The sequence below is a fragment of the Physeter macrocephalus genome, chromosome 7 (assembly GCF_002837175.3).
Source record: "Physeter macrocephalus isolate SW-GA chromosome 7, ASM283717v5, whole genome shotgun sequence".
Lineage (NCBI taxonomy): Eukaryota > Metazoa > Chordata > Mammalia > Artiodactyla > Physeteridae > Physeter > Physeter macrocephalus.
The window spans coordinates 22,512,457-22,584,545 of NC_041220.1; the positions used below are offsets into that span (position 1 = coordinate 22,512,457).

The following is a 72,089-nucleotide window of genomic DNA, read 5'->3' on the forward strand; positions in this document are numbered from 1 at the left end:
CACAGATTAACAAAGAGACTAAAGGATGAAAAATGGAAAAAATTTTAAAAGTGGATAAAAAGAGAGTAAAAAAAAAGTAACGTAGGTTTAATTTTTTTTTTTAATTTTTGGCTGCGTTGGGTCTTCATTACTGCGTGCAGGCTTTTTCTAGTTGCGGCGAGCAGGGGCTACTCTTCGTTGTGGTGCATGGGCTTCTCATTGCAGTGGCTTCTCGTTGCAGAGCACGGGCTCTAGGCGCACGGGCTTCAGTAGTTGTGGCACATGGGCTCAGTAGTTGTGGCTCGCGGGCTCTAGAGCGCAGATTCAGTAGTTGTGGCGCACAGGCTTAGTTGCTCCACGGCATGTGGGATCCCCCCGAACCAGAGCTCAAACCCGTGTCCCCTGCATTGGCACGCGGATTCTTAACTACTGCGCCACCAGGGAAGTCCCAAATGTAGGTATAATTAAGACCCAGAAGGAAAAGCATGAGAGACTATAATAAAGTGATACTGGAAGAGATGTCTCAAACAAAAAGCATCATGCCTCAGATTCAAGCACTATAAACCTTAAGGAAAAGGCAAAGAAAACAATACCTAAGCACTTCATATTAAAACTGCTGAAAACCAAAGAGAGGAAATGTTGAGCATCCATAGGTAAGAAACAAATTCTTCTATCAAATGAATGACAATAAGACAGCTGCTTTGCAACCAACTGGTGCTATCTTCAGAGTACTAAAAGAAAATGTTGCCAACTTAGAATTCACATTCAGATAATATAACTTCAAAAAGTTAAGACAATATAAAGGTATTTTCAGACAAACAGAAACTGAGAATTTGTCACCAGCATCTCTGCCTTGGAGGAAAGAGCAGCCTATGAGCAGAGAGAAATGATCTCAGATGGAAGCTCTTAAATTCTGAAAGGGATGAAGAATAATGAAAAAGAAAATATATGGGTAAATCTCAATGAATATTAATTTTACAAAACAATGCTGATATATCGTGGTGTTAAAAACCTACAGATTTAAAACATTAACACCACATAAATTGAGAGGAGAGGATAAAGTGGTCTAAGGTGTTCACAGTCTTGGAAGTGGATAAAGTACTAGTATATACTAGACTTTTAGATGTCCAGTATGCACATTCTAATTTCTAGAGTAATTAATTAATAGTAAAAGAACATATAGCTAAGAAGCCAATCAAAAGGAAAAGGTGGAATAAAAAAACCTGATCTATCCCAAAGGATAAAGAAAGTAGAGAAAAAAGAGTGAAGAACAGGGGAGACAAGAAACAGCAGGATAGCAGCTTTAAAGCCCGATGTATCAGTAGTTACATTAAATGTAAATTGATTATCCCAATTAAAAGACAAGACTGTTGCCTTGGATTTATAAAGATACACCTTTAACCTGTTTTCAAGAGACAACCCTTAAATATTAGAATGCAGAAAAGTTTAAAGTGAAAAAATATGCAAAAACGAACAAAGACTGGCTATGCTAATATCGAAGTAGATTTTAGGCAAGAAGCAATACAAGAGATAAAAAACTCGTGTCAAGAGTCCTAACAGGAATCTGATACACTCAAGGGACTTCCCTGGTGGCGCAGTGGTTAAGACTCCACGCTCCCAATGCAGGGGGCCAGGGTTCTATCCCTGGTCAGGGAACTAGATCCCGCATGCATGCCGCAACTAAGAGTTCACATGCCACAACTAAGGAGCCTGCCTGCCACAACTAAGACCCAGCACAACCAAATAAAAATAAAATAAATTAAAAAAAAAAAACAAATGACGTGCTCAAGATCATTTAAGGAAGGTTTTTTGTTTGTTTCTTTGTTTTTTTAAACAGAGGGACTAATTACAAATGTGTGTATAGGATATAAGAGAATTACAAGGATAGTTCTGTAACTCAGGGCTAACAGCAGAAGAACTATACCTCCCGTAATCTCCAAGAGACAGAAGAAGTTAAGCAAAGTCTCGAAGGAGAGAGAATTGTGAAGAGTTCATCGTGACAGAGGCAATGACCTTTGGTCAAGGTACACATCCAGTTCAAGGCAACCTCTAATGGCGGGAGCCAGGGGGAATATAAATGCTCATCTCACTCTTTTCCACCATAGTCTCCTTCCATCAGCTACAAAGTGATCATGGGGTGGTGTCAATTCAGTCATACTCTCATCTGAAGCCAAAAACATTATCCACCCCAGAATTTTTCATACTTGGTAAGGGAGAAAAGTAACAAAACATAATCATAGTTTCATAAAACCTGTGTTTTAGCTGGTCACGAGGACTAGGTTCATAAGCATAGCTGCTTTCTTTCACCACCCATTCTAGGTTTCTCCCACTCTGCGTGCACCTAAATTGAATGGAGTTCTTTACCACGTGGGGCGACCCAAACATTCATTCTTGTAAGATGAATCTTAGTGGAGGTCCTTTTTGGGTTACTCTAGTTTACTTATTGGACTATCAGCCAAGAAAATACTAAGAAGCAATATCATACATTCCATATATAGTCCTACTTACTCTACTGTGTAGCAGCACTCCAATTTCCCTGTTAAAAGGAATCTTTCACCCTTGGCAGTAGTGATCCCCTTCTCTGTTGATTAGTGATAGAAAAAGCCCAAACCTGCCAGCAAGCAGTGTCCACTTCTAACTCACTGAAACCATGTTTCCTAGGAAGCATTCCTCCCTTGAGTACTAAAACCTCCAAAACCACTAAGTCTGAAGTTTCAGGGACCAAAAAATTCCTCAAGTGGTTTATTAGGCATAATAAGAGAACCCAACACAAATGCATACATATGTACACCCAAAGACATACACAACAATGTTCACAGCAGCTCTCCTCTTAATAGCCAAAAAATGGAAACATCTCTGATGTTTATCAACAGTAAAATGGATAAATAAATGTGGTATATTTATAAAGTAGAATACTGTATAGCAATGAAAATGAATGAACAACTGCTCCAGGTAACAACATGGATGGATCTCACAATGTTAAATAAAAGAAGCCAGACACTAAAGAATACATTATATATTCAATTTATATAAGTTAACCACTGTCATGTATTCAATTTATATAAAGGTTAACCACTATCAAACCTAATCTTTGGTGTTAGAATTCAGAATGATGATTACCTTTGGGAAGGAAGAAGAGTAATGACTAAGAAGGGACATAGTTATTGATGTGGGTGGTGATTACATAGTTATCTTCACTTTGTGGCAAGTCATTCTGAACAATTATATCTGTGCATTTTTCTGTGTGTTATGCATCCTTTTAAAAAATTCATATAACTGCCATCGTGTGTATAATGTATAATTTCTCTGGATGCTTTTAAGTTGTTTTTCTGAATTAGTTTTATCAGTTTGACTGTAACGTGCAGAGGTGTGACTTTCATTGCAATTTTTCTGCTTGTGATTTACTGAGCTTTGTGGATTTGTAGTTTTATGCTTTTCACCAAGTTTGGAAAACATGCCACCAGTTGTTTTGGGGTTTTTTTACAAAATTAGTCATACTGAAAATAGAGGGACTACTCTCATCTCCACTCTGCATACATTTTGGGGAAGGTGGCACCATATACTGATTACTGATTTTAAGCATATACTTCATTCTTTAGGTCAGCATCCCCAATTTACAGGTTATTGTATCCCAGCCGGCCTCATAAATGGAACCAGCTTTCCAATTTGTTCTCTCCAAGTTCTTGTCTAGCCTGTCAACTCATAAGCCACTGACAACAAACCAGTGTATACCCTTACCTGAGGCCATGTCTCCTAAAGTTCTTCCCTATGGAAGGATTTCCCTTTACTATTCTGGGGTCAGGGCCACTAATGAGTGGTGGTGGTGTGTAGTGACAACTCACATCCAGCTATTGCCAGCTCACTGCAGATTCTTCCATGAACAAACAGGACCCATGCTTTGTTCTCTTCCATTAATTGATCAGAAAGAACTCACGAAGCCAATTTATATGGGTTTGGGGAGAAGTGCTGAAGGAGTAGAGTCAGGGACTATAGGAGTCTGAGTCATCTGCTCATTTAGTTTAATTGTAGCCATGTCCCAGTCTCATAGGGAGTAGACTGCTTCTGTGCTCATCCAGTTGTATGGTTCGGTGAATCAGATAACACCAGTTCATGATGGGTGGTTTTATTATTCACATGGTCACTTGATGTCCCATGATCAGGTGTTCCGACTCTACCAGGTAGCAGGAGCAAATCAGGAGGTGCTTTTCAAAGAAACGAAACAAAATGTTGTTGGCTGAGGCAGATACATCCTTACTCCAAAACCAAAGGGTTTATGTTGTAATTCCCCTATTGGAACTTACCCAAGGCTTCATTTAACATCTCTAACACATGAACTTCCAATACCATTGGATCTGCCCAATCAGAAGGCCCAAGTGGCAAGACAGTTTGCTCTGGGCCCCACTCAAAACGTGTAGTCTTATAGTCATCAGAAAACAGGTAAGAGCAGGTCACCCTAATGTACTTTGTTGCCTCCAGAACCCCAAAAGGCCTGCTACACATTTTTTCCTTCTTCTTTGTTGTAGTGGTAGAAAACACAACTACCTGTCATTTATTTGAATGGATATCCTAACATGTCTTAGGCCACTGCACCCCTAGAAACTCGGTGCAGGTCCTGGAAGTTGTGTAGCGTTTATTTTGCATCTTCTGGCAGGCATATGTCTTATCAAATCATACAGAACGCTTGCTACTGCCTGCTCACTAGGTTCATTTAACATAATTTCATTGCTGTAATAGACCAGTGTGATAGTCTATGGCACAATGATATGGTCAAGGTCCCTCCATACCATAGAGACAACAGGAAAGCTGACACAGCCCTGAGACAAGACAGGGTGTACTGTTGTCCCTGCCAGTTAAACGCAATCTGCTTTTGGCTTTCTTTGCTGACTGGAATCGGGTGTGGGCAGGGCAGGGCGCGTTTCCAGATCCGTACCTGTGTACCAGGTCGCAGTCTGTACTAACTTCCTCCAGTGCAGGTACCACACCTGGACAGCTGCAGTTGGCACCCCACCTGATTAAGCTTTGCAACAATCCACTGTCATTTCTCACTACCCGTCTGGTTACCACACAGGGAATTTAAATGGGAATCTGGTACGAATCACCATGCCCGCATGGGGGCACTAACTTCTGTACTGCTTTTCTTTTACTGTCTTGGGCGGGAGTGCTAACAAGCAGTTCTGAACGTCTATGTAGTCCTTCCTACCATAACGCTCAATCTATTGGTCAGAAAACCAAAATGAAGATTGCTTCAATTATTAAAATATATTTATTCTTACTACACATCTGGGGCTGGAGAAATAACCAGTGTGGGTCTCTCTGGGCTCACTGTTAGTTAGACTCTGGCCAGGACTCCATCTGTCACTTGACTTTCTTAGGCCCCCTATTCTAACCAATAAATAGCCACCGGAGAAAGATTAGGGCAGTGATTCCCTAACTTGCTCACTGGAATTACCTGGGGAGCTTTAAAAAAACAAGTGCCTGGGTCTCATCCCCAGAACTTATGAGTTAATCGGCTTGGGGTGTACCCTTGGCTTTAGAATTCTAAGGTGTTCTTATGTGCAGACAAGTTTGGAAACCACTGGGTTAGGGGAAGATTCATGGTTATACCACTGTGGCTGCATTGCAGGGTTCCTCCTCCAAGGGACCAAATCTCTCCCGATCATCAGAAAGTACCAATTTAACTGTAATAACACAAGTTAGTCTACATGTCAGAATTTTTCCACCTAAATATGTCAAGCAGCACCTTAATAGGTTAATCTATTTTATTTCTAGGGACCTCAAGGTCATTTAGTATCCATTACTACTTTTCCCTGTGGGTCAAAACACTCGTTAACATTTTCGTTTTTGGCTTATTATGGTAATTGTGCCCACGGTTGTATGCTATCATGTGATCTCTACCACTTTAGGCTTCTTTTATTCCCACTCAGATCAGGAGACTCAATTCTACCACAGCTTTCATCACCATCATTTTTGCAAACAAAGGAGAGCCACTTCAGAGCTCTTTGGGAATGCTGGTGCTCCCACCACCAATGCATTTTTTTTTTTTTTTAATTAAGGTGTGGTCCTCCAGTCAGCAGCCTGATCATCACTGGGGGAGCTGGTTAGAAATGCAGACTCTCAGGCACACCCCGGACTGATTGAATCAGAAACTGACCAATGCATTTTTTAATGACTTGGTGAAAGTTGAGGATGGCTAAGGAGCCGTTGTACTCCTTCCTCTATGGTATGCCAGGGGATTTCTGATATTCTGAAATTATTTCAAATTTTATTTGTAGGCCGTTTATTTTTATTTTTTATTTTGGGAGCCATTTATTTTTATTTTTTATTTTGGGAGCCATTTATTATTTGTAGGAAGTTACTGAATCCAAGGCTCATCCTGGCAAACTATTAATGCCAACATATTAAATCTTAATTCTCAGGTAAGTTTGCCTTGATCAAACCTTATATCTACTTTCCCTCGGTGTAACACCCTTAGAACCCACTTCTATATATACTCCCCAGGTTCCTGCTGGTCAAAACGGCAAGGTCTTAAACTCCTCTGTAGGTTATCTCTTGCCAGAGCAGGCTACATACTTCCCTGATGGGGAGGCTATGTTGGGATGGAACTGGGAGGTGGTGAGGGTAAATTCTAAGGACAATAGGAATCAACTTACGAGAGCTGCCCCAAATGTAGTCACTGAAAGCCTCTATGCAGAGGACGCTGGTTTCCTCTGAGAGTGAAGGAAGTTCAAGGGAATACGGAGGTTCAGAGTTCTCAGCTTCATTCTTGTCTGCCCAACTATCCCCATTCTGTGTCTCAGGGCCCACTCCTTTCCCATCAATGCTAACCTTAGTGTAAGAAAACTGGAAGAACTGAGCATTCAATTAGTACTACGAATCTACCTTATCTGCCCACTGATTACAGAAGATGAAGGACTCCTTCAAAGCTACAGTGGAGAAGTTCTGATCCCCTACAAGCATTCTTAACTGTATATTCATAGTTTTCATGTTTTTCTTTTTCCTATGTACAATGTGTTTAGGACCATAAGAGAAGCCTGGTGGGTTCAGAATCTTTATAATTACTATGATTACCATGGTGATACTTTCTCTCCCCTCCCCTCCATCTTCACTCCATCCCATGCTATTAATGGTCATCATAACAGTACTGTAAGCCATGGATTACTACCTGTGGTCCCTTTACCTATAGCAATGAGGTTATCCTTGTGATTGATTTTACATATGTGTGTGTATGTGTGCACATAAGCCAATCCCAGAAGCCCATTGTAAGGATCCATTTCCTGTGATAACTCCTGGTACCAATTAATCTATCAGTTAGGGTTATAAAAAGAAATAGAAAGCACACTCAAAATAAGAAAGGAAAAGATTGGTAAAATATATTAAACTTAAGAACTTTTTTCCAAAAGATGCTATTAAGGAAATGAAAAGACAAACCATGTTATGGGAAAGGATATTTGGTGCACATATATTTGACCAAGAACTCATATCCAGAGTATATAAAGAAGTCCTAAAATTCAATAAGGAAAAGAATGACAACCCAACAGAAATATGGATGTGACTTGAACAAGCACTTAAAAAAAAAAGAGGATCCCCAAATGGCAAATAATGTAAGATGGTGTTCAACGTCAATAAACATCAGGTAAATGCAAATTAATGCCAAATGAGATACCACTACACACCTATCAGAATGGCTTAAAAAAAAAACACCACAATACTAAGTGTTGCCTAGGGTGTGGAGAACATGAAACTTTCATATACTGCTGGTGAGGATATAAAAAACATAACTTTGGAAAACTGTCATTCTTTACAGTTTGAACCTACCTCAATGACCAAGGAATTTTAACCCTATGTATTCTCTCAATAGAAATGTCTGCCCACGTACACCAAGTGACATATGAAAGAATGCTTGTGGTACCATTATTGGTTAGTAGCCCCAAAGCAGAAACAACCCAAATAGCTACAACAGAATGGATAAATATATTTATTTTATCCACATAATGGAATATAGTGATGAATATGAACAAACTACTTCGACAAACAACAGATGAATCTTACAAATATAATGGTGAAATGCATATTTAATCTCTTTCATGTATGAGTAAAAACCAGGCAAAACTAATCTATGGTTAGAAATTAGTAGGAGTGGTTACACTTGGGGAGGATGGGCAGGATTGTTATCGGGAGGTCACATAAGAGGTTTCCATGTAACTGGTAATATTCTATTTCCTGGGTGATGGATAGAGGGATATTTTTACTTTATGATAGATACTTCATTTATTTCTGCAGTACGCTATATTTCAGTTTTTTAAAAGGGTGGTCCCAATAAGATTAGGAACTACTGGTTATGCCTACTTGCCCTTCTCCAACAATACAAACACTTCTTCCTTCAAGGCCCAGTTCACATTCCACAACTTACTTGAAGCCCAACAACTTCAGCTAGAAAGGACTTATCTTTCTGCTTGGTTTTTATTACATTTCCTGGGAGACAGTATAATACAATAGAAATGGTACAGGCTAAGGGGCTTGGGCTTTAATCTGTAAGGCAATAATAAGCAAGAGAGTGATGTGGTCATATTTGTATCTGCTCACCATGAATTTAACTCATTATAACAGTACTTATTTATATTTCTTTGAATATGTAGACAAAAATTTACATACACATATAAGTGTAAAAATGTCATGTTAGACTGTTACAATATTTGCTCCCAATGAATCATGCCTCCTTTGTTTATGCCTTTTTGCAATGTGCCTTTGCCACCTTAACTAACAAAAGGTAGTTTATTTCCCCACTTCTTGAATCTAGGCTGGCCTTGGGACTTGTTTTGACCACAGAATGCAGGAGCTGTGACTTTGTGCAACTTCTTTGGATGAGGTTTAGAAAGGCTTTACAGTTCCTTTTTCACCTTTTGGAACACTGCCCTGGGCCACTATGCTGTGAATAAGTCTGGGATGAAAGACCATGTGAAGGGAGCCATGTGAATAAGCCCAGAGAAAACCAACAGAAAAACTTTCTAGCCAAAACACAGCATGGTGAGAAATAATAAATCATTATTGTCTTCAGCCATTAAATTTTGTGGTTGATTTGTAATGCAGGAATAGATAATCTAGTCTATTATGGCAGAGACTGCTATTGTCTCTCAGTGTCCCCTCTTCTCCCTCATCCTTTAGTATTAGAACCCCCAAGTTTGGGCTTGGTACATTGCTACACAGGCAAGGACTATATTTCCTAGCTTCCCTTGGAGGTCTGGCCATGTGACTACATTTTGGCCCATGGGCTATACGTGGAAATGATGGCTGCAAATTCTGTGACATGCCCTTAAAAAGAAGAGGTATACTGTTTTTCCATTTCCCATTCCCAGATACATCTTGGCAGGAGCTGGAACAACCATCTTAGGCCATGAAATAGAAGCCGCATATTGAGTATAGCAGATTAACAAGCCTGGATCCCTAACACCTGAGGCTGCTGTATCAATCTTGAACTGATTATTTCTGGACTGTTATGGAACAGAAAGAAAAAACTTCCATCTTATTTAAGTCATTATTATTTCGGCCTTAAAGCAACCAAACCTATATCCCAAGTAATATGTATTTTCCATTATTCCCCCCATATAGTTATATACAAATACTCATGTGTGTATATATACACCTACAAATATAAATATTTTAAGTGTAAACAGGCACACACACAAATATGCAAACCATTTATATGTGCTGACGATGATGTTTTATAGACTAGGATCATATTATACACTTTTCTTCATCTTGTTTTTTTTCTCATTTAAGCAGTAGTGTTGGCTTGGCCAAAAAGTTCCTTCAGCTTTTAAGTAAAAATAAAAGACACATTTTTCATTTTTACCAAGAACTTTATTGAACAACGTATTCACCGTTTTGTTCCACTAATTTCTGCCATTTTTCAGGCAACTTTATAATTCCATCTTCCCAAAACTTTTTATGTTTTTGAGCAAAGAACTGTTCCACATGCCTTTCACAGTCTTCCAGGGAATTGAAATTTTTTCCATTAAGAGAATTTTGTAAAGACTGAAATAAAATGGAAATCCAAAGGTGCAATGTCTGGTGAATATGGCAGATGAATCAGAACTTCCCAGCCAAGCTGTAACAGTTTTTGCCTGGTCACCAAAGAAACATGCGGTCTTGCTGATGGAAGGTTATGCATTTTCTGTTGACTAATTCTGGACTGTTTTCGTCAAGTGCTGCTTTCAGTTGGTCTAACTGGAAGCTGTACTTGTTGGAATTAATCGTTTGGTTTTCCAGGAGCTCATAATAGAAGACTACCTTCCAATCCCACCATATACACACATCACCTTCTCTGGATGAAGACCTGCCTTTGGTGTGGTTAATTTCACTTGCCCCATGATCTCTTCCATTCCCCCATGATCTCTTCCATTCCATATTATTGTACAGTATCCACTTTTCATCACCCATCACAATTTGTTTTAGAAGCAGAACATTTTCATAACGTTTCAGTAGAGAATCGCAGGCGGAAATACGGTCAAGAAGGTATTTTCGCTTAACTTACGTGGAACCCAAACATCAAAGTGATTAACATAACCAAGCTGGTGCAAATGATTTTCAACGCTTGATCTGGATATTTTGAGTATGTCGGCTATCTCCCTCTAGCAGTATCGTTGACTGTTCTCAATTAATGTCTCGATTTGATTGCTATGAACTTCAACTGGTCTACCCAACCATGGAGCATCATCCAGTGAGAAATCTCCAGCATAAAAGTTCGCAAACCACTTTTGAACTGTTCGATCAGTCCCAGCACCTTCTCCATACACTGCACAAATCTTTTTTTGCGTTTCAGTTGCGTTTTTACCTTTCTTGAAATAATAAAGCATAATATGCTGAAAATGTTATTTTCTTCCATCTTCAATATTAAAATGGCTACATAAAAATTCACCAATTTTGGGACTTGCTTGGTGGCACAGTGGTTAAGACTCTGCACTCCCAATGCAGGGGACCAGGGTTCGATCCCTGGTCAGGGAACTAGATCCCACATGCATGCCGCAACTAAGAGTTCACATGCCACAACTAAGGACCCGGCGAGCTGCAACTAAGAAGCCTGCCTGCTGCAAGTAAGGAGCCCATGTGCTGCAATTAAGGAGCCCACCACGACTAAGACCCAGTGCAACCAAATAAATAAATTTTTTTTTCAATTCACCAATTAAAAAAAAAATCACCAATTTTGATGTTTTTTTAAATGCACACTGATATGACAGCTGTGTAACGTACAATCTAACAAAATTGGTTTTTTTTGTTGTTTGTTTGTGGTACGCGGGCCTCTCACTGTTGTGGCATCTCCCGTTGCGGAGCACAGGCTCTGGACGCACAGGCTCAGTGGCCATGGCTCACGGGCCCAGCCGCTCTGCGGCATGTGGGATCTTCCCGGACCGGGGCACGAACCCGTGTCCCCTGCACTGGCAGGCGGATTCTCAACCACTGCGCCACCAGGGAAGCCCAACAAAATTGTTTTGAATGAAGTTAAAGACATCTAAGCGCTACCAGAGCCGTCTTACAGAAAAAACCGAATCAACTTTTTGGCTAACCCAATATCTTATGGAAATCACAATTCAACTCATACTGCTTTAATTTATTCCTTTCCATAAGATACAAAAACTGTAATTCAACCATTTTCCTATTAATGAGCTTTCATTTTGTTACTTGTTTTTTGATACTATGGCTGATACAACAATGAATATTCTCACAGATAGACCCTTACGTAGTATTTTACACCTATAGGACAGATTCACAAGAATGATGTAGCTAGGACAAAAGATATTTGTAGTTTAAAACATTTTAACACAGGTTGCCAGACTGTTTTGCAAATAGGTTGAAAAAGTTCACATTTATACCAGCAATGTATAATACCCTTTTAGTTGGATCCCTACTGGCAACAGGTGCTATTGGTCATTTAACATTTCGCCCATTCTGAAAAGATGTCTCACTTCACTTGTAACAGGAGAAATGCATAATAAAACTACGCTAAGATTAAACATTTTCACTTATCAGTCCCAAACCCAAAAGTATGATAACATACTCTAATGACAATGCTGTGGGGTCACTCTTCCATGTTGTTTATATAACACAGGGAAATCTGGCAATATCTATCAAAATCCCACACACATTACATACCCTTTGATCTAGCAATCTTATTTCTGTGAAATCTTGAACATGTGAGACACAATTATAAACAGTATTATTCATTACTACACTGTTTTCAAAAGCAAAAGACTGAAATCAATGCAAATATCCATCATAAGGGCTGGTAAAATAAATTCTGGTATTCTTGTAGTGAAATACAATGCAGCTGTTAAAGGGTAAGAACTCTCATTATGGAGCTACTTACATAACTAAGTGAGTTGTGGAACACAGTGCATTATTACAACCTTTGCTTTTTTTCTTTTTTTTTAAGGAGAATAAAATAAACTCGTATTTGTATAAAAAGCTCTGGGAAATACTTGAGAAACTAATCAAAGTGGTTGTGAGACGAGTGGTGTTGGTGTGGGAAATGGGTGGATGGCAGATATGTGGGGGAAACTTCAACTCAAAACATAAATACCTATCCACCTATCTAGATACACAAACACACATTACATTTGAATGAATTACTCCTCAAAAGGAAAGGAAAAAGAAAAATAGTTCCAGTAGAGTGAATTTCCCAGTTTCCTTTATGTGATTTTTGTCAAGTCAATTTACCTATCTGATCCTCTTTCTTCAACTGTAAAACAGGGATAAGATCTGCTTCACAATGCTTTGGTGAGCACTACATTAGCTCTGTCACTTAATAAACTGACACTTAATAAATGTTAGTTGAATTTAAAAAAAAAAGGTTTGCCAATCTGTTACATAGGCCTAATTGGCATCTCATTATTTTAGTTTGCATTTTCCTGATTTCTTCTGATTTTGAGTATCTTTTCACATTTGGATTTACCATTTGCTGAGTTCGTATTCTTTGCCCACCCATTTTTCTGTAGAATTGCTTGCTCCCTTTTTTTTTAATATCTTTTTTTTTAAATTTTGGAATTTACAAAGTGGTCCCATACTGTGTATATCTTTCTTTTCCTTTTTTTTTTTTTGGCTGCGTTGGGTCTTTGTTGCTGCACACGGGCTTTCTCTAGTTGTGGCGAGAGGAGGCTACTCTTCTTTGTGTGTGGGCTTCTCATGCAGTGGCTTCTCTTGTTGCGGAGCACGGGCTTCAGTAGTTGCAGCATACGGGCTCAGTAGTTGCAGCACGTGGGCCCTAGAGCATGCGGGCTCAGTAGTTGTGGCTCGCGGGCTCTAGAGCGCAGGCGCAGTAGTTGTGGCACACAGGCTTAGTTGCTCCGCGGCATGTGGGATCTTCCTGGACCAGGGCTCAAACCCGTGTGCCCTGCATTGGCAGGTGATTCTTCACCTCTGAGCCACCAGGGAAGTCCCTGCTTGTTCCCTTGATGTGAATTTCTAAGAGCTCTTTTAAAATTATAGATGTTAAACTTCACTGTACATATTTTTCTAAATGTATTATATATCTATTAACTTTAACTATGTTTATATTTTTGCATACAAGTTATTTCTTACACTGACAAATGTCTATCTTTTTTAGAAGAATGTGTATTCTGCTGTTGTTAGGTTAAGTATTCTATAAATGTCAATTAGATCCAGTTGACTGATGGTACTATAGAGCTCAACTATATCCTCACAGATTTTCTGCCTGCTAGATCTATTGATTACTGAAAAAGGGATGATGAAGCCTCCAGCTATAATAGTGGATTCGTCTATTTCTCCTTGCAGTTCTATCAGTTTTTGCCTTAGCTGTCTTAATGCTCTGTTGTTAGACATACACACATTAAAGGCTGCTGCATCTTTTTGGAGCACTGACCTCTGTATCATTATGTAATGACCTTTCCTATCACTGATAATTTTCCTTTTCTGAAGTCTGTTTTGTCTGCATATAGCAACTACACTTTCCTTTGATGAGCATTAGCATAGTAGATCTTTCTCCATTCTTTTACTTTTAACCTATCTGTGTCTTTATATTTAAAGTGGGTTTCTTCTGTACGGTTCCTGAGAAAATAGAGATCTAGTAAGGGATGCTGGCTTCCTCCTTCCAAACTAACCCTGGGTAGGTACAGAGAGGAAGTAAGGGCTTGAGGAATAAGATCAAAAACTGTGAAGAAACCCTAGTTAGGATCAGAAGTTTTTAAGTATTGTTCCTGCCACTCCCCCACTGATCATCCCACTTTGGGACAATCAGTGCCAGACAACTGATTACTATACAGATCATCAGCAACAGATCAGGCTTCCCAGCATAGGATAATGTCTGTTAAAGTGAGCTGCTGATGAAAAAGAGTGTGGGCTGACCAGATATTCTAGAGCAGTGGACAGTCACTCCACCATTCCTTCCCCAAACCTCCAGGGTTTTGGTGGATTACAACAGCCTTCTGCTGCTGAATTACAAATTTCAAGGCAAATCTTTACTAGAGGAGTTGTCCAGTGAAACAGGAACCAACAGAGATAGAGCACTATACTCTTCTGTGGTGCCTGGAGCCTTCCGCTCTCTATTCCCTAAACTTGTGGGAAGGGATAAAACTAGGGTCTACCCTTTTGCTCATCCTCCACATCCATTATCAGAGAGAGCAGGAGAGAACATGAGCTTGTGAACCAAAATATCTAGACACCTGAGGACTATGATCACCATATGACACAACAAATTAAACAACATATACCAACTGAAGCAGAATTATAGGAACAGATATTTAATTTAAAAAAACAATTCAAATTTAATAGTTTAAAAACAATCCAATTATTCATTCAAAAGATTTTTATTGTGCACCTACGAATTGTCAGGCACTGAGGATTCCTCAATGAACAAGACAGACAAAAATGTTTGTGTACTTTCTAGTGGTGCGAAACGGCCTGGGGCACAGAGACAAAAACATACAAACAACTAAATATCTAACTAACTAACCAATAAACCATTTTAGAAGGTAATAATTGCTTATAAAAATAAAGCAGGTAAAGCAGATTGGAACTGCTAAAAAGGGTGAATAAAAATTGTGACCCTAATTTTAAAACGAAACTGAGCCTAAGATAGGAGTCAAGAAGATGCTGAGTGGGAGGTTACTAATGTGTGAAGAAGGAACAAGAAATCATAAAATGGTCATAAGAGAATATCAGGTATAAAAATATGAGTTTAACAATTACAGATGGATAAATAGCATGATGGATCAGAGTTTATGATGCTTTTGAGGTACAGAATTTGAATATTTTCCTGAAGTTACAGTTTCTAGATCTTTACCTTTGTGGTTCCCAGTGCTTTCATGTTTGAAAAAAATTTTCATCCAGAGAAATTTTTTAGCTTTATAATTAAAATATTTAAAATTATAAAATAATATTGAACATGTAAGAAATTTAAATAAAAGTAGTAAGTAAAAGACCTCATTAACTCTTCCCCATTCTCCCTTCCACAGAAGTAATCACTTTTCTGTGTCTCCTTCCAGAAATTTCCTAAGCATAATCAAATGTGTGAATGTGTATAGTTTTAAAAATCTATACATAGGGTTTTGTTTTGTTTTTTTTCCGGTATGCGGGCCTTTCACTGTTGTGGCCTCTCCCGTTGCGGAGCACAGGCTCCGGACGCGCAGGCTCAGCGGCCATGGCTCACGGGCCCAGCCACTCCGCGGCATGTGGGATCTTCCCGGACCGGGGCACGAACCCGTGTCCCCTGCATCGGCAGGCAGACTCTCAACCACTGCGCCACCAGGGAAGCCCTATAAATAGGATTTTATACAAATTTTCTGCAACTTGCTTTTTTTCACATATATGGATCTACTTTAGAGATACAGGTTTTAAAGGACAGTAAAAATCTCATTTAAAAGGCAAAATTATAGTGATAATAAAAAGATCAGTGGTTGCCAGGGGTGTGGGATGGGAGGGGATAGGGATGAACAGGTGGAACGCAGGGCATTTTTAGGGCAATGAAACTATTCTGTATGACACAACGTTAAATATGTGAAACTATGCATTTGTCAAAACCTATAGAACTGTATGACACAAAGAGTGAACCCTAAAATGTAAACTATGGACTTTAAGAGTAATGAATCAATATTGGTTTATCGACAGTAACAAATGTGCCACACTAATGCAAGACGTAAATAATAGGAGAAACTGGGTGTGTACGTGTGTGTGAAGTGTCATATGGAAATTCTCTGTATTTTCTGCCCAATTTTTCTAGAAACAAACCTAGAACTGCTCTAAAAAATAAAGTCTATTAAAAAAACCCAAAAAAACCTTCATTTAGGAAAACTATTTTTAAAGCTTTGCATAGAATATTTTAGAGTTAGAGGCTCAAAGTCAAATATTGGGCAGGTTGTTGCTATGGTCCAGGCATAAAATGATTAGTGCTAGGCTTCCCTGGTGGCGCAGCGGTTAAGAATCCGCCTGCCAATGCAGGGGACACGGGTTCAAGCCCTGGTCTGGGAAGATTCCACATGCCGTGGAGCAACTAAGCCCGTGCGCCACAACTACTGAGCCTGTGCTCTAGAGCCCGTGAGCCACAACTACTGAGCCCGTGAGCCACAACTACTGAAGCCCGCGCACCTAGAGCCCGTGCTCTGCAACAAGAGAAGCCACCGCAATGAGAAGCCCGCGCACCGCAACCAAGAGTAGCCCCCATTTGCCACAACTAGAGAAAGCCTGCACGCAGCAACAAAGACCCAATGCAACCAAAAATAAAAAACTGTAAATAAAATAAATTAATTTTAAAAAATGATTAGTGCTAAGGTAGCAAATGAAATTAGTTTGAACTATTAGATTTGCTAATACCTAAGAAAATTGCACCTCAGAAAATCTTAAGCGGAATTTAAAGTTTCTGATTTAAAGAAGTAATATGTCAAAAATAGTATGTTAACCAGGAGTAGCAAAAACACAATATGCTTAAGAATTATGTGGACAAAAGAGAAATGCCGCTGAAAAGATGCGAATAGCCATAAATGACATGTTAAACACATTTTTAAAGTTAACATGACATGGAGGAACCAGGAAATTATACATCTACTATACTTAGTGTGGCTTATGTACTTAAACTGTTTATTTCAGATTTTTACAACCTACATGTTTTCTAAACATAACAGTCATTAACAAGATATACTGGGTGCATTCAATCTGAATAGTGTTATTCTATATAAAATGCAGCTATCTTTGAGTTTACAAGCTCAAAGGCAAATATAAATTCAAAAGTTAGGTAATATAAAGCAACATATTATTAAATGCACAGTGGTATCACAAAGCATATCAGATTCCTGTTTTCTTTAGTACCTAGTTCATCAGCACTTGGGAGTAGGCTAGTTCCATAAACTCCTGAGGTAAATAAGAATCTACCCTATTTTTTTAATGATTATATATCAAGATTACAGTAAGCATCGAATTTCTAAGACAAAAAAGGTGGCTTCCAAAAAAGAAAAAGAAGCTTCAAAGATCTACATAGAATTAAGCTCTTTATTATGTATGTATACATAAATTTTGTATCTATTTACTTTTTAACTATAATCTTTTTCTAGTCAGTGACTACAAAAGTGGCATCTCAATACACACTCATAGAAATTATAGAATAGGTTTTTTCCAAGTTCACTCTATTCTACCAAGTGTCTCTAGGAATTTTCTATTAGGCAATTCTATATACTGCTTGTTTTTAGCACCACAAGCAATATGGAAGAAGACTTCTAAATAGTTTTACCATTTGTTATTAATTTAAAGATACGAATTTTGTTTCTCTAGTTTTGCTTTTATTTCCAGTTTGCTGCATTTCCTCTTAACACTGTGGGTAAGGTGGGCAGTTAAAATGTGGTTCCTCAAAAACAAAGGGTAAGTATAATATAAGAACACCAAAATCAAAATCCTCTTTTTAAAAGTTTTGTTTATGCCTTTAAAAATGTCTGAATACATAAACTGACAGATTTAATAGAAATCCTTTTTAAAAATTTGCTTAGTTTCTCACATAATAATCATCAATTTAACCCCAAACTTAAATCATTAATTTGAGCCCAGGAGGGCAAGTCTCCTCTCAATTTGTTCAAACATATTAGGTGTTCCATTAATTTCATCTTATTGTTTCAATCTATCAATCTCCAATTCCTTTTACCTCTTTCTTACTTTGGGCTTCTTATTTGCTTGATCACATGTCCTGCTGCTTCTTGGTTTAATCCACACGTAGGTGGTACCCATCCCCCATTAGTTTCTTGAAAAAGGATGAATGAACTGTTTATTTGAGAGGCTTCAGGATTGAAAATAACTTTATTCTAGCCTTATATTTGTTTTTTGTTTTTTTTATTTTTGGCTGCCTTACGTCTTTGTTGCTGCGCGCGGGCTTTCTCTAGCTGCGGCGAGCAAGGGCTACTCTTCGTTGCGGTTCACAGGCTTCTCATTCGGTGGCTTCTCTTGTTGCAGAGCACGGGCTTTAGGCGCGTGGGCTTCAGTAGTTGTGGCACTCGGGCTCCGTAGTTGTGTCTTGTGGGCTCTTTCTCTAGCTGCGGCGAGCAAGGGCTACTCTTCATTGCGGTTCACAGGCTTCTCATTCGGTGGCTTCTCTTGTTGCAGAGCACGGGCTTTAGGCGCGTGGGCTTCAGTAGTTGTGGCACTCGGGCTCCGTAGTTGTGGCTTGTGGGCTCTAGAGCACAGGCTCCGTAGTTGTGGCGCACAGGCTTAGTTGCTCTGTGGCATGTGGGATCTTCCCGGACCAGGGCTCGAACCCGTGTCTCCTGCACTGGCAGATGGATTCTTAACCGCTGCGCCACCAGGGAAGTCCCTAGCCTTATATTTGATTGACAGCGTGACTTACACAGAATTCTAAATTAGAAGTAATTTTCCTTCAGAATTTTGAAGCATTGCTCCATTACCCTTTCGCTTCCAGAGTTATTAAGAAGTCCAACATATTCACCTCTGTATGCAACATATGAAACCTCTATCAACTTTTTTTCTATAAACTTGTACAATTTACTCTTTGTCTCTCTACTCATTATCTTCATAGAGTAGAGAAAGGGGAGGTGGGAGATACACAGAAAAGGAGCTCCAGAAATCAGCACGGGTCCTCTTAAGCATTTTATACTTACAGCAATCTTAATTAGGTCCCCAAGAGCCACACGTGATTAGCAGTGGCATACTGCACTATCATACAGACTGTGCAACCCTAGAGCAACCACTGTAAGAAACAAAACGAGGTTCAGCAACAATAAAAGACATGTGTTGGGACTTACCTGGTGGCACAGTGGTTAAGAATCCGCCTGCCAATGCAGGGGATACGGGTTCGAGCCCTGGTCCGGGAAGATCCCACATGCTGCGGAGCAACTAAGCCCATGCGCCACAACTACTGAGCCTGCGCTCTAGAGCCCGTGAGCCACAACTACTGAAGCCCACGCGCCTAGAGCCCGTGCTCCGCAACAAGAGAAGCACCACAATGAGAAGACTGCACACTGCAACAAAGAGTAGCCCCTGCTCACCGCAACTAGAGAAAGCCCACGCGCAGCAACGAAGACCCAACGCGGCCAAAAAAAGGAAAAAAAAAAAAAAAAAGATGTGTTGATAGCAATGTAAAAATAATAATTATGACGAAGATAAAAGCTAACGCTACTGTGCATGTCTATGTGCCAGGTACTGTTTTAGTTGCTTCATATATGTTAATTACTGAATTAGTATATACAATACAACCTGAAGAAGTAGGTATTGTCTTCATTCTTATAGGTTATATATTTTACCCTGGCACAGCCAGAATTCTAGTCTAAACAGTCTAACTCCAGAGTCTTGTGGTCTTAACTATTATGCTATATTGCCTTCCAGTAGCAGACGGTAGTCATTTTTTGTTGTTTATTATACTGCTTTTAAATATCTTTTCTTGACAAAATAAAGTTGGCAAACCCATGTTGATTTCCTCAATTAAAAAATTTATTGGTTGGCGAAATGTGAAAGCCTGGAAATCACCAGTTTGTAGGGCCAGTAGAGAGCAAGAAAATGAAAATCTGAGAGAAGGTAACTGATGCAAGGTCTTGGAGGAAGAGTTCTAGAACATAGGGAGGAGTTAAATTTAAAGGACAGGGCAGACACTAAGTACAGGAGGAATTATAGTCACATTTAGAGATGATGGGGAAGAAAGATTCTCTAGTAACTAAAAATCAAGGTCATCTGAGCCCAAAACAAGCCTGATAGTATCAATTAGAAGGCTTATTAATAAGTAATAATATAGAATGGTGAAGATTTAGAGCAACTTTTGTGAGGAATGGGAAAAAATAAAGCCAGGATTGGACTGACACACTAGAAAAATAGAGATGGTTTCAACACTAAATATCTTGAAGAAGTCAAAAAATAAGGTTAGTGGGAGTAAAGGACTGGACAAATAAATGAGGTTGTGGTAAGAAGATAGAATTTCTGAATTTAAGATCTCAAAGCCAGAGGAAATGCTCATTCATTGATAACGATGAAGACGATACTGCTGATAATAACCATTCATTAAGCACACTAAAAAAATTAATTACATATAGTCATAACAACCATTACTATCACATATTACAGAGAAGAAACTGAGGCCCTAATGAATTTTCAATTAACACTCAAGTTTTTCATAGAACTTAACAAAATGATGCTGAAATTCATATATAGTAGGAAAGGGCCTGTCATTCCCTAGAAAATTCTGAAGAAAATGGGTGAATATTAACTATTGTTAATACCCTACTGGCTATTAACACTTATTATAAAACAGCAGCAATTATGATAGTGTGGTTATGTTATAAAGGTCATACAAATTGACCAATGGAAAATAATAAACAATCCATGGATTTGTGGAAACTGATTTGAAATCAATGACATTACAAACCATAAAAGAAAAGTTATACTATTCAATAAATGCTGCTAGAACAATTAGTTGTTCATACATAAAATAAATAAAATAAATTAGATCTCTACCTCATGCACAAAAAACAGGTTGATTAAAAAAAGAATAAAACAAGAATAAAAGTTTAAAACTTTTAGCAAAAAGATAAATGAATATCTTTGTGATTCTGAAGTAGGAGAGGATTTCTTAAACCAGACACCCAAAGCACAAAATATAAAGGAAAAGATGAATAAATGTGACTACATTCAAACAAAATTTCAGTGTTAGAAAAGACACCACAAAGGCCAAAGAAAAGGCACAGACTGGAAGATGAGAGGCAATAATATAACCAAAAATGTATTATTAGCCAGAAAACATAAATCACTGAAAAAGATGAGTATAGCAATAGAAAAATGGGTAAAGATGCCCAGAGATGTCCAGGAGGCATTTGGGATTAGTACTAGAGACATCTGGGCTGGAAACAGAGATTTGGGATACATCGACTTATTGATCATATTTGAATTCATGGACTAGATGAGTTTATAAAAGGAAAGCATGTAAAGAAATTAGAGATCTGGGCCTAGCTAGGACATAAAGCAGGCAGAGGATTACCAATCCTCACTCAAGTTCTTAACACTAAATAACTTCTTTAAACTTATCCACATATTATTTTGTCTTGCCTTTTCTGACCATAATTTTGTCTTTTAAAGATGGGGTCTAAACACAAGAAATAAACACTTATAATAAAACCAGATTTTGTTGGACACTACATCAGAAGGTGTTCAGATAAGCCTGCCACTTCTGTTTAGAACAATATTACCTTCAGCTCCTCTGTTTCATGTATTGCCAAGAAGGCAGGATTGTGGAAATGAAATGCAAATTAAAATAAAACAGGATTTAAAATTTAAAGTAAAGGGAATGTAAGAAAATATTCCCAAAGTGCACAATAAGGATTTTTTTAATTGGTGGGGTTAGGAACTATCTCCTTTTATACATTAGCATAGCTCATTTAATTCATCAGAAATAGCTAATGTATGCCTACACATCTTTACATTTTAAGACAAAAAAGATGAAAGACAAGAAAAATGTTTCATCCATATAGACTTCTGCTCATCCCATTTCTTCTACTTAGAAATAGCAAACCAGGTATCCACTGCTCAAGGGAAGCCAGCCACAGAAAAACAATTACATGCAGTATAATTCCTTTTATATGACATTCAAGAACATGCAAAGCAAGACAGAATAGTGGTGGTGGTGTTGGTGGTAAGAAGATGTGGTTAGCAGTGACATAAAGAAGCTCTATGGGGTGTCTGGTATTCTGTATATGTGGATCTGGGTGTTGGGTCACATCAATTTATACATTTGGCACTTGAGCATTTTACTATGTTCTGTCTTTTAACTGAGGTATGTATTTTTTGTTCCTATAAAGAAAAACTTCTTAGATACCTTAAGAATCTCACTGAACACAGCTTGTTTCGCTCTTGTCAAGACAACAAAGCCTCTAATTAAGAAACAAATATTTACTGGCCTTCTCTCAACTTGTCTTCCCCTAATGGCCCGACTCCCTCAACCCACCCCTACCTCAGCCATCTCCTCAACAGAACAGTCTCAAGGACAAGGACGTCTGAGATGAACATTTTCAGGATCAACAAGCTCCAGGGTCCTTCTTCCACCAAACCAAAAGTAAGCTCCTAAGAGGAAATTGAAAGGAAACTCGAATGTAAACACCAGCCTTTTAATAATCACTTTGTGAATCATCTTCTACACTATCCTAGCTCATGAACATGAACCTGTATCTAAACATCTTTGAAGAAATTTCCATTGTAATTTTACTTTGACAATTTTGACCAGGGTAAAATGATAGAAAATAGGCTTATCTAGATTTCAATTGACCCTCTTGCTGATGGTTATTTTTTTTAGTGAAGGACAATAACAAATATTAAATTTAAACAGTCCAGAGAATGCTTTTAAAAAAAAACCCTTCCCTTTCTCACTTTAGCATGAAACACCAAGGAAAAAACAAAACCTACATATTACAGCTGGTTGTTACACTGTGTCATACAAAATGCAATATTGGACCTTGCACAGTTCGTTGTTTTATGTTGCTGGTCAAGCGGGGTTCAGAACGGTAATGAGACAGGGTATTGAGATACAAATACGCAACGTGCAATCAGCAAGTACATTACTTCGGATATTTTACTTCAGCAAAAACATGAAACAAAGTCATGTCAAGTAAGATGCTTTCAGGGACTAAAGCTATCGCCTTTCTTCTTTTTTTTTTTTTTTTTTGAGCTATCTCCTTTCGCTCTTTAACTTTTTTTTCTAAACAACAATTAAAGTTCTTCACGGATACCTTAGTTTGTAGCAGAAGCCCTGCAACATAAAATAAAGGAAACCCTAAGCCTTTATGTTCTTTTACCACTTTCCCAGTTTTAGGTAACGGAAAAAAGAACAGATCTGCAGAAGGAACTGAAGATTATCTAAGGAAGGACTCTAACGGGTCTCGTCTGAATAGCAAATACCTCAAGGTCTCGGAGCAGGATTGTACCAAATGGCCAAGGGGCAGAGCTGTAGGCAGTTCCTAGTTTAGCGAAAGTATTTTAACTTCTTTAAAAAAAAAAAAAAAAGAAAAGAAAAGAAAACAGGCTTGTAGAGGGAAGACAGCGAAATCAGGCGCCGCGGCGGGTAGAGGAGAAGAGTGCTCTTAAGAGAATTTGCAGTTCTGGGGTCGCGGCTGGAAGAGGCCGAGACGAGACGGGCCGAGGTTAAAAGAGACGCCAGGAGAAACTCACTTTTGAAAGGCACTTTCCGGTTACAAAGCACTCTCTTGTGCTTTACCTTCTCCGGCACAGTATCCTTTCTGCGGGCCTCCAGCGTCTACAGATGTAAAAGGCCCACCGCAAGAGCCCTCTTCAGCATCGAGATTCCCAGGCGGGCCTCGCTACCCGTCAGTCCCCGCGGCCGCCCGCGCCCCCTCGGCATCCGCCGGGCGCGCGCACGTCACCCGCCTGCGGCCAATCGGCGCCGCGCAGGTCGCCTCTCCTCGCGTGGCCGCAACCCCGCCCCGCCAGGTCCAGGCTGCAAACGCCCGCCGGCCGCTTCCGCTCTCGGCGCAGGCGCGGCAGCTCGGCCGGAGAGCGGCCCGGGTCGGGCGAGGAGTGGACGCCGCTGGTCAGGATGGTGCTGGAGAGCGTGGCCCGCATCGTGAAGGTGCAGCTCCCCGCGTATCTTAAGCGGCTCCCAGTCCCCGAGAGCATTACCGGGTTCGCCCAGCTCACAGGTAATCTTTGCCTTCAGCCAGTCCCCATCCTTGCAAGCTTCCCGAGGCGGAGGGTGGGGGCGGGCATCTAAAAACCCTCGGGCCGAGGGGCGGGGCGGAGCTTGGCGGATGGCTCGTGACCCGGTGAGCCTGCGCTCGGAGGGAGGTGGGCGCGCGCCGGCGCTGCTGCCTGGGAGCGTGTGTGAGGCCACCTCTCGGTACTTGGCGGCCCGGAGTGCTTATCCTCGTGGCTGTCGCCCGTGTCTTTACGTGGCGAGAGACCAGGTTTTTGCAGAGAAGGTGCTGAGTTGGGAACGGACCCATCTCTTTCATCTCCATCGCTCCCTGCAGTGTGCTTGTTTAAAGCAGGGTAAGTCATCGTTATCTAAGGCACTGTGTATCAGGCCGTCCTAGCTCTTGGCTGGGTTTTACCCGCATCGTGTGGGTGTGACTGTGTGGGAGAGAAACACACACATGCACATAATATGTATTGTGGTTTTATTTAGCAACAAAACTAGAAAATAAACTCCAATCCTATAGGAGAGAGTTGACCTATCATGGGGTCATTTGAGGTCACCTCCATTACAACGGGCCTGGAGGCAATTTAGTTTCCTGGAGTTGAAGGAAAGATACCTTTGCTAGTATGATTGACCAAAAATTAGAAAATGAAATTTAATGAATATATGTAACATTCTGTACTTAAGTTCCCTCCTTTACAAAATAGAACCCAGAACTCGGGATTTCACATCTAAAGGATGAAAATTTCCAGAATGCAGTCAACACTTGGAAGATTTTGTTGGGTTCTGAGCTTTACAATGTAAGTTGGGATATTGGTAAACCAGACACAGTGATTAGGATGATGAGGGGGGAAAAACCATATTAATAAAGCAAACATTGAATTCATATGTCCTGACTACCAGGGAATGTAAGCACGAATTAAGATAATTTTGAGGTAAATAGGGCTGCTTAGCTTGGAGCAGTCTGGAGATCTATGGTAGCTGACTTAAAATACAGTATTTGAAAGGCTGACCAGCGGAAGAAAAATAAGATTTATTCTGTGTAGACCAAAAGACAGAACTAGGGCCAAATTAGTGATAGTTATTCTAACATGGATTTTAGCTCCATGTTCAAGGAATTTTTTTTCTTTAATTAGAGAATACTTTACCAAACAAATATGGTGCTTTGAGAGCTATCCCCTCTCGGAGATTAAAAAAAAAAAAAAAAAGCAGTGTCTGGAGGTGGATAGATTAAAATGCGATAAACTAGATGACTGTTCTAAATCTAGAGATTCTTTGCATAATGGTCATAGACATTTGCTCTTGACAAATGGATTGTGAGATTTTAACATTTTTAGATGTTAAGGGGTTTGATAGAAAGCATGTAATTGAATAGAAAGAGTGGTAACTGAGTAATAAACATTAAAAAGAAATATCTAAACATAGGAACAACATAAAAGTAACAATGAAAAAACTTTCAAATCACGTGTTTGTAAACATCGAAGTCTTCTGTTGATTCTACTAGTTTATTCTGATAGATTGCAGCAATTATGTAAAATTTTGCCTTTTTCTCCCCTTATCATTTCTTTTACTGAAGTACTTTACATATTTTAATGTATTCCTTATCTTGTTCTAACAGCTACGTATGTATGTAATCTTATTATAGATTAGCATCACAGTAGGCCTAACCATTCCCCTGCAGCTGGAAATTGGGAATGTTTTTATATATATATTTTATTCATAATGTTCAGTGGTAAGTAGCTCTGTACCAATTGTTATTTTTTCCTTCTTTGAATTATACCCTTGAATATATTCACTAAACGGTAATACCAGGTCAAAAGGATATGAGCATTTTGTGACATTTGTTCCCAGTTGCCAACTTACCTTAAAAATTTGCATAAATTAACAGCTGAGTTTTTAATAGTCAAGAAAGAAAAAAGTCCCCTTGCTCCCACCTCAGTCCAGTTTAACCTGAATTAATGTGTGTTGATTCTGATTGTAGCTGGTTTTATATTAGCTTCAATTTTCTGTAAATAGAGCATAGTTGAAGCAGATTGGAAAGTACGTTATTTGATTTAGTGACTAGAAGATTTTCAAACCTTTTTTTTTTTTCTTCTCAGGGATTCCTACTGTCAACAAATATTTAATTCCTATTAAAGGCATTAAGGAAACTCAACCTAAACCTTTTCCCTCTTGAATCAATAATTTATAGTAGTTTCTTCTTTAAAGCTATTAAATAGTTAATGTGAAGACCAATTCTCAGAAATAATGACAACTCTGATAAATATCTTTATAGTGCATTATTTAACTTAAGTCCCATTACGATGGGACAATTTAGTTCTCATTGTAGTGTCCATTTATTTAGGAAACTTTAACATATTTGTAATAACTGCTTTATGACAAAAATGAGATAGTCTGTTTGGCATTGGACAATGAGAGTATAACAGTTGCAGAATCTGTTTTGGAGCACTATGAAAGAAAAACTTGAATGACCAATTTCCTCTCTGGGTCTCGCCTCCTGATTAGATGGTAATACCTAATGACATTTGGCTCTCTTGAATGAACTTCTTGTAGAATCCATCTTAGACTTTTTTTTTTGCTGAAATTAAAACCTGGAAGATAACTTTTCAATATAATTGTTTAAAATGTCTACCAGACCAAAAATATTTTCATTTTCTATCTCTGACAATTAGAGCAAAAAAAAGTTTCAGTTCACATTATTGTTGCCTGTTTTTCCTTCCCTATTTAGACCCAGTGGTTTTTTAAAAGCAATGGACTCTCTCATGATGACTCTGCGTTCTTAGTAAACACTTGAAGATCCTTAATTACTATGCAGTATTTATAGATAGCCCTTATCTATCAGAAATGCCTTATCTATCTTTGTTTAGGTTACATTGTTAAGAGTGAGGCTTTTAAGGTAAATTAGTATAATTCTGCCCTTTGAAAGTATAATGTATTCAAATACATTGACTTTTTAAAAAGCTCTCTCTGTCATATAAACTTTTAAAATAGAATAACAAAACTTCCCATTCAAAAGTCAGAAAAGTTTATATCTAGATTTAAAAGCTAGCTATGAAACTTTGAATATAGTAGTTCTACCCCACTTAAACTAGTTAGCTGTTTTGAAACGTAATGGTTTTGCTCCTAAAGACAAAGCAATGAATCCTAAGACTATAATAATATTCTTCCCAGAGTAACACAAACATGTCAGAGCTAACCCTTCAAGGGCATTAGCTCTAGAAAGGGCCAGTTTTGAGCAAAGAATTTAAGAAATGGAACAGAGTTGAAAGCATGTTCATAGCAGCCTTATTTATGATAATCCCAAACTGTAAGCAACCTAAGTACCTAGCAACAGGAGAGTGGATAAACGAATTATGGTATATTCATAGAGTGGAATACTGATTAGTAATAAAAAGGAACAAATTAATGATCCACTGGATGAATCTCAAAAATTTTATATTGAGTGAAAAAACCTTCGGGTATAGGAATCAGTGGTGGGGAGATAGACTAGAAGGGGGCAGGAGAATACTTTCTGGGGTGATGGAAATATTTTACATTTTTTTACACATTTTCAGTGGAGGCTACAGGTGTGTATTTCATTGTCACAGCTCAGAGCTAAACACCTAAGATCTGTTTATTGTATGTAAATTTTCCTCAATTATTTTTTTAAAGAAATAGAACAAAAGGTGAGTTTTCTTAATAATAAAGGGTAATAAAACATTAAGTTCAAACTAAAGAGTTGCATTTATTAACATGTAAATAATAAAGGTTATTTCTGAAAGATTGAAGAATTTTATTTTAGAAAACTTATATTTTTGAGAATTTGGGAAAATATTTACATAGCTACTGTAAGTTGTAAAAGTTTTTTCCCCTTTTCCTAGGTAGACCGACTGTATTTAAAAGTCATTGTTATTAAAGATTATACTAGCCTTTGTGGAGAACAATTTTGATGTCATTAAAACATTTTCTTCCATGTAACCACTCTGCAATTTAGAATGCCTCAAGTCATCAAGTATTTATTGAGCACTTACTATGGGCCAGGCAATGCTCTAAATACTGGGACACTGTTGTATTTATAGTCGTGAGGGGAAAAAAGATTTTAAAATTGATTATTAATTTCATTTTATTGGCCCTTTGGTCCTGAATAGTCTATATTAGGTTTTAAGTGGTAAAAGTAATGCCATGCATTAAAAATATTTTACTTTCATCTTTCTGTAGTTCAGAAATGAAGTCATTTCTATGTTTTACCCATAATGATACATAATAAAATGTTATGAAATTATCAGCAATCAAGTTGCCAGTATTATTTTTATGGTATCATTATATGCAACCTTTTGAAAAAGGAAAAAAAAATACAGCAAAATAGAAATACAACAAAATGTTACCAACTCTTGACTGGTGGGATTAAAAGTTATTTTATTTTTTACAACTTTTCTAAATTTTCAAATTTTGTAAAATAAATGCTATTTCTGATAATCCTAAAACAATTTAAAAGTGTACTATACAAAATATACATTATACCTAACAGTTAGTAGGTAATAAATTTCCCTTCACAGTACCTACAGTAGCTCAATATATATCAAACAGGTTCATAGGAAATAGCCAGTCTTAAAGGTTGTTTTTTAAATTTCTTGTTTGATTTTTCTGTATTTAATATTTATTCACCAAAAATCAGCCTTAATAAATGTACTTAAAATGATTTAATTGAGCTTTACAGACTGTATTATTTTCCTTTATTATCTTTTCTGTAGTTAAATTGAAGTTTGTCATCTTTAAAAAGTAGATTTTACTAAACGACTGTTGTATAAATTGTTACTTTGTTGTAGGAAATAATAGTACCTTTCATCACTCTATTACTGTAGAGTAGTGTTTTACCAAGGAATTAAGTGTCGAAGGACAGTGTTTTCTGAAGTAGATTTTAAAACAGTGTTAATACCATTTATTCCCTGAGATTTGTGGGTTAAGCTAGGAAATGCTAAACTTAAGAATCTAAGTTAATGTTTTCATCTTTACATTCTCATTCATTTACTTTTTTACTTTGAGTCACTTAACCTCTCGTGACTTCTTAATTTTGTAGTGTACAAAATAATACTTAATGTTATTCTACATTCAAAAAACATGTATTGAATAAGTACTGTTTCAAGGTACTATACTGGATGTTGGGGCCAATAACAATCTAAGATATTTATTGCCTGATCTAGAAAATAAGTATAAATAAATAATTACAGTACAATATGGTGAGTGAGAAGGGAACTGACATTTATGCTCTACATTCATTCATTCATTAAGTCACTCATTTAACATTTATGAGGTTTCTACTTTGTGCCGGGAAGAGTAGTACACAGCTCCTTTTCCTACAGGCTCCTGGAAGAATCAACTTTATAAACAGATAACAGTAGTATGATAAAAGAAACTGCAGAAAAGGGGCTTGGAAGCAAAGGAGGGAGTGATTAATTTTGCTTTGGGAAATGAAGAAAGATTTCTAGAGGAGGCATATTTGACCCTAGTTTTAAATGGTCCACATAATGAGTCAGGACACAGATAGAAAGGCATGGCAGACAGAAGGAATTCCTTATGCAAAGGACACAGGACGCCTGTCACTAGGTAATAAGTAGCTTTGGCTGGCTTCAAGTACATGAGGGATGGGATATTTGTGGGAGTTGAAACTGTCAAAGTAGCCTTGCCATGTTATAGAGATGGTACTTTATAGAAATAGTGGTCTGTAGCAGCACTATCCAAAAGCCTTTCTGTGATGATAGAAATGTTCTCTGTGCTGTCAAATATGGTAACCACCAGCCACATGTAGCCCTTGAGCTGCTGAAATGTGACTGCTATGTCTTAGAAACTGACTTCTGAATTTTACTTAATTTATTTAAATAGCCACATTTGTATTAATTGTGTTTTTTATTTTCTATATTTTATGATACTCGGACATCTTGGGGGCCTTGCTGGCCAGGGAGAACTTACCCCCTCCAAGGACTAGCTAATGCCAGGAGATAGTAAACTACTTGCCTGTGAGCATACTTTTCATATGCAAACCAACCAATCCAAAGCCTACACTCCAACCACTTCCTTTATCTAACTCTCACTTACCAAGCCAGTATTTCCCCTGCCCTAAATCGCCCAGGGCCAGATATGAGACAACTAGGGACCACCCCTATAGCCCAGAGCCCACTGAAATTATTCAAGCCAGCCAATCCTAAATGTTTACTCTGCCCTACCTTGCCTTTTCTGTAGAAACCACAATAAAAGCTTGTGCCCTTTCACCTTCTGCCTGACCAAGCCTCATACTTCCCCATGTGGTCCTGGGTGGCACGGTGTGCCCCCTCCTCTTGGGAATTGTAAGTAAACTTTTCTTTCAAGGCAGTTGTCTCCATGTCTGTCATCTTACCATACCTGATTAAAACAAAATCCTGGGTACAAATCAAAACAGCGTGGCTAGTGGTTACTGTATTGGACAGCACAGATCTGTAGGTAGACCCTCCCCCCCCAAGAAACAGTTCTTTGTCATTTCCAGAACTTTAATTCATTCAAAAGATTTATGTGGAGTCTTTCCACTTTTGTTATGAGAATAGAACAGCCAGCTTGACTGGCAAGATCTTAACGTTATAGAATTTCATTCTGGTGACTAAAAGATTATATCCCCAAAGATTTCTACTATATAACATTGTCAGGTTTAGTTAGCAAAATATTTTTTCGGAGGGGTTGCTCCAATCTCCATAATCTTAATAAAAACTACCATTTATTGTGTATCCTCTCTGTGCCAGGCACTCTTACAGGTGCTATTCATACGTAAATAGGTTGATTCGTCCACAACTCATAACAAACCTTTGGCATGGTGTTGTATCAAAAATAATTTCATTTTGGGAGAGTTAATATTAAGCTAGTCTTTGAGTAGTTTTACTGAGAGAAGAACAGATAAAAGTTTAGATCTGTTGCATTTCATTCATAGTGATTGAGAACAGGCTTTGCACTTACTGTTGTGGACTAAACCTGCTTAAGCTACAGTTTACGCACATGAAAAATGGGAATAATAATGGTGCCTACCAAATACAGTTGTTTAAACTAACACAGTGTTAAATGAGGTAATACAGCTGCACTCTTAGCATAGTCTGTTCATTTATCATTAACATTTATTAGTATGCCTTAGCACATGACCTTCAATTTTTCTTTTTCTCCACTAAGCTATTTCTACATATCTGTTAGCAGATATCAGGTTAGCACTCAGTGAAGGATGACAAGTGATAACTCTTTAAAGGCAAAGGATTCCCTGCAGAGCCCAGCAGAGGCAGGGTACTAGCCAACGTTTGATAAATGCATGCTGAGACAATTATCTTGGCTTCCTGGTGTGTTTGTCTCCACAGGCATAGGAGAAACATATCATTTATAAGTGATATAAAGCTGAGTACTACAGAAGGCTTTCATGAACACTTACGGAATAAGATGTATCCAATGAGAATATTCAGGATGTGAAAATTTCGACTAGCTCTTTAAAATAGCTTTTACACAACATTTAGGTGTTTCTTTAGGAATCACTATGCCTTACCAAAAAATGTAAATTAAAGCATTGAAGACATGTTCTTTCTGAAATTAAAAATCAGTGGTAAGCTATTACGGGATATTCTGTTGTATAATTTTAGACATGGTAGAGATGTTTTCTAAACCTATAAAATATATCACATTGAATTTTGTTTATAATTATGGTGATCATAATTCCTGAAATAAAACTAAACACAAATATACTTAGGATAATGAGATAGGATATTTGGTAGAGGACCCATTTATGAAAATTTTGTTTTCCAGTTTCAAAAGTCTCAAGTCAACCCACAAATAAAATAAGGTGGTCCTAGGCATAGGTGCCGTATTCACAGTTTTACAGATAAGTTAGATAGTTAAGAAATTAAAGTGAGAAGTGAAGAATAGATAAAAAATAAGCTCAAAGATGAGACATGCTATTTGAGTTCTTTTTTAAAAAATTTTTTATTTTTTAATTTGTTTTTACAGTAGGTCCTTGTTGGTCATCTATTTTATTTTATTTTTTATTTTTTATTTTTATTTATTTATTTTTTTTTTTTTGCGGTACGTGGGCCTCTCACTGCTGTGGCCTCTCCTGTTGCATAGCACAGGCTCCGGACATGCAGGCCCAGCCGCTCCGCGGCATGTGGGATCTTCCCGGACCAGGGCACGAACCTGTGTTCCCTGCATCGGCAGGCAGACTCTCAACCACTGCGCCACCGGGGAAGCCCTGGTCATCTATTTTAAACATGGCAGTGTACATGTCAATCCCAATCTCCCAATTCATCCCTATTTGAGTTTTATTACAGGAGCACGCAGACTTTAACAAATCTGTACATGTTTAGTTTCTATTTTATTTTTTATTTTTTTTTTTTTTTTGCGGTACGTGGGCCTCTCACTGCTGTGGCCTCTCCTGTTGCATAGCACAGGCTCCGGACATGCAGGCCCAGCCGCTCCGCGGCATGTGGGATCTTCCCGGACCAGGGCACGAACCTGTGTTCCCTGCATCGGCAGGCAGACTCTCAACCACTGCGCCACCGGGGAAGCCCTGGTCATCTATTTTAAACATGGCAGTGTACATGTCAATCCCAATCTCCCAATTCATCCCTATTTGAGTTTTATTACAGGAGCACGCAGACTTTAACAAATCTGTACATGTTTAGTTTCAGAATGGCTTCGGTTATTGCCTTTCCTTGGTGTACTTGCACTACTTGGCTACCTTGCGGTTCGTCCATTTCTCCCGAAGAAAAAGCAACAGAAGGATAGCTTGATTAATCTTAAAATACAAAAGGAAAATCCCAAAGTGGTGAATGAGATAAACATTGAAGATTTGTGTCTTACTAAAGCAGCTTATTGTAGGTGTTGGCGTTCTAAGACGGTAAGATGTCCATTTACATGTCCACTAAAATTTTGTGCAGTTAAAATGGTTTTGCTTCTTAAATCCCCAGTTTTGCGGTCCTTGGAGATTAGAGATTTTTTCATAGTATTCAGCACTGAAGGTCTACTCTAAATTAAAGGTCACCTCTTATGATCGCTGTATTTCCTACGTTAGAAAAGTTAGACCAGCACAGAAACTTGGTTGGGCAAATTACTTAATCTTTATTACTCTGATCATCAGGTGTTTTAAAATCTGATAATATATCAATATCACGGAAATTTTTGAGGATTTAGTGAGATGATATATGTACAGTGCCTTGTATGTAGTATGAGTTAGTAAATGGTAAGTATTATTATGGATGATTTTTAATGTGGAAATTAAAAATGAGTTTAATGGATGCAACTAGAGATTATCTTACTAAGTGAAGTAAGTCAGAAAGAGAAATAGATGTTGATACCGTATGATATTACTTATATGTGAATCTAAAGTATGACACAAATGAACCTATCAATGAAGCAGAAACAGAATCACAGACATAGAGAACAGACTGGTGGTTGCCAGTGGGGAAGGGGTTGGGGAGGGGTGGAGTGGGAGGTTGGGGTCAGCAGATGCAAACTAGTATATATAGGATGGCTAAACAACAAGGTCCTACTGTACAGCACAGAGAACTATTCAATATCCTATGGTAAACCATAATGGAAAATAATATTTTTTAAGAAAAGAATGTATGTGTATAACTGAATCACTTTGCTGTACAGTAGTAATTAATACAACATTGTAAATCAACTATACTTCAATTAAAAATAATAATCCAAAAACAGGAGGAGTTTGGAGTGATAAATTATAAGTAGTTGATGAGATCTAGTTTGATCGTAGGCTATTTGAGGCTTTAAATACAATAATGTTCATCATCGCATCCTTTGTAATAACAAAACCTTAGAAACAGTCTAGATATCTGATAATAGAGGACTGATTAAAATATGGTATAATATAAGTGATGGGATATTAGGAAGCAATAAAAGACCATGTTTTTTAAAGAATATTGAATAACATGGGAGCATGATGTAATATAAGCTAGAAAAGCATATTACAGTATGATCTCAATTTTGCTTAAAAAAGATGAGTACGCAGTAAATACAGAGGAAAAAATATACCAAAATGTTAATTATTGTTACCTATGAGTAAGTTTTTAAAAATATTTTAAAAGTATTTTTTAAGTGTTACAGAGTGCATGAGTTTTATGGTAAGAAAACTTTATGAAATAATTTATTTTGAGTTTAAATTACATCCTTTTAAAATTTAAACTAAGTGATGAGGTGAGCTCAGATTTAGAGCTTTATAGAAAATAAGAGCTTATTTTGATGCCCTTTTATAACTGTTTTATTTAAAATCTACCAAATAATTAAATACTTAAATTTGTTAGATTTGCTGTAGTATTGGAATGTAGTTAGGTCAGATAGAGAACATACCTGTTACTCAGGAAAGCTATCTGATGTGTTTCTCCCCCCAAAGTAATGGCCTTTTCTTTATAAGAGCATGTCACAAGTATTTCTATTTATTGAATCATTTAAAGAATGACACTTGTAATTTTTTTCCTTTTTAGTTTCCTGCCTGTGATGGTTCACATAATAAACACAATGAATTGACAGGAGATAATGTGGGTCCACTAATACTGAAGAAGAAGGAAGTATAATAGTAATGAATTAGAGTGGAATTCAATTGTGTGCTGTAAAAACTTATAACAATATTTTTCCATTCTTTGTTTATAGAAGATCTTTCAAATGGTGGTCTTAATTATTGCTACTGGTTGAATAATTATTTCTGCCAATTTATTTTCTTGTTATACTACTGTTTATATTTGATACTTTGTATATTCAAACAGTCATTTATATAAAAATTAAATTGTGCAACCCTTTCATTCTGACTTCAAAGAATTAATGTATCTTCCTACAATAAAACCAACATTTTAAAATTTTAATGGAGAAAGCTTTTGGCAGTGAGTCCAAAGCTGTTTGTTTGAATGTCAATATTTTCAATAGAAACTGTACTTTAAAAATTTCTCTCTACATTATTAAATATATTATTTTTTAGTGCTCTTCTGTTTTGATCATTTGAAGTGATTTTTCCCCTTTTGGCCTTCCATATTCCATGCTTTTTAGATCAATAAGAAAACTATTGCTGTCAAGAATTGCTTGAGTTTTCAAAGATAAACTCTTTATTTTATAAATATTGTTCTCTATAAATATGAATATCCCAATTTCAGAAAAGACAGGAACTGGGTATAAAAAGTTTCAACAAGGAACGATTATTTACATTTTAAAAGACTTGTTTACTTTATAAAAGACTTGTTTGTGTCTGTTTACACGTGTTGTGTGTATGTCTGACTCAGTGACAAGGTGGGGTGGCAAGAACACTTACAGCTAAACCTCGTGAGCTGCTGCAATTTGAAGGTCAATTAAAAATAAAGTAAATCTGAATTTATCTTAAGATGATAACAGTTCAGTGTTCAAAACGGAGTCTGTATGAACATTTTTCTCTTTATTCCAGTGTATACCAATCAAACATAAAACACAAAAGGCTTGCAAAATAAACTTACTGGAGAATCTTTAAAACTTGTAATTTTTTAGCCTAAGAGTCTATTTAATTTCATATTGCAGTTCTTATATTAATAGCTATCCTTAAGTCTGTCTGTTAAAGCTACAGTCCAGTCAGTTCATTGTGCTTTCTTTATATATGAAGAAGGTTTGGGAGGCAGACATTTAATTCTTCCAATGATCATCAAAGCTAATAGTTGCTGAGCACTTATATGGAACAGACACTGCTCTAAGCATGGTACGTGGATGTTTGGTTTCTTACATGTATCAAAGCTTCTATTATGTGATCCTGATTTTCTTGAGAACAACAGCAGGAATTTTAAAGGTAGGGTTAGAAATGTAGGTGTGGTTTTGAGAAATTTTACAAGCTGTATGTACAAAATTGTTGCTCTTTCCTCTCCTCACCTGCGAGTAGGGAGAAATATAACATTGCTCTCACTTTGGCTCTGGGTATTTTTTCCCTAAGACCTTTTCTTCAGCACCCTTAAGAGGCTTCACTGTCAGATTAGCCAATTATTTTTCCACAGTTGATCACAAGACTTGGAAAAAATCCTCCTCACCAGAAGTTTGGATATTCTGGTCTGTGGTCATGAAATGCTTTTCTTAAAAAGCATTCAGTGCAAATCAGAGCAACATGGCTTTGTACATGTTCTAGTGGTTCCCACTCTTAGATTTTACAGAGGTAAAATTTTCCCCAAATGTGGAGACTAAAGTGACATTATCAATGTTAAAATTATTAAGAACATTTAAAAAGTTGAAAACTATCTGATACAAGGTAATTTTAACATCCCAAAGGTAAGAAGGTTATACTCTCGAATAAGGTTTTTTTCTCCCCACATTTTCAGTTGTTAAAATTTGTTAAAGAGTTGTACCCAGATATTTTCCCGCATGTGCAACTTCTTCAGAAGCGTGGGGCTGGTAGCAAGCTGTTATTTTAACTACCCCTTTACGTAACCATTATTACTAGTTGCCCTCACTTCCTCTTGTAAATTCACAGAATCCCATCACATGTGCCTTAAGAAATTGAAATCTAACTGCATCTGAATTGATACAACAGAAGATCGCTCTAGAAATACATATCTTGGGTCTCTAGAACCTTTAAGAAACAGCTGTTTTGTTACAGTGTCACGTTATGATCATTTTGAGGACTGCTACACCTGACCCGGGGAACTACTCATTGCTTTACTCAGACGTGAGCACCACCATTACATAAGTAGGATTTCAAAACTGTTGAGCAGGCTTGAGGTATTAGTGATTCATTCATATCGGTAATTAAGCAAGTCGTGTTATGGTAAGCATGTTACAATTCAGCTTTGAGTTCAGTGCCTCATACGATGATTCATTAAATTACATTTGTATTTTGTAATGTAATTTGTTAATAAGTTTATGGGAAGCTAATTAAGCCAGCGGCTGATCTATGTAGGTCTGTCTTCCTTACTGTGATCCCACAGTCTTCCATTGGAAACGTGCTATTAGACTCTTCCTCTGCAAAGAGAGTTTTAAAATTTTTAACAGGGTTCTTAAATTGTGATGGATATTTTATTTACTACTTACCAGAAACATCTAATTGCAATTTACATGTTTAGAATTCAGTTGTGGAGCATCCCAATCTGGAGAAGACCAGGAGACCTGTTACTAACACGCATGTACTTTACTGAGAAGTGAGGGCACTCAGGTCCCCATCTTCAGCGTATACGTGTTCTTACTTCACACGTGATTCTAATAAGTTTGGTTATCTGACTTCTAAAATCATAAGTATTGATAGGGTCCTGCTGGAAGCAGGTAAACAAAATGTGACAGCTGACAGCAGGGGAGGGAACCACAAAATAAATTTAATGTGAACATTAAAAGGATAGCAGGGGGCTTCCCTGGTGGCGCAGTGGTTGAGAATCCGCCTGCCAATTCAGGGGACACGGGTTCGAGCCCTGGTCTGGGAAGATCCCACGTGCCACGGAGCAACTAAGCCCGTGTGCCACAACTACTGAGCCTGTGCTCTAGGGTCCGTGAGCCACAACTACTGAGCCCATGTGCCGCAACTATGGAAGCCCACACGCCTACAGCCCGTGCTCCACGATGAGAGAAGCCACTGCAATGAGAAGCCCGTGCACTGCAACAAAGAGTAGCCCCCGCTCTCCACAACTAGAGAAAGCCCGTGCGCAGCAACGAACACCCAACACAGCCAAAAATAAATAAATAAATTTAAAAAGAAAAAAAAAAAGGATAGCAGCTTGAGACCACTTTACATAGGGTCCTGCACACCACAGTCCCTGAGAGCATCACTGTGAGCAAATTATACAAGTGACGTTTAATGATGAATTTGAATCAAGTAGTTTATGGTATGTAAGAAGGCAGAATTATGTGTTGCATTTGGTGATACCAATTTCCACTTCAAATAGTTAAAAGCTGAGTGCTTAAAGTGGTTTATCCAGGTGGAAAGTTTATGCAGAAAATACCTTGAATCGTTCCTTGATTATTTGGAGGCTTTATCATAGGAAGTTTTTCATTCAGTTGAAAGATTTTTCCAGTTTAATGACTGTAACTCACTACCTAGTTTAGTTTGTTACAGTATGAGGAAAACTGAAGGTGGATTACAAATCACGTGTAAAAATCATTCAGCCCCAGTTCCGTGACTGCCCCACTGCCTTGATGGCTGTGCAGTCCCTTTGCACCAGAGGTGGGATTGTAAAAGACTCTCAGAGCTGTTGTTTTGTTTTAGCTATGCTGCATCACCTGATATCCTTTAGTTTGTCACAGTAATCTTTTACTGGAAGCTCACTTTATCATGTTCAGAGAGTCATCTATTATCTTTTGCAGGAATCCAGTTTAGTAAAGTCATGTAGCAAGCATTTTTATATAAAAAGTAGACTTCATATTAATTATTAGCAATTGCATTGTGCAATTTTCTATCAGTTATGGTGGGGTTTTTTTGTTTGTCTGTTTTTTGGGTTTTTTTGGCCACGTGGCATGCAGGATCTTGGTTCAACCAGGGATTGAACCCATGCCCCCTGCAGTGGAAGCATGGAGTCCTAACCACTTGCCTGCCAGGGAATTCCATTTATGGTCGTGAAGGACACTGAAAATCTGTTCAGAGAAGCAAATCTGTGTCATTTGGTCAGAGATGACATCACTTTCTAAGTTTCCTTTGGTTTTAATGCTTGATTCTTTGCTTACAAAAAGTATATCTGTGACTCCATCCTTTTAGAACACTGTTCTCAAATAGATCAGCCACGATATTTACAAATTACTGGTGTCTATTATAAGGCTGTAATTTTCCAAAGTAATATAGAAAGGGAAAAGGGTAGTAAATTGCTTAATTACAGAGATGAACCCTGTAATAGAAAATAAAAATGTCAGCAAACAACTCAGTACATTTTCAAATTTCCTGTAATTTTCCATTTGTATCCATCATAAATTCCTCTGCATTATCATACTAAAGATATGAATCAATAACATCCATTCAATAAATTTAAGATAGAAAAGTCTTCAAAGTTTTCAACAAAGTCTTCAACTGTGTTGAATGCTGCCAAGAAGCAGCATTCATGAAAATGAATGAAATAAGATGAACTAGAAAGATGTTCACTTTAAAATTCTGCCTGCAACCGTGTAGCAGCACGGGTTGCTGCTACAAAAAAAAGGAATCCGCCTGCCAGTGCAGGGGACACGGGTTTGATCCCAGGTCCGGGGAAGATCACCCATGCCACGGAGTAACTAAGCCCGTGCGCCACAACTACTGAGCCTGCGCTCTAGAGCCCGAGAGCCACAACTACTGAAGTCCACGCACCTAGAGAGCCACAACTACTGAAGCCCATGCGCCTAGAGCCTGTGCTCCACAACAAGAGAAGCCTCTGCAATGAGATGCCCGAGCACCACAACGAAGAGTAGCCCCCGCTCGCCGCAACTAGAGAAAGCCCGCGCAGCAACGAAGACCCAACGCGGCCAAAAAAACCCCACAAAAACCCAAAAAACCTGATAAACACAAGACACACACAAAAAAGAAAAAAACCATAGACCAATCTCATCTATACATACAGATGAAAAAATTTTTTAAAAGGTTAATAACTACGGCAGAAAGGATTGTATTCCAGGAATTCAAGAGTGTTTTGATTTCAGTAAATCTATTAACACAATTACCCAAATGAATTAAGAGAAAATATGATCATATTAATGCTAAAAGGCTTATTACTAAGATTTAGTAGCTATTCCTAATGAAGATTCTCGAGTAAGACAGAAATTGAAGGAAACTACTTAAACACAATGAAGATTATTTATGAAAAGCCTATAGGTATTTAAAAATCATAAGCTGTTTCAATTAAAATCAGGAACTAACAGGAACGGCTACTGTCATTAAAGATTATCTTGGAGGAGGCAGTGACTTTTGATATGATTATATGCCTAGGAAACCACGGAGATTAGGAAAAACAGAATTAAAGAGGGATTTTTAGTAAGGTGTTTGGAAACAAGATGAATATACAAAATTTAATGGCAATAAACACTTTGAAATGCTAATGGAAGAAATATTTCATTCACAATAGCAAAAAAAAAAAGTGGAATAAATTTACACAGAAAGGTATAAGACCTATAAGAAAAAAAAAACCTACAAAAATGTTACTAAAAGCAATTGAACAAAATTTAAACATATGAAAAAATACTATTGTAAATATAAATCTCTTAAAATTAATAAATTCAATAAAACTCACATTAGAATCACAAGAGTATTTTAAAATTGGATTAAACTATATTAAGATTCATTTAGAGTCAGAAAATTCTACAAAAGCAAACAAAAAAAAAAGAAAGGAACTTTACTCACCAGATATCAGCATATACTACAGTCATTGGAATCAAGTCAGTTAATAAGAAAAACAACTGCATTAAATAAGAATGAACAAGACTGATAGAAAAGAATTGAGATAAAAGTTTAATGTATGACAAATATGGTGTTTTAGTTCAAAGAGAAAACAAAGTTGGACTCCCAATTTTCACTAAGGGCTTTGATGTGGCATAAAATTATTTTTTAAATGATTATTGGGAATTCCCTGGCTGTCTAGTGGTTAGGACTCAAGGCTCTCACTGCCAGGGCCCTGGGTTCAATCCCTGGTCAGGGAACTAAGATCCCACGAGCCGCACGGCACAGCCAAAAAAAAAAATTATTATTTTTTACTTTAGAAAGAGAGAGTTGGGGGGTGGGGGGAAAGAAAAGAAGAGACTAAATACAGGGAAAACATGTATTAACAATTTTTTTGTGACAAAAGAGTTAAAGTCAAATATCAATTATACGTAATACATGTGGAGGAAATTGCAATGTAGGTTACAAAGAGTTAATATCTATACTAGTGTGTATTATATAATATGAAATGATAACACTTACTATAGAGCACTTACAAATGGGCAAGAAAAAGGCAAACAAAAACATGGGCAAATATAAAGACATAAACATAGAAGAGTAAATCCAAACGACCAAGATGTAGAAAATTATGCTCAAACTCACTAGTAATCAGGGCAATACAAATAAAGCTCTAGAAGATTGTCAGTTTATACCCCATTAGATAGATGGTCACATATAAAGAAGAGCAATACCTAACACTGGTGGGAATTTTGCAGGAGGGACAAGGTACTCCCATACATTGGTGGTAAAAAATACAGATTGTTACAGTCTTTTGGGAAAAAATATATTCTTTGTCACAGTAATCCTATAGAAATAAAATCAGTATGTATGCCCACGTATACATGTATTTTTTTATTGCAACATTGATCTTAATGGAAAATACACATTAGAGCTGTATTAGTTGACTCTATTTCTATGCCATAGTGATGGGATATATATACTCTTATTTTGAGTATTGTGTGTGTATGTATATATGTTTGCATATGATTTTATGAGCATGAAGAAAAATGGGAATGATATATTCTAATGGGGATGACATCATTTGTCTACAGAGGGTAGGTAGAGTAAAGACGGGAATTTGGGTGGGAAGGGGAAGAGGAGAGAGAAAAGAGTAAGCAAACAGAAAAAAATACTAAATTCCATGTATGGCATCCCATTTTCAAATTATATAAATTAAACATTTGTACACACAAGAAGGAAGTTTAAAACATTAAATGGATTTGATATCATGACGGTCATTTGATGACCTTACCCAGAGCATTTTTAGATAAGCGGAAGCAAAGAATAAAGTAAAATTCTTATTAGAACAGTTTGAGTAATAAATAAATAGTAAGATAGCAGACGACTATAAACTGAAACTTTACCAAATAATACCAATAAAAAAGTAAAATATAATAAACAATGAGCAAAAAAAGGGGTAAAGAAAGTGACTATATGTTATGTATATGAGGCAAAGGTGGCCTCTGTATATTGGCCCATGGGTTGTTTATTTCTTTACAGAAGGCTGAGACCCATTAGCGCACAAGCCCACTGACACCAAACCAAAACGTACCCATCCACTTGTTTTAAACATAGTCCAAACAAACAGAGTTTTAGAAATTTAGAGCTTGCCTGCTTTATATACCCTGTGAAACTGTGCCCAAAACCTGCTTGCCACAGGTAATATAAGCCTTGGGCTATAAAGACTCTAAGCTGCTGCTGCCCTTCGGAATTCTCTAACCCAGAGACTTCTGCCATGCTGCTGAGCGATATTATCCATAAGCCCCCTAGACATAAAACCTCTGTCTCTGATGTCTCTTTCCGCCGGTACCCTTGTCCTCCTCTCCTTCTCGATGGTGGCCTCATGCCTTAAGCCTCTGTGTGGTGCTAGGGCCTTTCCCAACTTGCAAACCTTTAAAAGTAGAACCAAAATAGAGCTTGTGTGCTCTACTGCCACCTCATGGCCATAAATTTTTCTTTGATCAGCCCTGAAACGCTCAAACTCACCCCACTTATACTACATAATAATAAAAGTAAAAATTCATCAGGAAGATACACCAGTGCTATAATTGTAGATACCTAATATATCCTCAAAATAAATAAAGCCAAAATGAATAGGATTACAAAGAGTAATTGACAAATGCACAAACACAGTGAGAGATGTTAACACATCATTTTCAGTAACTGACTAAATGGACATAAAATTAGTAAGGCTATATAAATTATATAGAACTATAATCAACTGTTAAAGAATTTCTAGTCTTTTCAAGCATACTTGAAATATTTACAAAAATTTAAAATACTTTTAGGCCTAAAAGTATCAAACTTATAAACTGATATAGAGACTACAAAGTACTACTATTACAAATCAATAACAAAAGGTTATCTGAAAGAGATTTTAAAATTTTAGAAATTAAAAACATACTTCCAAATAATTCATGAAACCAAGAAGTAATTATAATAAAAATTAGAACATATTTAAAATTGGATGAAGATGAAAAGATTACAGACCAATAGATATGTAATAGCTGAAGCAGTATCTAGAGGGAAACTTACCAGAAGCAATTCACATTCACGGGAAGGACAACAGCCTACACTTAACAGTCTATCCAAAGTCTATATTGGCTCTTCTACTCTATGTCATAATATAGTCCAAAGAAACCTGGACCGTCTGGACATTCTGTAGAACATCACATATGTTTGTTATATTGATCAGTAAAAACAGACTAAGAAGTAGTAAGTGTGTGGGACACCTGGGACACAGGCATCCCCGAGAATAAGAGAAAACTCTTTGAAGATTAAGGGACCTACCACATCACTGAAGGTTTTAGGGGGGTCCAGTAGTCTGGGGTAGGTTTAAAATAAAGGACAAATTATTGCATGTCACATTCCCACCATGAAGAAGGAAGTACAATACTTCACAGGCCTCTTTGGGCTTTGGAGGCAGCATATTCCATAGTTAGGAATACTGCTCTGACACATACGCTGAGTGACACAGAGGCTGCCAGCTTTGACAGGAGCTTAGAGCAGGAAAGTACTCTGCAATGGGTTCAGGCTGCAATACAAGCAGCCCTACCATTTGGGCTATACAGTCCAGCGGACTCTCCGATATTGGAAGTGTTTGCAGTGAGGAAAGAGACCATGTGGAGTTTATGGCAAACCTCATTAGGAAAATTACAACATAGATCTTTGGGGTTCTCTAGCAAGGCCATGCTATCTGCTGATAATTATACACTCTAACAGTTCCAGGCATGCTACTGGATCCACCTGACAATGGGCATTAAGTGACCATGTGGCTAGAACGTTCCATCATGAGCTTGGCTTTTTTAGACCTATCAAGGCGTAAGGACAAGCTGGCCTAGCAGCAATCCATGATAAGCTAAAAGCAGCACATCAAGAATCAGGCACGAAAAGCCCTACAGGGTACAAGCAAGCAGTACAAGTATGTGGCCCAGGACCCCATTTCATCAAAAACTGTTGCAATATTTTCTCTCCATCAGCTTGCAACTATGGTTGTATAGGCATTCCCAAGTTGCTCAAGGAGGAAAAAGGCTAAATTTGGTCCATTGAAAGGTCATCTCAAGATGTGGATGCAAGCCAAAAATGGATCACTGCCTACTTTAGCTCTGGAAATATAGCAATAAGATGAAATTCTCCTAGTATGCAGAATTTTGGACTGTCCGCCTTGTCATTCATTTTGCATGGAAAGAGAAGTGGCCCCAGGTAAGAATGTATCCAGATTCGTGGTCAAATGACTTGGCTGGTAGGTTAGAGGTTGGAAGGAAAAAGTTCAGAAGATTGGAGACAAAGACATCTGGGAAAGAGGCATAGGGAAGGACCTATGGGAATACAGTAGACAAAAAAATATGAAGATTTTATATCACATGTTAACTCCCCCAGAGGGTATCTACCAACAATCAAGTAGAGGAAATGATTCAGCCAGTTGATGTGAGCCAGCTTCTTCCAACATTAGTACTGGTACAACTGGTGCATAAATATGATGACAGGGATGGAGGCTATACAGAGGTCCAAGCAGCAGAAGTTCCCAAGGAACAAGGCTGATCTAGCCATGCTCCTGCTGAATGCGCGAACTGCCAGCAACAGAACACAACACTGATACCTCAATATAGCACCATCCTTCAAGGAGATCATATAGTCACACAGTGACAAGTTGAATACATCAGATCCCTTCCATACAGGAAGGAGAACAATTAATCTTGACCGGAACTGACACTCATTCTGAATATGGATTTGTCTTTCCTTCTCACATGGCCTCAACCTGCACCACTACTCAAGGGCTTACAGAATGTCTGACCCACCAACGTGGAATCCTGTACATCACTGCACTGGATCAAGAAAAGCTCATTACAGCACAGCAGTTGCAGCAGTGGACATGTGACAATATGATTCAGTGATCTCATCATAAATCACAAACATCATAACAACTAGAAGCTGCCAAACAGAGTGAAAAAGACTTTAGAAGCCCTTCGAAGATACAAGGGTGGGTCACCAGCATATAGTCCCATATCTCCAGTAGAAAAAGGATCAATGGAGGAAGAATCAGTGACGCATTTACCATCAGTTCCAGTGATCTTCTTGGAAATTTTTGCTTCTTATCTCTGCACGTCAACGCTGTTATAAAATGGAAGCAGAGAGGAATATGCATGACACCGACGTGATCCACTGGGAGATCTCTAGGTAAAACCGTGTTCCATTTTAATGGCTCGATTTAAGTAGACAAGTGTAGTAGCCATGGCTGAGCATGGCATTCTACATTCAGTTGAAAAGGAATGGAGACCGGGGCTCAGACAACTCAGGGGTGATGATCTGGGTCGCTCTACCAGGTAGTGACCGGGACCAGCCGAGGTGCTAGCTAAGGGTGAGAGGAATGTAGAAGAGACAGTAAGTACCTGGATAGCAGAGAAGGGAGATGATCAATTGAGGGTGCAGGACCAGCTGCAGAACTAGGGGCTATATAGTTCATTCAGTGAACATTTCTTTTATACATTTCCCCAGCAGAAGAACCAGCCAGAATTCTGGAGGAGCTTTTCCTAGATAGAGTGAAATTATGTAAAGCGACAGATTCAAATGATACAGTAGTATGTATGGGAGTGGACAGTGGTATGTTCTGTGGTGTGTAGCCAGTATTCCTCTTTCAGGGCTGAGGCAGTCGTTCCCCTGAGGGCTCTGAGTGTTGTCTGTTGGGGGTTTACGACCAAAGCCCTCTGTAGGGAGTGCCCTCAGATAAAAGAAACTATGTAGTCCAAATTACACTCCCTCCCTGAGGGCAGTACATATCCAATGACTACTTGATTGGAATTCATATTAATTGTTGCCAACAGAATTTTAAGTGATATGCTGCTAGTGAAAGAAAAATAAAACTTGAGATGAGCTGATGAGAGCTTGAGAATGGAGGCTGTTGGTGAGAGGACATCATGATGATGTGGTCAGTGAGGGCCATTGAAATTCAGAGCGTTATTTGGGCAGAAGGCAACTGAGAGAGGTTGATATGAGGCCCAGACTGGGGCACTGGGCAGTAACAAAGTATCTGGGCTTCAGTTTTCTCATCTAGAAGAGGAAGGAGTTAGACTAAATTGTCACCAGGTGTCTTCCAGCTCCTGTATTCTGTAATTCTAAAGTCCTCTGCAGAACATACAAACAGCACTGAGGGACAATACTTTAAATCTGTGACTGGCTTACTAATGGAAAATGATTATTTAATACAATGATACAGATGGTTATCCATAACCTAGAGAGTCCTACATTTACAATTCAATTTACAATTGAATTGTAAATTTCAATTGGCAATAACTCATAAGAAGAAGCACAGCAAAATACTCAGTTTTTATTAAAAATAATATGGCCTTAACAACAGTGCTCTTGCCAGTGGAGTATAATGTATAAATTAATGCAGTAGCAAGTAAAACAAAGTAGTGAGTATAACGAAAAAGTAAGAGACTCATACACATAGAGCACAAACTAGTGGTTACCAGTGGGGAGGGGGAAAAAGGGAGGAGCAAGATAGGGGTATAGGATTTAGAGGTATAAACTACTATATATAAAATAAATGAGCTACAAGGATATATTGTACAGCACAGGGAATATAGCCAATATTTTATAATAATTATAAATGGAGTATAATCTATAAAATTTTGAATCGCTATGTTGTATACCTGAAACTAATATAATATTGTAAGTCAACTATGCATCAAGTAAAAAAAATAAGAATTTCTGGAAAAACTATACTCCAAAGAAAAGAAAATGTAATGTCTGCTAACAACTCAATTTAATTTTTGTTCCATTTCTTTAAGACACTAAAGCTAACACCCTATCCAAGGGCTGTGTGTAGGAATCTAGGGTAGCTACCCTTGGCAGAATGGTGGGAGAATATTTCAGACAGCCATCAAGATGTCAGGAGAAATAAAAGCAGCCTTTAGGGTCAAGAAGGCATAGAGCAGAGCCCCCAAGGAGAGAAAGGAGGAAAGAATGCTTCATGCAAGGTTAGTATAATTCATTCAACGTACTATGCAGTCCCAGCTCAGAACTACGGCAAGGACACTTCTCATGCCTCCAGGAGCTGTTTGACAAAGAACTGTTTCCCCCACAGGCCTGCGTGCAAGTAGGAACAGCCCTGCCTTTTGTCTCAGAGACTTGCCCACCAGGTATCCAACCATCGTATTAATGGGAGCCTGCACAGCCAGTGCTCTGAGCCTTCACATGTCAAGCTGTCTGGCCTCTAGGAAAAGTGCTTTTATGTCCTGGGTCCCATATGTGCCCTAAGGAGACCACCAGGCTCCAGAGGGATTGACTGAGAGAAGACCCCTGCACTGGAGCTTTGGGACTGGACTGCGGCATTCTACAGTGCCTTGAACCGGGGACAGAGGCAAGCAGACATCTTTGTTACAAAAGAAACCAAATTGCGATACTGAAGGTCTTCATTACTCAAGGAAAATTGAGATTAAAAAAAAAATTTATGAAGTGAAGCCATTTAAAAAGATGGAAAGAAATGAATGTTTGTGACTTTATATTTAAAAAGAAATGACAAATTATGAAATGGTTTGTTTTAGCTTATGTTTAGAATAGGCTGTGAAGGCAACTCTTTTACAATTCTTTGAACAAACAAAGAATAAATCCAATGTTGATTTAGCAGGCATAATTTTCTGAATAGGTTGTCTAGTAGTGTGATATAACATCCTTGATTTCACTTTTGACTTTCATAGCGCAATCATAAAGAGGACGTTTTTGCAAAAATAATACTATAAAGCTACTAAAATTAAAATATTCTGGTATTAGTAGATAAACAAATAAATCAGTGGAATAGAATAAAACTCCAGATATAGTCTCAAGTATATATGGAAATTTAATATATGATAAACAAAAGATACCTCAAGTCACAGGGAGAAAAGGCTATTTTAATAAATGGTACTTATTATGGGTGAATTAATGAGCTACAAGGATATATTGTACAGCACAGGGAATATAGCCAATATTTTATAATAATTATAAATGGAGTATAATCTATAAAATTTTGAATCGCTATGTTGTATACCTGAAACTAATATAATATTGTAAGTCAACTATGCATCAAGTAAAAAAAATAAGAATTTCTGGAAAAACTATACTCCAAAGAAAAGAAAATGTAATGTCTGCTAACAACTCAATTTAATTTTTGTTCCATTTCTTTAAGACACTAAAGCTAACACCCTATCCAAGGGCTGTGTGTAGGAATCTAGGGTAGCTACCCTTGGCAGAATGGTGGGAGAATATTTCAGACAGCCATCAAGATGTCAGGAGAAATAAAAGCAGCCTTTAGGGTCAAGAAGGCATAGAGCAGAGCCCCCAAGGAGAGAAAGGAGGAAAGAATGCTTCATGCAAGGTTAGTATAATTCATTCAACGTACTATGCAGTCCCAGCTCAGAACTACGGCAAGGACACTTCTCATGCCTCCAGGAGCTGTTTGACAAAGAACTGTTTCCCCCACAGGCCTGCGTGCAAGTAGGAACAGCCCTGCCTTTTGTCTCAGAGACTTGCCCACCAGGTATCCAACCATCGTATTAATGGGAGCCTGCACAGCCAGTGCTCTGAGCCCTCACATGTCAAGCTGTCTGGCCTCTAGGAAAAGTGCTTTTATGTCCTGGGTCCCATATGTGCCCTAAGGAGACCACCAGGCTCCAGAGGGATTGACTGAGAGAAGACCCCTGCACTGGAGCTTTGGGACTGGACTGCGGCATTCTACAGTGCCTTGAACCGGGGACAGAGGCAAGCAGACATCTTTGTTACAAAAGAAACCAAATTGCGATACTGAAGGTCTTCATTACTCAAGGAAAATTGAGATTAAAAAAAAAATTTATGAAGTGAAGCCATTTAAAAAGATGGAAAGAAATGAATGTTTGTGACTTTATATTTAAAAAGAAATGACAAATTATGAAATGGTTTGTTTTAGCTTATGTTTAGAATAGGCTGTGAAGGCAACTCTTTTACAATTCTTTGAACAAACAAAGAATAAATCCAATGTTGATTTAGCAGGCATAATTTTCTGAATAGGTTGTCTAGTAGTGTGATATAACATCCTTGATTTCACTTTTGACTTTCATAGCGCAATCATAAAGAGGACGTTTTTGCAAAAATAATACTATAAAGCTACTAAAATTAAAATATTCTGGTATTAGTAGATAAACAAATAAATCAGTGGAATAGAATAAAACTCCAGATATAGTCTCAAGTATATATGGAAATTTAATATATGATAAACAAAAGATACCTCAAGTCACAGGGAGAAAAGGCTATTTTAATAAATGGTACTTATTATGGGTGAATTGTGTCCCCCCAAAAAGATATGTTAAATCCTAACCCCCAGGACCTCAGAATGTGACAATATTTGGAAATAGGGTTACGGCAGATGGAATTAGTTAAGGTGAGGCCATACTGGAGTAGGCTGCGCCCCTCATCCAATATGACTAGCGTCCTGATAAGAAGGGGAAATTTGAAAAAAACACAAAACAAAAAAAAAAAACAAAAAAAAAAAAAAGAAGGGGAAATTTGGACAGAGAGACACACACAAAAGGAGGATGATACAAAGACATACGGGGAGAATGCCATGTGAAGACAGAGGCAGAGATTGGAATGATGTACCTATAAGCCAAGGAACATCTGGGCCTCTACAGTGAGCTGGAAGAGGCAAGGAAGGATTCTCCCCTGGAGGCTTTGGAGGGAACAGGACTCTGTTGACACCTTGATTTTGGATTCTAGTCTCCAGAACTGTGAGAGAATAAGTTTCTGTCGTTGCGAGCCACCCAGTTTGTGGTACTTTGTTTTGGCAGCTCTACCAAACTAGTACAGTATCAGATAACTAGATAACCATTTGCAAAAATTTAACATTGAATTCATACCTCACCTCGTATATTAGGGTAAATTAGAAATGCATCAGATGGGTTTCCCTGGTGGCACAGTGGTTAAGCATTTGTCTGCCAATGCAGGGGACACGGGTTCAAGCCCTGGTCCAGGAAGATCCCACATGCCACGGAGCAACTAAGCCCATGCGCCACAACTACTGAACCCGCGTGCCTAGACCCCATGCTCTGCAACAAGAGAAGACACCGCAATGAGAAGCCCACGCACTGCAACGAAGAGTAGCCCCTGCTCGCTGCAATTAGAGAAAGCCCGAGTACAGCAACGAAGACTCAATGCAGCCAAAACTAAAATAAATAAATTTATATCTATAAAAAAAGAGAAATGCATCAGAGAAATAAAAGGCAAAAGTAAAACTATACAAGTGCTGGGGAGAAAATGAGTGAAGTCTTTCCTAACTATGAATTGATATCTAGATGCATGAAGGAAAAGATTCATATATTCAAAGGTTTGAAAAGAAAACTCTTTTGCTTAACAGAAAAAGCACTGCTAGCAAAACAAAAAACAAAAGAAAAACTGGAGAAAATATTTGTAATTTATATCACAGACAATTGGCTAGTCTCTCCTATATAAGGATCTTTTTAAAATAGAAAAGAGAGGGACTTCCCTGGCGGTCCAGTGGTTAGGACTTTGCCTTCCAATGCAGGGGGTGCAGGTTCGATCCCTGGTCAGGGAGCTAAGATCCCACATGCCTCTCGGCCAAAAAACCAAAGCGTTAAAAAAAACCAAAAAAACAGAAAAACTCAGAAGCAATATTGTAACAAATTCAATAAAGATTCCAAAAATGGGGTCTCCACATCAAAAAAACTTTAAAAAAAAGTAGAATAAAATAGAAAAGAGAAATACCCAAAATCTGATGAATGGAAATAGGACATGAACAGATAGTTTACTGAAAAAGAAAGGCAAACATCCTTTAAACCTATGGAAAGATGCCCACTCATTAATCAGAGAAACTTCAAGTTACACTGAAACACCATCTGTCATTTATCGGATTGGCAAAAATCCCAAAGTTTGACAATAAATGCTCTTGGTGTGACCCTAGAAAAGAATGCCCAAGTGTGCGCGTGCACACCGACCCCCTGCCCCCCACAAGCACTTGTTTCATTCATTGTGGGATTATTTATAACAGCAAAAGACTGGAAATAATTTGCATCAGTAGAGGACTGCTTAAACTAATTATGACAGAGCCACAATGAAGCACTATTCAGTGGTAAATAGAAATGAGGATAATTTCGAAGTACTGATATGGGACAGAAAAGTGTATATAGTGTGCTGCCATTTGTGTAATTAGAGGGGGATATATTTCAAAGATAAATACCTATTTGTTTATATTTGTTAAAAGAAATACCGGGGCTTCCCCGGTGGTGCAGTAGTTAAGAGTCCGCCTGCCAATGCAGGGGACACGGGTTCGTGCCCCGGTCCGGGAAGATCCCACATGCGGAGCCTGTGCTCCGCAACGGGAGAGGCCGCAACAGTGAGAGGCCCGCGTACTGCAAAAATAAAATAAAATAAAATAAAAAATAAAGCCTATTTAAAAAAAAAAAAAAAAAAAAAAAAGAAATACTGGAAGAAGAAACCAAAAACTAAATAAATGAAGTGGGGTGGAATTCTTAAGGGACAGGAAAAGAAGCAAGAGTTCTCCAGAAATGCCTTTCATACAGTCTTGACTTTTAAATCATATAAATGTTTTACATATTCCAAAATTATACTTAAATTTTGTTTAAAAGGAAATCTTAGAATGGGAAGCAAATGGAAATAAATGAATCTAACTGTATTTCAGTATATATATATTTTAGTAATTACATCAAGAATTACATCAAGTGATTTTAAAATTTAGTACTCTTAGTGAATATCTTTGGCGAGATATAGTCCAAGAACAAAAAGAACTGCAAAATATCTTAAACTTAATTCAGTAGTTTATTGTAATAATACTGCTATTGTTATTTTGAAATTTTTTAACATAAGATAAAGCTAATTAATATTATGTTAATATTATTAGGAATCAAGGTATTCAGTATAAGAGAAAAAAGATAAGTTAGGCAAAAGCCCTATAAAGAAACATTTGAATTAGAAATATCAATTTGACCTCATATCTTTTACAGCTTTATTTTTTTTATGATGAAAAACTGTGATGACTTAGAAAACTTTATTTATTTAACATATCTAGTTGTCTTATGGAACCTATGTCCTATAATTGCATTCTTTTATATAACATTCACTTTTTCTCCTTATCAATTGTCACTGAAGGGATTTTGACTAAATATAATCAGTGCATGAACTATATTCTAAAATCATTGATAACACTAAAAACAGCACTATTTTTATTCTACAGTACCTATTGAAAGTATAATGATTTCGAAAACATGCATTCCTTAGCAATGTTTACTGCAGAGGTCTAGGTGCAATGATACTCCAGGAATAGTGAACATCTTTGTCCTCCAGATTTTGGTTTCAAACATACCCATCCTCATGGAAAGGTACCAGTGTCTTTTGGAGAATACTTGATTCCAAGTCTGGAGTAGGGAAAATGCAATATGAATCTGGACAGCTTGCTATGCCTGAGAGGAGGAAAGCATTCAAACATTATGGCACCATGTCCAAAGAGTGCTGAAACAAGTGTGAAGGGACCCAAGGGCCAAATGTGGGACAATTTGAAAATCAAAAAATAAATAATGATGGGCTGAAACACACTGTGTATTAAAAAGTCATGAATTGACGTGAAAAGAATACAGGAGACTTCTGGCTCTGGTGATGATGATATAGCAGCTAGTATCAAACAATCATCAGCCACAAACAATCATAAAACCTGGACATACAGCCTTCAGGTTACTTCCTGGCAGCTATCCCACAGACTTAGAACCGTGCTGCATACATCCTCTTAGCCAGGTTGCTCAACTAAGACCAAGTCGCTGCTAGACTGCTCAGGGTGCCAGACCTCGTCCGTTCCAAGATACGTCCGGTGTTATCTGTCTCGTTGCTCCCATTTAGTATTATGGTCCCACAAGCCATGTCAACAGAGTGTTGCTAAAACATCGACACACAGTTGGGTCCACCAACTGCAGCAGCTGCTGCTGTAGCTATTCCTGCTGTCCGTATTCTTCCAAAGTACAAATATGCTGTGAGAGTTTACAGTCCTCAACATCTTTATGCACAGCCGCAAGTTACTATGCAGCAGCCTGCTGTTCATGTACAAGGTCAGGAGGCTTTGACTGCTTCCATGTTGGCATTTGCCCCTCCCCGAGTGCAAAATCAAATTTGGGCGAACTCATCTTTCCTTATTTAAGACATGCACCCTAGTCTTGCTGGTAAAAATCACTGGGATGTTGTTGGAAGCTGACAATTCAGAACTTCCTCATATGCTTGAATCTCCAGAGTCTCCCTCTGCGCTAAGGTTGATGAAGCTGTCACTGTACTACAAGCCACCACGTTAAAGAGGCTGCCCAGGAAGCAGTTAACAGTGCCACTGGGGTTCCAACTGTTTAAAATTGATCTGGGACCATGAAAAGATACTTGTGCTTCACCACAGAAAAATGTCTAAACATCAGAAACTTAAATAATGTAGAAAATTGCAAAACAGAAAACAAATTTTAAAAGGAAAGAGAACTTTGAACCTTATATACTGAGCGAATGCCAGGTCTAACAAACATAGTGTTAGTCCTAGATTACTTACTGGTTTACAAACACGCACAAAAAAAGGGAAAGAAATTAGCAAAATATAAAAACAAATGAATGAGGCTTGCCTGGTGGCGCAGTGGTTGAGAGTCCGCACAGTGAGAGGCCCGCGTACCGCAAAAAAAAAACAAAAAAACAAACAAAAAAAACAAATGAATGTTATATAGACCCTGAGGAAAATAATTTTCAGCAAAGTACAAAAATTTTAAGCATTCCTTTAATTTTATAATTCTTTACTGTGAAATAGTTCAGAATGTCACTTCCGTTTTAAATAACAGAATCGATAATGGAGCAAGGAAATGCAATTTGGATTAAAAAATTCTTGCTTTAATAAAAATTCCTTAAACAGCAAAAAATTAATGAATAAACAAAGATACACTTTATAAATTTATAAGGAACAATATTCTTGTATTTATTTGCTTAAATACTATGAACACTTGAATATTGTACACATGGTTAACTGGATGCAATTTTTAAATGACTTTAATAAAGTTAATTTTCGTAAAAAGTTTTTCTAAATAGAAAATTTTAAATTCAAATTACATATGGACACCTGCAAGACTATCTTAAAAAGTAAAATGTTTTGGTCTAATGAACATATAAAACACATTTAATAAAAAAATGACAGTTTTCCCCTTAATTAAAAACATGTCCTCATTCTGAAAATGATTTATTTGTCTTTATCTTTTATTAAGACCAAATTTCTATTTTAAAATCTAATTTTCTTGTAAATATAAATTACTGTCTTATGAATATATTTTTACTCCCTTATTTGTAAAAATGATATGTCCTCATGATTTAAACATTAGTCAAAACACTGGTGCAGTTTAAACTTTTAAAATTTTAGTACTAGAATTAAAATAGTTGAAAATGAGGCATAGGGGTCATAAGTGTGCTAAGTTGTAAAAGTATAGAAGATGCTACTAGAACAGTAGCTATTTTATCTTCTCCCAAAATTATCTGGGGGTGTTTCAACTTTTGGCAGTTTTAGTGATATATTTTGTGCAAGGTCTCAGTTTTAGTAGGAATAGATACATAGTTTTGGTTGCCTTAAATTACAGTTGCTTCACTTTGTAAATTTATGCATAAGTTTCATATTCTGTGCTGTTTTAATATCTTGCTTATATAGGTGAGGGAGGAGAGAGATTAAAGTAATGTTTAGTCCCTGTGTTTGGCTTTTGCCAAAGAAATCTGAACAATTTCTAAGAGGCCATTCACTGAGGCTATTTAAGAAGATTTTACATGACCTTTCTAATTTTAAAATAAAGAAACTTGAAAGTCAACTGAAACTGCATTTTGCTTGTGATGGGTTCTATATATAGCAGATTTCATCAGCCAGAATTGAAAGGTGATTCTCTTTTACTAAGGAAAAGAAAATCTCATGTGGACAATAATCTACTAATCTTTCATTTCTGCAGGCCGACTTCAGTTCCTACATTGTTTTATACTAATCGAAAAATCATAGTTTATTTCCATTTGTGTTTTAGTTTTATGTCTGTAAATAAATATTACAGACAATGTTTCATTTAAAAATTATTAAAGCAGACTGTCTTGTTAAGGGTATTGCAGAAGAAATATAAGTCTAACTTTGGTTCTTTTACTTAACATATTATTAATTCAGATTGTCACTGTAGTGTGCTGTCCAGAGTACTTTCCAACATGTTACTCTGTTTGTTGGGCTGCTGGCTTTCCAAGGTCCTTAGTGAAAGTCCCATCCTCGTCAGCTGTGTGTCTTCAGGGGAGTCATATCTCCGCCTTTTCCCTGACATCAGGGTGGTGAGGTAGCAGATGGAAGCACCTCTGTGCTCAGAGAGGGGTGAATCTAAGTTCCCCATCTCCTCTCTCCTCAAACTTTTGCCTTAGGTACCAGCAGCATCCACGTCACCTGGGAGCTCATCACATATACAGAATCTCAACTCCCCCCAGACTCACTAAGGCAGGCTGTGCATTTTCATAACATTCCAAGATGATGTGTAGGCATGCGAGAGACGTAGAGTCACAGCCCTAGATAAACTGCTTGGAGGAAGTTGTCTGAGTTCTTTGTCCCTTCAATTTAGTCCTAAATATTGCTATTAAAAACATGTACACTAGAGGTCACCAGACTCAAGTGATTAGTTGATTTGCCACCCATTTGCTTGGAAAAAGAAAAAAATGTCAGGACCAGGGCTGGGAGTTACCTCAAAGAGTCAAATCCTCCTGTACCCCCATCTCCCCCAAAACAGGAACTTTCTGCCCACCTCCTCAAAGGCAAGTGTAATCAGAAATATGCATTTGCAAAAGGTGCACCATCAGAGGTCAGGGCACTGATCGTCAGGTGAAATCCGTGCAGTAGGGGCCAGCCTCGCGTCATGGGGGAGCCAAGGGTGGGGTGCTGAGTGCTGGTGCCGCCCCCACTGCTACAGGGTGACCTCAGGCAAGTGGCTTCTCCTCTCAGCCCACGTCTCCATCCATAAAGTGTAGGCAGTCGGACCATGAGATTCCCAGGGTGCCCTGAGCTTGGATGCTGTGGGTCTCTTCCTGTTGCAGCTTTCTGTCTTGTGCCCCAAAATTTGCCAAGGAAATAGAACCAGTCTCCAAGCTCCTGTCTCCACCCATAAGTTGACTTCCTGGCTGTCAAGGCCGTGGGAGACCAGGCACTGGGCCTGGAATTCAGGGTGTCTGACAGGCCTGGAGTTTTAAGGCACCCAGAGGCAAAGGCACATTTGTCTCTGTGTAGAGTGGGCTCTGAGCGTGGGGAGAGATGTGTAAGATGATGGAGGGACAGAGCTGGAGGCCCCAATCCAACCATTTCACAGATGGGGAAACTGAGGTCCAGCGAAGTATGTGACTCTATCCTAGGTCCCTAGGGCCCTGAGTCAGTGACGGAGCTGGGACTGGAATTCAGGAATTGCTGGTGGAGAGGACAGTGGAGGATGCTTCTTTTCATGGCTCAGCACAGCCTAGAGAGAGGCCAGCAAGCACTTCTGTCTTTCTGGTCTCCTGTCCATAAATGTAAGTACTGCTTTTGGTTTATTTTTAGATGTTTAGTTACTCAAATATGTCCTAGTCCACCCAGGAAAACCCCTACGAGGGTGTTTGTAGTCCTGTCTGGCCCACAGCAGGAAGGTGACAAAGATTTTTTAGGTGACCTAAGAAAGGCATTGGGTTTGGCAGGAAAGGGAATTAACTACAGTTAAGGCTACTTACTGGGTGCCAAGTTTTGTGCAAATCACTTTACATGTGGTTGGTGACCTTGTGCACTACTCACAAAAACCTTTGAAGGCAGGTATTATGCCCATGTTACAGATGGAGAAACTGAGGCTAGGAGAAGGAAAGATACTTGCCCAAGGCCAGACGGCTAGCCGAGGTTTGAACTGAGGTTCATCAGTGTGTTGGTTAAGATGCTAGTTGCTGTAACAAATAATCCCCAGATCTCAGTAGCTTAACCAGTAGAAGGTAGTTTTTGTTCTCCAACAGTGCAATCTGGTGATCCTGGTTGGTGGGCTGCCTTCTTCCACGTGGTGACTCAGGGACCCAGGCTTCTTCCAGCCTGTGGCTTCAGTCTTTCCAGGGCCTCAGAGACCTCCCTCCTGGCTGGCAGTTGGAGGATGAGTGTGTAGAGAAGGCACATGCTTCTTTACATCCACAGCCCAGAAGGGACATCATTTCTCATGCATTCCATTGGTGAGAAGTAGTCACATGGCCACATATAGGGCAAGGGGTGCTGGGAAATGTAGTCCCCAGCTGAGTAGCTGCACTATGGAAAGATGGGTACACATTTTTGGAGGACAGTTCATTGTCTCTGCCACAGTGTGACACCAAAGGCCATGCCCCCTCACCCAGGGCACCATGCATCCATGCATTGGACTGAAGGAGCATGGGTGGGCAGCACCCTCTGGGTGTGACCAGCACTGCAGGCTTGGTTGTGATAATCAATCCTGCAGCACTGGGATTAGAAAGGCTCCTAGAGTCTTTTTTTTTGGCTCTGCTGTGCATCTTGTGGGATTTTAGTTCCCCGACCAGGGATTGAACCCAGGCCCTCGGCAGTGAGAGTGCAGAGTCCTAACCATTGGACCACCAGGGAATTGCCAAGGCCCTTAGATTCTGCTCGTCTATCTGAAGCCCCTCAACAAAGTCCATGGCAAGACAGTGATGCAGCCTTTGCTGGGCATGGCACAAATACCCAGTGAGCCGGCGCTCACCTGCTGATGAGACAGCTGCCCGTAACCAACGTTTCTGGGATGATGCTGACCTCTCCCCTCAGGATGACCTGAGGCCTGACTGTCAAGCCCAGTGGGTCAGTGAGATAAGGAAATATAGAGGCGTGCTGGCCCTTCTCAGTCACCACTAGTCCTTCCTCCTTCTGAGTTAAAATCTTCCTCCCTGTCTCTTCCCCCATGTCCTGCCCTCTGGAATATCCCAGAACATATATGCTCACTCTCCCTCAGGAGATAGTGGTCATCTGGTTAATTAACTGATTGACTGGTTCATTCATTCAGCAAATACCATGGACTGGGTGCCAGGGATAATGGGTGTACTGGGTTGAATAGCATCATCCCCAAATTTATGCCCACTTGGAACCTCAGAATGAGACCTGATTTGGAAATAGGGTCTTTGCAGATGGAATCACGTTAAGTTGAGGTCATCCTGGAAGACGATGGGCCCTAATCCAATGATTTATAATCTCTTAGAAGAAGGGAGAAATTTGGGCACAGACACAGAGAGAAAAACACCATGTGACGACACAGACAGCCAGGGAGAAGGCCACGTGGTGACAGAGGCAGCGACTGGGTGATGTCATCACAAGTCACGGGTACCAAGGACTGCCAGCCACCACCAGAAGCTGAGGTGGGGGCCTGGAACGGATCCTCCCACTGAGCCCCCAGGAAGTAACCACCCCAGCTGACACCTTGATTTTGGACTTCCGGCTGCCAGAACTGTGAGAGAAGAAACTTCTGTGTTTTAAGCGACCCCCCACCCACTTTGAGGCACTTTGTTAGGGCAGATACAGTTGAGTGACTGAAACAAGCATGGTTCCTACTGTCAATCTACTTACAGGCTAGTAAAGAAGAGAGATTAAAAAATACAGTTCATGGGCTTCCCTGGTGGCGCAGTGGTTGAGAGTCCACCTGCCGATGTAGGGGACACGGGTTCATGCCCCGGTCTGGGAGGATCCCACATGCCGCGGAGCAGCTGGGCCCGTGAGCCATGGCCGCTGAGCCTGCGCGTCCGGAGCCTGTGCTCCGCGACAGGAGAGGCCCGCGTACCGCAAAAAAAAAAAAAAAAAAATACAGTTCACAAACAAGTAGGGGACACTTAGAAGGGCCTGCAGCAGGGTCAGTAATGCGTGAGGTTGGCGGGACAAGCATGCTGTGGATAGAGTGGTCTGGGAGGAAGGAGGGCACGGGGCAGCTGCCTGAAGAGTGGGTCAGGGAGCGATTGTGGGTGGAAGGAATAGCATGGGCAAAGGCCCTGAGGTGGGAAGAGCTTGATACCCTCTAAGAACAGAAGGGAGGCCAGTGTGGCTGAATAGGTGGGAACAGGGGAGACAGCTGTGAACTCAGTAGGGCAGCATCACTTAGGGAGGCCAGGGAAAGGAGCGAGTTTTTTCTTCTGTGTGCATCGGGACATCTTTGGAGGGTTTTTAAGCAGGAGAATGATATGATCAGATTGATGTCATTTTGACTGCTGTGTGGAGGGTTTGAAAACATTCATTCACTCACTCATTCATTCATTCAATGACTAATAATACAAGTAAACACCCCAGAGCCATGGCCAGGCTTGCAGATGGAATGCAATGGCCAAGAGAGTGCCCTGGGGTGGTCAAGGCGGTCAGAGGATCCCACACTGGTAAGACGAGCTTCAAGCAGAGACCCGCTGAGCCAGGAGAGGGGTAGGCGATGGTGCCCCCAGCAGCGGGCACAGCAGCGCAAAGGCTCCACAGCACACTCCTGCTTCCACGAGCTGTATCTTCACCAGGCTGGATGTGATGGTTCCTGCAATTTTTCTCATAATACCCTTTAAATGTTGTAAGAAATTCCTGATAATGATGCTCTCAGCTTGCTATCCAAGAGCTCAGTTGTTCTGCGGGCCTTACCAATCATGTTTATCATCACAAGGTTTCATAAACATTTTATAATTCGCAGAGCCCTTCTGCAGTTCTGTTCAACACACCCTCCCATGGCCCAAGGTGTGAGGAGAAGGCAGATGTTCAGAGAGATCTTATTTCACCTCCAGAGAGGTCTAATTCCATCCGGTCATGCAGGATAACCGCCTGCAAGCTCCAGAGACAGGTGTAGATAAAGACCCGCACCCAGGGGCAATAATGTGACGGTTCAGTCGTCACTGAGTGATAACAGCCAGATATACCAGGGAGGCAGTGGTCTTTTGAAGACCATAAAATCTGGCAGGCTGGTAAAGAGCTGGCTCTGGCAATGTGGACTCGGGTACAGAGGCCCCAGCCAGGAGGGAAAGACAAGATTTGGTCCCCCGGCTCGGTGGCCTTGAGCAAGTCTCTTAAGCTTTCTGAGCCTCAGCTACCAAAGAGGGATGTCGTTTGAGTCTCACAAGAGGCCCAGGAGGGAAGCTCTGAGCGGCTGAGAGTGAGTCAGGCTGCTGGGTGCACGTCCTGCCTCTGCCGCCAGGACCTGCGTGACCCTGGACACGTTACTTAAGGACTCTGTTTCCCTAACCATAAAATGGGGGGAGAGATAGCGTCCGCCTTACATGGTTGCTGAGAGGATCAAATGAGATCATACATAGTAGTGCTCAGTGAATGCTAACTAGCACTATCCTGGCTTAGGGATGAGGAGGAGAGGTAAAGTCCCTAAATGTTACTCAGGTGTTTTCCTGCTATATTTCCTTGTTGCTGATGATGGTGGTGAAAGTGGTGGTGGTAATCATGATGATGGTGGTGATGACGGAGATGGTGGTGGCAGTGGGATGATGATGGGTGATGGTGGTGGTGATGATGGAGATGGTGGTGGTCGTGGTGATGGAGATGGTGGTGGTGGTGGTGGTGATGGAGATGGTGGTGGTGATGATGGAGATGGTGGTGGTGGTGGGATGATGATGGTGGTGCTGGTGGGATGATGGTGGTGGTGATGGTGATGATGGAGATGGTGGTGGTGGTGATGATGGTGGTGATGATGGAGATGGTGGTGGTGATGATGGAGATGGTGGTGGTGATGATGGAGATGGTGGTGGTGATGGGATGATGATGGTGGTGATGGTGGTGGTGGTGGTGATGGAGATGGTGGTGGTGGTGATGATGGAGATGGTGGTGGCGGTGGGATGATGATGGTCGTGATGGAGATGGTGGTGGTGGAGGTGATGGTAGTGGTCGTGGTGATGATGGTGATGATGGTGGTGGTGGTGGTGACAGCAAATGGGTTAGTGTGTGCTGGAATAGTTATTTCCTCAGCGCTAAGATCTATGGTTGCCGGGGATGCCTGGAGCCTCTGGGGGCCAGCGAGCACCCACAGGAGCAGCCTTGCTCTAATCTGCACAAGTGCCATTTTCTCTGTGAGCTGTGACTTGACAAAGGCTGAGAAGCCCTATTTAATTTGATGCTGTTCATATCATTCTGCCTTCTATTTGCTGCTTAGTAACACTGACTCCCTCTTCTTCCTATTTTTTTTTCTCTAAAGACAAAGTCTTCCCACTTGCCCTTTTCATTCAGTTCAACAGATTCTTTTAAAAGGTCCCCGGGCAGTTGGTGAAGAAGATCAGAGTCTCGATCCTAACTACTGTCTCCTTAGATGAAATAGTTTCCCATTTTGGCAAGTGCCTTTGAGGACTGTGTGATGAGGAAAGAGCCCTGGCTGGGAGCCAAGGACTTGAAACTGAGCTCTGATTCTGCCACTACCTCAGCCTGTGACATTGGGCTGGTCACTGAACTTCCTGGGGGGTTCCCGTGCTGCGGTAGATTAAAAATGGCTGCAAATTCTTCATCACCCATCACGTTGAATGTGGGCTGGCTCCCCTGTGACTTATTTTGAACGACAGCTTGTGAACTTCTGGTGGAAATGGATGCTAATTTCTGGGGCTGGGTCTCCAGGGATGTGTAGCTTCTGCTTTTGCCCCCACCTTGGAGCCTCCCTCGTGTAAGCCAGCTGCCATGTATGAGTCTGACTGCCCTCAACCACCATGCCAGGAGGAAGCCCAGGCAGCCACCTGGAGAGACAGAGGCCATGTGGAGGAGCACAAGGTCCACTTTATGTGAGTGAAGCCTTCTTGGACCTTCCAGCCCTGCTCAGCCACCAGCAGAATGCCACCAAATGAAGGACCCCAGCTGATGCCACCCGCAGCAAAAGAACCACCCAGCTGACTCCTGCCCAAATTCCTGGTCCAGCATCAAGGGCAAGTAAAGTGGTTGTTTTAAGCCACTGGGTTTGGGCATAGTTTCTTACCTAGCAATAGATAACTGATTCTCATGAACTATGCCTTCTTCCTCCCCAGGGGACCACTTTGGGACAACAGGTGTGAGGGAGGGGTTGCCTGCCTTCTTCCCAGAAGGCCCTTTCCCTCCTCTTCCTACAGCAAACCTCTGTTCCTTCTTTGGGATCTAGCTCAAATGTTACCCTTTCTCCAGCTGCCCCCAGGCTACCTCTGGACTCTACAGGCCCTCACGAAGATGTCTGAGCCTTATTCTGAAAATAACTCTGCTACCCTTGTTAGGGCACATCCTGGGCCCCAGCGTCTCTCTAGGCAGAAGGTACATGCTGACATCCAGCCAGACCGTCCTCCCCTAGGCTCAGGGACCAAGGTGTACGTACTCGAGGATGGCAGCATGTGGTCCCTGTATTGGGGCAGCACAAAGGCAACCTGAACTGTGGATAACAACCGATACCATATTTTCTCCAGGAAAAAAATTTCAATTCAATGAATTCGTGCAGCATTTCATGCGCCACGAAGTCACAGTCTCAAGGCAAGAGCCAAGAGAATCCCTTGTACCCAGGCTCCTTCTCCTTTCTTGTTCCAGAAGTTCTTTCGCAAGTCACAGAGCAAGTTGCAACCAGAGTCTGACAGTTTCCATTGTATCAAAAACTTAGGGAAAACAATTATCTGTGATCACAGTAAGCCTTCTGGGTAATTTATATTTCTAACGATTATCAAAAACAGTATCTCTTTTGCTAAACTGTCCAAATTGCTCCCACAAATATCAAAAGTGCTTTTTTCCCCCAGCTTTCCCTGCCAGTTTCCTTCGACACCTATCTATGGTATTCTGATCGCTGCTGCTAAGTGGGTGTCTGGAAAGTTTTGGGGAGGATTTTGAACAGGGTAATGTTCAGCTCCTCTTGACATTACCTAAGTGCTTTATGCCTAAGTTTTCTTCTATTGTTTCCTGCTAAAATGAGCGAGAAGTTGTCTCCCACCAGCTCTGGCTTTTGTCAAATGACAGCGGGGACTTGGACTGAAAGCTTGTCACTTCGGAAGGGAGGGAGGAAAAGCCGCAGCCCCGTGTGAAGGCACAGGAGGAAGTTGGGAGCCCACAGCCTGGGGGTGTTTGTTTAAAAGGGGTCTTTAGTGACACGAGTTTTATCTTCCTTAGAGCCATCTGAACCCCTGCCCAGGTGAGCTTGTTGGGTTTCAGACATGGGGGCTGTGGGTCGTGTGGCATTGTAGCAGGGATTGGGGACAATCGGACCAAAGAGGTGTCACAGCATGACCTTGGGCAGGTCCCTCAACTGCCCAGAGCCTCTGACTCCCTGTCCATAACCTGGGGACAATAGCTACCTCCCAGGGTCCCTGTGTGGATTTAATGAACCACCAGGTGGAGTGACCATTTGTAAGGAGGGGTGATGATTTTGGGGGTGATGTGAGGGAACCAGGATCCACTGGTCTCACTGTGCACTGGACCTGTGCTGCCACTTCCCCACAGGTTAGCTCACAGACCTTCCCAACAACCCGTGGGGTACAGGGGTATCCTGAGTTGATGCTCAGGGAGGTCTGTGAGTCTCCTGTGCCAGACTTACCTAATGACCCTCCATGCTCAGTTCTCTGATGTAAGGTCAGTACCTCTTGGGAGCAGCCAGGACGTCCTTCAGTAGGTGATGGACAGATAAACTGGTACATCCTCACCATGGAATACTATTCAGTGCTGAAAAGAGATGAGCTATCAAGGTATGAAAAGACGTGGAGGGAACTTAAATGCATACTACTAAGTGAACGAAGCCAATTTTATAAAGGCTCCATACCACATGATTCCAATTATATGACATTCTGGAAAAGGCAAAACTTTGGAGACAGTAAAAAGATCAGTAGTCTCTGGGGCTGGTGGGGGAGGGATGAATAGGATTTTTAAGGGAGTGAAACTGTTCTGTACGATACTATAATGGTGGATACATGTCATCATGCACTTGTCAACCCCCGTAAAATGTACAACACCGAGAGTGAACCCTCATGTAAACTATGGACTTTAAGTGATAATGATGTGATAATGCAGGTTCATTGATTATAACAAGTGTACCACTCTTGTGGGGGATGTTGATAGTGGAGGAGGCTCTGGGTGTTGGGGAGTAGGGGGTATATATTAGAAATATCTGTACTTTCTGCTCAATTTTACTATGAACCTAAAACTGCTTTAAGAAATAAAGTCTACTTTTTAGAAAGAAGAATAACCCCCCCCAAAAAAAAGCAAAGTCGGCACCTCCTCCAGGGAGACTTCCCTGACTACTGTAGCCGGTGGCAATTTCTTCCCGTGCTGGGAATCTGCAGGCCAGCACAGCTTCTCCCCAGTTATCTCATTCCTGTCCTCTAACAGGTGGCTGGTGTTTCCAGCATCTGAACCAAACCAGCCCCTAGGGCCCTCCAGGGCAGGGACGGGGGATGTGCCTTAGGACCTTCCACCTCTTGCTGAAGAACCCAGGGAGGAAACGCGTAGTAGGTTCCCGGCAAATATGGCAGCTGCTGCGGGGTCCAGACCTGGTGACACAAAGCCCTGTGGCTTGTTGACCAAACCATCAGCAGCCTCTGAGCTGCCCTCAGCGACGCCATGGCCAGGCCCCCATTTTGGTGGCTTTCATGGTCACTCCTCTCCACCGATCCCAGGGCAGCAGACTGAGCCCATTTCTTAGGTGAGGGACCCGAGGCTGGGGGAGGAGGTGCACCTCACCTGGTGCTGCGGTGACTGTGATGGTTAAGTTTATGTGCCGACTTGCCTGGACCAAGGCGTGTGCAGAGAGCTGGTAAAGCCTCATTCCGGAGTGTGTGTGTGAGAGCGCTTGAGTTAGGACTGAGTAAGGCAGATCACCCTCTCCAGTGTGGGCGGGCATCCTCAATCTGTTCGGGGCCTGAATAGAGCAAAAAGGCGGACGAAGGGTGAATCCACGCAACTTCAGCTGGGCCGTCCCTCTTCTCCTGCCCTTGGCATCAGCTCAGGTCTTCTGACTTGGATTGGAACTACCACCAGCCTTCCTGGGCCTCCAGCTTTACAGACGGCAGATTGCAGGACTTCTCAGCCTCTGTAATTACATGAGAATACCTTGTAATACATTTCTTTCTATATATCCATATATGTCCTCTTGGCTCTGTTCTTCTGGAGAACCCGCCTATTGACCTAGTGGGGTGATGGGGACACGGAGCTGGGGGGTCTGGGATGTGCTTCTCCTCTGTGAGGGCATTTGTCCTTCTTCTGCTTTAAAGTTGCCTTGGCATCCTCAAGCTCTTTTTTCCAGTATGAAACTTCTCGATGTACTTGGTGACTCATCAGAAGGCCCCTGAGTGGCAGTCACTCTGCTTTCAGAGATGAGTCAATCACGACTCAGACTCATGGGGGCTCAGAACTACCCGGCAACAATGCAGTGTGTGTGGGGGGTGTGCGTGCGGGGTGGGTGGGGGTTCAGGCCAGCGTGGGTAGGTGGGGCTGCGGGGGCCCTGATGTAGCACCCAGCCCTGGTGACACAGAGCCATGTGAACAGTGCCAGGCCCTCTGTCGCAACTCTGGCCGCTTCTGCCGCAATTTCAAGAATTCTGCAGAGTGGACTGTGGCCTCAGGTGTATAAAGGGACGTAGGAAAGGAGGGAGGGGGAGGGGGGTGATCAGAGAAATCGGGGATAGAGGGGGCAGGGCTGGGGAGCCCAGAGGCTCTGCCACCGACCAGCTCTGTGATGTGTGATCCTGGGGAGCCACCACCTCCCTGGAGACGGAGGGAGGCCACCTGGTCGGTCATGGTGTCAGGAAGACCCATTGAGATGTAACATCAAAGAGAGCTTCCTGTCTTGGAGGTGGTCAAGGGCAGGTGGGATAGCCTCCATCAGGGAGGCTGAGAAGGGGTCCGTGGGGGGAAGGGGTCCGTGGGTGCACGGCCGGAACGTGCTCCAGACCTTTTGCTAAATGCTGAATGCGGCTCTTCTGCTCCCAGCTCTCCAGGACTCCCCATAAATCCAAACTCCTGGCTCCGTTGGCCTGGGCAGGTTGGGCTCTCCGGGTGGTTCTCATACTCGTGCAGCCTGGGTTGGAAACCTGCAGCCCAGAGCAGGGCTCCTCTGACTTTACTATCTGCATGAATCACAGGAGTGTCTCTTTGAAATGAAGACTCTTAACTCAGGAGGCCTGAGGTGGGATGGGTTTCTGTATCTCTAACAGTCACCCAGGTGAAGGATGAAGATCACACTCGTAATCACTCGCCTTTACAGTCATGGGTCTTAAATTTCCCTGTGCATCAGAATCCCCGGGGAACCTGTTAAAATGTGGATGCATGGGTGATCCTGGGGTCTCACAGTCCTAGATGTCCAACGTGTGGCTGGCATACCCCACGTGCTGTTCTGATCTCACTAGCTCAGTGGGTTACACACTCAGGACCTAGGTCGCTGAGTCTGCGGAACACTCGGCCTGGTCACTCAGGGGCAATTTTGCAACTCTCAATACTGCTTGTTTATCATCCTGGGACCCACAAGAGGGTGGTTTGGCCCCTTGATTCCTTGATTTTGATGAGTATATGTTTGAATGCCAAGGGGTTGGTTCAGTACTCTGGTTATGTTTATCCCAAGGCTGCCCTTGCAAGGGTTGGAATTTCCATGCCTCACCTAAGGTCATGTGCAGGACCCCGGTGGACACCAGATGACAGCAAGACTCCAGTCCCAACACAACATTAGGATTATATTAATCTCCTGTGGCTGCTGTAAAAAATTGCCACAAACTCAGTGGCTTAAAACAACAGTGCTGGAGCCAGAAGTCCGAAATCAGTATCATTGGGCTGAAATCAAGAATCCATTTCCTGCCCTCTTCCAGCATCAGTGGCTGCTGGCATTCCTTGGCTTGTGGCTGCATCACTCCCATCTTCAAGGCCAGCATCTTCCGGTCTCTCTTTGCTTCATCTTCACATTATCTTCTCTATGTGTGGGTCGAACCTCGCTCTGCCTCTCTCCTTTAAGGATACTTGTGACAGTCTTTCGGGTCCACCTGGAAAATCCAGGGTGATCACCCCATTTCATGTAATTACATCACATGTCATTTAGTCACTACTGCAAAGACATTTTTTTCCAAATAAGGTAACATTCACAGGGTCCGGGAGGTAGTACCTGATATCTAAGGGACCATTTTTGGCCTAATACACTGATGGTCTGAAAAAGGCCCCAACTCTGCTGCCCTTCAGATGAAAACTCACGAACATCCTTCCTCCCTTTTCTCTGTACGCTTTGCATGTAGCCCAATGCCTGAAACTGGTAGGCATTGGGCTACATGCCAAGCGTACAGAGAAAAGGGAGGAAGGATGTTTGCTGAGTAAATTGAAATGGACTTTAAATAGGAAAGAAGTGGGCAAGCACATGAATGCAGAATCTGAGAACAGGGAGGCATCAGAGGACTGCAGATGGGACAACAGGACTGAAGTGGGGGAGGCATTTTTATTTTTTTTTTTGTTTTTATTTATTTATTTTTTTTGCGGTACGCGGGCCTCTCACTGTTGCGGCTTCTCCCGCTGCGGAGCACAGGCTCCGGACGCGCAGGCTCAGCGGCCATGGCTCACGGGCCCAGCCGCTCCGCGGCATGTGGGATCTTCCCGGACCGGGACACGAACCCGTGTCCCCTGCATCGGCAGGCGGACTCTCAACCACTGCGCCACCAGGGAAGCCCAGGGAGGCATTTTTAGATATCCCATTAAAGGGTCTGGACGCTGTCCTTATGAAGCCATTCCTTCCTTCATCCATTCATTCATTCAGTACTCAACAGCAAAGCACAGGGTTCGACTTTGTGGGGGAGTGAAGACAGGCCTCCTAGAGAGATGGCATTGAATTAGGACAAGAGCTGTGTTTTAATAAGTTCTCTTAGTATTTCCAAGTTATTGCCCTATGAGTTTGGGTGCCATATCAGTCAGGGTTCTCTAGAGAAACAGAACCAACAGGGGATATCTCTATCTCTATCTCTATCTCTATGTCTATCTCTATATCTATATCTATACCTAAATCTAGAGAGAGATTTATTTTAAGGAACTGGCTCATGTGATCATGGGGGTTGGCAAGTCCAAAACCTGCAGGGCAGGATGGAAACCCAGGGAAAGGTTGATGCTGCAACTTAAATCTGAAGGTCATCTGCTGGCAGAGTTCCCTCTTCCTCAGAGGACCTGTCATCACCTGTTAAGGCCTTCATCTGATTGGGAGAGACCCACCCACGTTATAGAGGGTCATCTGCTTTACTCAAAGTCTACTGGTATAAATGTTACTCTTGTCTAAAAAAATATCTTCACAGCAACATCTAGACTGCTGTTTGGCCAGATCTTGGCCTTGACAAATTGACACATAAAAGTAACCATCCCAGCTGCTGTATTTTCTGATGCATTTAGATTTATGACTGTTGAATCTCTGTGGATTGCACCTTGCACAATTACATAATATCCCTCTTTGTTCCTGTGAATGCTTTCTGCCTTGAATTCTTTAAACAACATTAATTTGTCATTCTTGTTATCTTTTAAATTTCAGTTTTCAAATGTAGACTATTTTGGACCTCTATTCGTCAGCATTTTTGGTGTATGCCTTTGTAAACAGCACTTAAACTAGATTTGGATTTTATCCCAGCCTTATGGGCTTTTGATAGGAAATTCAGCCCATTCACATTTCTTATGAAAGTTGATATCCATGGTTTTAAATTTTTCATCTTTTATTAGATTGTGTTGTTATTGCTGTTATTTCCTCTGTCTCCCCCCTTTCTTAATTTTGTCTCTTTACTCATTCTCTCCACCCTCCCTACCTCCGCCCATTAATTCAGAAGTTCTACTCAGCTTCTTTTTCACCGGTTGGTGCTTTACAACTCCTGATACTCATAATTAAACTGATACTTCCCTGCTGGTGTATAAAAAGTAAATGGTAACAATGTCCCTCTCCCCAGTGAGATTTTCCTCCCCATCTTCCCTGGCACCAAATCAGACCCTTGTACTTCTCCACTTCACTCCTTGCTCAACTCCTGGAGATCAATTCTATTTTTTACTTTCAGGCTAATACAGGTTTCCCTTACAGTATGTGGCTTATGTTTCAAGAATCCCTGTTTAGCAATTATTGTACAGAATCCCAGGCATATTTAGATTAAACCACATATTTTGCAAGGGTCATTGCTCACCACTATTTTCTGTGTTTTATCTCTAGATTTCTGCTGTGATTGAACTATGTTGGTGAGAGGGAAACTTCCGTGGGTAGAAGGGGCCTTCTCTGTGTCTTGCCATGTTAGATATTTTCCTTCTTCTGCCCTGACACATGAATTCCATCATAGCAGGGGAAAGGCTCGTTGATCAGACAGTCAGAATCCCTGGACATTGTCCCCAAATTGCCGAGGAATCTGGCACCACTCTGATTCTCCTTCTTTTGGCTGTGACCGCTTTTTTCCGGAATTCTGCAAGACTATCTCATAGCTTATCCTTGGAGTTGGAGACTTTATGGCATATCTTCAGCCCAGAGACATTTTCTTCTAGCATGTCTTTCATTTGTTTCTCCTCCAGCTCCTTTTGGAGTGCCTGTTCTTTACATGCTATACTGCCTGGAACTGCCAGCAAGCCTCTCATTTTCTCCCTCATGATTTTCAGGTATTTTTCCTCCACATTTTAAGGCATTTACTCCACATTATCTTCCAGTGCTAATTTTTCTCACCGCAACTATTCTCTTTCTGAATTTACCTGTAACTTTTAAAGTTTTTTTAATCCATGGCGTATGTTAAATGTTTCTGTGCTCTGACTGAGGTTCATTTTCTCTCTTGCCTCCCCAGGAGGAATTGTTCAGTCTGTCCCCTTCCCACTGTTTATTGGGTCCCTTCAAAGGTTTTGTCCTCTACTTGATGGTGGTCTCCTTGATGGTGAGCAGTGACCAGCCAGTGGGGATGGATGACAAGCTGCTTATGTTCTTGTAGACAGTGACAAATGAGTTGGAAAAGTCCTGCCAAGATGCTGGAGGAGGCGTCTCTGCTCCCAACCTTGCAGGGGCGAGGAGGGCTGCTGATCTCAAGGGTGGGCTGCAGGAGCCATTCAGGTCAGCCTCCAGCCCTCCATGCTGAAGGAGAGGATGGGCAGTAAAGATGGGTGGGTTAGAAAGAAAAGAAACTCACCTGATTCGTTTTCAAAGAGCCTCTAAGCTCCTAATAGATAAATGAGAAAGAGAATGCTTCTCAAAATTAAGAAATATGAAATGTCCAGCCTCTTAATTACCATGGAAATGCAAATTGCAATTGCAAAGGGACCATTTTTCATTTACCATAGTAGGCAAGGCTAAAAAATAAAGTAATTCTCCAAGCCAGTGTGTACCCCTCGGAAGTAAACTGGAGGCAACATTGAGAAACTTGTTTTGGTAAAATGTATCTATAGATCTGAAGAAGCCTATCCGGATCCAGTGATTCTGCTTCTAGGACTTTGCTCTAATGCACACACACATGTACCAACGCATGCAGTGTGATCACAGTGACTTCTGGAAACCCTTTCTTAAATATGCATAAACCCCAAAAATGTGAACAGTAATAGCCTTTGAGTGATTTTTTTTCTTCTTTCTACTTTGTGTTAATTCTCCAAATTTTCTGTAACTAGTATACTGCTAGGGGGAAAGAGTTCTGTGTGATTTTTGGACAAATACCCGTCTATGTCTGAGCCCCAGTCTTCTCATGGATAGAAATGCGCCCAGTGCCACCTGCCTCACAGTGATATTGGGGATGAAATGAAAAACCTTGAGGTGTGAAAACCCCCAAACTGAGCCTGGGGCAGAGTGGGTGCTGCTCGACGCCTGTTTCCTTCCTTCCTCTGTGAGCCTCACCGGGTCAGACACGAAGATGGGGATCGGATGGAGGGGGCAGCTGGAGGATAAAGTGAGGTGCCTGATATGAGTCTCGTGGCTTTAAAAAAAGTCCCCGAGGTAGTGTGTTCAGTGGATAGAACTCACCTCCCAAACCATCTGGAAACTTTGCTCCCGAAATATTGGTCACATATTCCCAGCAGCCATTCTGAGACACAGTTTCTGCAATGATAACCCAGGACAGGCATCTCAGGTTGGCTGTGAGGACCAGACAGAGCAGACACAGCCCAGGAGGCGCCCCGCGCCGCCAACCGGTGCTTCACAGCCCCAAGGCCTGTCTCAAGTATAGACCTTTGCCCCTATCTGCAAACCATACCTCTCAGACCCCAGGTTAGGACCGAAAGGAGGGTTTCCAAACTGCCTTAGCCTCGCGCCACACATTTACCTTGTGAAAGAAAGCATGCTACGTTGCATTTCATGCATTTAAAGCAGCCCTTGGTTACATGTACACATTTAAATGGGCCACATCTTCCTATCCCTGTTCCTCTGTTAGGGGAGCCCTCTCCATCTTTGGTGAGGCCGAAATTAAGGCGTCTGGTGCATAGTAGGCGCTCAACGTGTTAGTTAATATTGCAATAACAATGATAATGAATCTGAAGTTGGGGACGCTGGGGCCAGGGTAGTGAGTGAAAGGTGGTCCGAGTCTCGTCCGAGACTCGTAACACCTGTTACGCACCGAGTTCACTTCTTTCCCAGGGACGTGACGGTCTGTGGGCGTGGAGTGGCGGGGCCGGGGCTGTGCCAGGGCCCGAGTCCACTCGGAAACTTTCGCTGTGGGCGGGTCCGACCCGCCCACCCAGCGACCTCGTCTCTGGAGGCCCTGTGGGCCAGTGGGCAGCTGTCAGGCGAGGCGCTCTGTGACTGGCGGAGGCGAGCAGTGATTGGCAGGCACGCCGGCCGCTCAGCGGGCCGAGTCCGCGCCGCGTCCTCCTGGCCGCGTCGAGAGTGGAGGGTAGCCTGAGGCCCCGCCCTCGGCCCCGCCCCTCCCCTCCCCTCGTTGTGGGCAGAGCTCTCCCGCTGCCACTGTAACCGGCGCCTCCGGCTCGGTGGAGGTTGCTCGCCTTTGGCCCTGGTCCGTCCAGCTCCTCTCGAGCAACTTTGCAGCGAGCTCTGAAGCCCAAGGGCGTTGCGGCGCCGCGTGAGGCCTACTAGCGGGCCGGTGAGTACTTCACGGCAAGGGGCAGTCGCAGGGTGGGCTGGAAAGAGAACCGGGAGCACCCGGAGTTGCAGCCCGCCTCGGCCTCAGTTTCCCCATCTGAGCGGACGGGCGGCTGGTACTAGTGTCCCCTGCAAGTTCCCCAGAAATTGGAGGGCCGGGGTCCCGCCCTCTCCGCGA

The 72,089-nt window shown here is 40.6% G+C and overlaps 2 protein-coding genes, 1 long non-coding RNA gene and 1 other non-coding gene across 5 annotated transcripts in view; 2 read left to right on the forward strand and 2 right to left on the reverse strand.

The window, feature by feature from the left end:
• Positions 1-1,425: 1,425 nt before the first annotated feature.
• LOC102984798 (uncharacterized) lies at positions 1,426-23,776 on the reverse strand. Of its 2 annotated transcripts, XR_003680492.2 has the most exons (4): positions 23,623-23,776; positions 23,353-23,437; positions 22,412-22,521; positions 1,426-4,181 (listed from the first exon to the last, which is right to left on the reverse strand). It is a non-coding gene; the product is annotated as an uncharacterized lncRNA (long non-coding RNA). The 2 variants fall into 2 exon arrangements; XR_448583.4 differs by lacking the exon at positions 23,353-23,437 and having other exon boundaries at positions 23,623-23,771.
• A 126-nt stretch (positions 23,777-23,902) lies between these two features.
• Positions 23,903-35,310, forward strand: CISD2 (CDGSH iron sulfur domain 2). Its single transcript, XM_007119728.4, has 3 exons — positions 23,903-24,110; positions 32,764-32,978; positions 34,582-35,310. Exons 1-3 carry the CDS (start codon positions 24,008-24,010, stop codon positions 34,669-34,671), a joined length of 408 nt encoding a protein of 135 aa, XP_007119790.1. The 5' UTR covers positions 23,903-24,007; the 3' UTR covers positions 34,672-35,310.
• Positions 35,311-57,503: 22,193 nt separating this feature from the next.
• On the reverse strand, positions 57,504-57,576 carry TRNAE-CUC (transfer RNA glutamic acid (anticodon CUC)). The gene has a single exon. It is a non-coding gene; the product is annotated as a tRNA-Glu (tRNA).
• A 14,209-nt stretch (positions 57,577-71,785) lies between these two features.
• The window catches only part of WFS1 (wolframin ER transmembrane glycoprotein), a 30,716-nt gene continuing 30,412 nt past the window's right edge, over positions 71,786-72,089 (forward strand). The window contains exon 1 of the mRNA XM_007119729.3: positions 71,786-71,912. The gene's annotated coding sequence lies outside the window, so the exon portion shown is untranslated. The remainder of the gene's footprint in view (positions 71,913-72,089) is intronic.

Bases quoted from the DNA above. Each gene is read 5' to 3' on its own strand.
- CISD2 (XM_007119728.4), top strand. From the start codon at position 24,008: ATGGTGCTGGAGAGCGTGGCCCGCATCGTGAAGGTGCAGCTCCCCGCG. The intron at 24,111-32,763 runs GTAATCTTTGCC...GTACATGTTTAG, and splicing joins CGGGTTCGCCCAGCTCACAG to TTTCAGAATGGCTTCGGTTA. The intron at 32,979-34,581 runs GTAAGATGTCCA...TTTCCTTTTTAG, and splicing joins GGTGTTGGCGTTCTAAGACG to TTTCCTGCCTGTGATGGTTC.